Source organism: Mustelus asterias, chromosome 22, assembly GCF_964213995.1.
Source record: "Mustelus asterias chromosome 22, sMusAst1.hap1.1, whole genome shotgun sequence".
Taxonomy (NCBI): domain Eukaryota; kingdom Metazoa; phylum Chordata; class Chondrichthyes; order Carcharhiniformes; family Triakidae; genus Mustelus; species Mustelus asterias.
Window position 1 is genome coordinate 23,817,183 of NC_135822.1, and position 62,785 is coordinate 23,879,967.

Here is a 62,785-nt window from a genome sequence, read left to right on the forward strand (position 1 = left end):
TAACTTCATTGCAGTGTGAATGTAAGCCTACTTGTGACACTAATAAATAAACTTTAACTTTACTTTTAACCGTCCCAAGCAAAATGTCACAGGACCCCAGGATTATTCCCATCCCAAACATCGCCGTTCCCTTTAAATAAAGCCGCCCCTATACTCAGCACTCACACATGTCAAATTCATTCATTTTGGTCCCCACTTATTTCCCCAGAAAGTTACAAGATCTTGTTAATTAGCTGTTCATCACAGTGTAACACAGTAACAAACTACACAAACCGGAATCACTAATGCAAAAGCAAAATACTGCCAGAAATCTGACATAAAAGCTGGACACAGTAAGAAGTCTCACAACGCCAAGTTAAAGTCCAACAGGTTTATTTGGAATCATGAGCTTTCGGAGCGCTGCTTCATCACTCACCTAATGAAGGAGCAGTGCTCCAAAAACTCGTGATTCCAAATAAACCTGTTGGATTTTAACCTGGTGTTGTAAGACTTCTCACTGTGCTCCACCCCAGTCCAACGCCGGCATTTCCACATCATAAAAACTGGAAATAACTCAAGTGGTCATGCAGAATCTAGAGGAAGATGAACAGAGTTAACATTCTAAACTGATTACCTTTCATCAGAATAACTGATAGAAAGTCATCAAGCTGAAATGTTAAATCTCTTTCTTTTACTGCCTAGTGTTAACACCCCAACCACCATCTCAACCATTCACTCCCTCCACCACCGGTACCCAGTGACAGCCGTACCATCTACAAGATGCAGGGCAGCAACTCACCAAGGCTCCTTCAGCAGCACCCTCCAAACCCACAATCGCTACCACCTAGAAGGACGAGGGCAGCAGATACCTGGGAACACCACCACCCAGAGGTTCCACTCCAAGCCGCTCACTATCCTGACTTGAAAATATATCGTTCCTTCATTGTCCCTGGGTCAAAATCCTGGAACTCCCTCCCTAACAGCACTGTGGGTGTACCTATGTCGCATGGATCGCATTGGTTCAAGAAGGCAGCTCACCAACACCTTCTCAAGGGGCAATAAATGCTAGTGTAGCCTGCAAAGCCCACATCCCATAAATAAACAAATAAGAAGAAAGACCAGCTGAGTTATTCCAGCACTTTCAGTTTCTGTAACACAAAAAGAATAGTGGGTCATGTTAGCCAAAGCCCAAATTCCAAGGGGGTTGGGTTGAAGCCAGAGAGCGTTCTGGTCATCCTCCAGCCAGTTGGATGGACTGGGATGAGAAGAAGTCGCTTCACACTAAAGGCTTGTGAATCTCTAGCCCAGAGGGCTGTGGATTGTCCATCATTGAACACACTTCAGGCCGGGGTAGAATTTTGGTCTCTGGAAATCGAGGGAGTTGAGGGGAGTGGGTGGGAATGTGAAGTTGAAGCCCAAGGTCAGTCATGGTCATACTGAATGGCGGGGCAGGCTGGACAGCCCATAAGGTGTACCCCGGCTCCTATTCCATGTGTTCTTGTGCACAGTTGTGGGCAATCAGCAGCAGGCCTCAGAGGTGTCACAGAGGATTTATGAGGCTGATCCCTGGTGTCAGAAGGATGAACTGGGGATAATGACTTGATAAGCTCAAGCTGTTTGACCTTAGAAGGAGACATTGTAAAGAGGAGATACTTAATGAGGTAGAGAGAGAGAGAGCAAACACAACAGAATACTTGCACATACATCAGGCAGCAGAACATAAAGATCATAGAAAGCCTACAGTGCAGAAGGAGGCCATTTGGCCCATTGAGCCCGCACTGACCACAATCCCATCCAGGCCCTATTACCGTAACCCCACATACTTACCTTACTAATCCTCTGACACTAGGGTCAATATAGCATGGCAAATCCACCTAACCCGCACATCTTTGGACTGTGGGAGGAAACTGGAGCACCTGGGAAGAACATGCAAACTTCACAGAGCCAGTGACCTGAGGCCAGAATTGAACCCGGGTCCCTGGCGCCGTGGGACAGCAGTGCTAACCACTGTGCCACCGTGCCGCCAGATGTTACATTAGATACTGAGGCCAAGAAACTGGACCCACTTCAGAACCGTCGGGATGTTGTAATGCGGTGTTAGTATTCTGGAAGCAACAGATCACTACGGTTCAAATAATACTGTGGTTTCATAGCTGTCAGGCTGCATTCTGACATCCCAGTCAAATACTCACGTTTCATTTTCCTGCTTAAACAGGAAGCAATGAGCCCTGCCACTGGGATCAATGTTCACTCTTTTCTACCATTGACCCATTAGCATAGAATCATACAGTGAAGAAGAGGCCCTTCAGCCCATCGGGTCTGCACTGACACATGTGAAACACCTGACCTCCCACCTAATCCTATCCACCAGCACTCGGCCCATAGCCCTGAATGTTATGATGTGCCAAGTTCTCATCCAGGTACTTTTTAAAGGATGTGAGGCAATCCGCATCCACCTCCCTCCCAGGCAGCGCATTCCAGCCCCTCACCATCCTCACATTCCCCCCTAAACCTCCAGCCCCTCACCTTCAACTTATGTCCCCTCGTGACTGACCCTTCAACTAAGGGGAACAGCTGGCCCTTCCCCACTCTGTCCATGCCGCTCATAATCCTGTACACCTCGATCAGGTCGCCCCTCAGTCTTCTCTCCTCCAACAAAAACAACCCAAGCCTACCCAACTTCTCTTCATAAGTTAAATGCTCCATCCCAGGCAGCATCCTGATAAATCTCCTCCGCACCCCCTAGAGTGGAATATATACTATATACAGAATATATTGCCTGAGGTTGATTTCAATCCCAGGCCAATGATCTCTCCCCTGGAGAAGGACATGACAAGCAAGTTCATGAGAACATCTTCATCTTCTGTATATAGTATATATTCCACTCTAGGTCCCTCTTAAATCACACATCATCCTGACCTATCACCATCAGGGGGTCAAAATCCTAGTATTTCCTACCTTGTACCCTGGGGGAGGGAGCACATCAGCCTGAGGAGTGTAATAGTTCAAGAACCATTATTTTCTTAAGACAACTAAGACTCGGTGATGTATGTGGGTGATCCGATATTAACCAGCATCCCGTCAACATTTTTTTAAAGCAATCAACGGTGAGTCTGATCTTTTCCCCCATTTGATATCCACATGAGCATTCTCCCAGCAAGAGATCTGGAGCAGAAGCCCAATCCCCCCTCCGCCCTCTGTTAAGTTCCTACTGCCTAATCCAGGAGCACTGATGCCAACTCCAGCACCCTGCAGAGCCCCATCTAAAACCAACACAGGTCAAAGTTCAAACACGGGCTCTTCAAGTCTGCACCACTTCAGGTGATATCTTTAGTCAACTAGCCATCAGCGTACCTTCCAGTGTCCTGCTAATGTTATTCCAGCAACTGTTCAGACCCCAGCCCTCGTGGTCGATGGTCTATGGCTGCTAGTCCACCAATGGAATTAAATCTTCTCTATTTACTAAGGACCTATGTGGTTCTATCACATCAAACAACCTGCACGCCTGTGCAAAGACCTATGTGCCAATATTCTGAACTGCCCATACACAGTGAACTTTTGATGCCCATTTCTGGTTATTGGCACCTCGATATACCCATCCACACCTCCTACAGTGAATGTGCTACAGACTACACAGCAACTGGGAACATCTCCTCTTAACACTGAAACTTTCTGGACAGTGAATGAAGCTACCTTTGCCTGATCACAGATCAAAACTGGACATTGCGATTTAGGAAGGATGCAAAGGCAGCGGGCAGGATACAAAAAAGATTTACAAGAGTGATTCCAGGGAGGAGGGATTTTGTCACAAGGATAGATTGACAAAGGGGGGGTAGTTATAGAACCGATGTCAGGGGTAGGTTCTTTACCCAGAGGGTGGTGAGGGATTGGAATGCCCTGCCAGCATCAGTAGTAAATGCGCCTAGTTTGGGGGCGTTTAAGAGATCCGTAGATAGGTTCATGGACGAAAAGAAATTGGTTTAGGTTGGAGGGTCACAGTTTTTTTTTTAACTGGTCGGTGCAACATCGTGGGCCGAAGGGCCTGTTCTGCGCTGTAATGTTCTATGTTCTATGTTCTAAAGCTGGGGCTGTTCTCATTATAGACGGCCAGGAGAGATTTGCAGGATGGAGTACATCGGGAGAAACTGTTCCCACTGGCAGAAGAGTCGAGAACCAGAGGGCACAGATTGAAGATAATTGGTAAAAGGAGCAACAGGGACATGAGGAAAAATCATTTCACACAGTGATTGGTTAGGATCTGGAATGCACTGTCTGAGAGTGTGGTGGAGACAGATTCACACAGCGAGTGGTTAGGATCTGGATTGCACTGTCTGAGAGTGTGGTGGAGACAGATTCACACAGCGAGTGGTTAGGATCTGGAATGCACTGTCTGAGAGTGCGGTGGAGACAGATTCACACAGTGATTGGTTAGGATCTGGATTGCACTGTCTGAGAGTGTGGTGGAGACAGATTCACACAGCGAGTGGTTAGGATCAGGAATGCACTGTCTGAGAGTGTGGTGGAGACAGATTCACACAGATTAGGTAAACTGGGGTTGTTCTCCCTGGAAAGACGGAGGATGAGGGGCGACCTAATAGAGATGTGTAAAATTATGAAGGGCATAGATAGGGTGAACAGTGGGAAGCTTTTTCCCAGGTCGGAGGTGATGAACACAAGGGGTCACGGGTTCAAGGTGAGTGGAGCAAGGTTCAACACAAATGTCAGGGGGACGTATTTTACACAGAGGGTGGTGGGGGCCTGGAATGCACTGCCAAGCAAGGTGATTGAGGCAGACACACTGGAATCGTTTAAGACTTATCTAGATAACCACATGAACAGACTGGGAATAGAGGGATACAAAAGAATGGTCTAGTGGGGCACATGAGCAGCGCAGGCTTGGAGGGCCGAACGGCCTGTTCCTGTGCTGTATTGTTCTTTGTTCTTTGTTCAGTGAGTGTTTAGGATCTGGAATGCAGAATCTGAGAGTGTGGTGGAGACAGATTCACACAGCGAGTGGTTAGGATCTGGATTGCACTGTCTGAGAGTGTGGTGGAGACAGATTCACAGGGCTATGGGGAAAAGGCAGGGATGTGGAACTGACTAACTAGTTTTTACAGAGAGCCAGCACATACACAACAACTGACTGACCATCTCCAGTACTGTTACCTTCCGAAGATCCTTTATCTGAGCTATTTGATTCTGACAGATCAAATTAATTCCTTTACATGGCAATTGCTCATTTCAGAATGTGTTTGCTTTGATCATTTTGGCCTGTTTTGGAAGGTTATTTAAATTCAGAGCTCTATCTAATCAAGCTGGCTTGATGGAAGCAGCAGATTTGGCTCCAAGACACAAATCTGAACTTTCCAGTTTATGGCAACATTTTTCAGAAACGTGTTTTTGCCGAAAAGGGAAACTCTTTTCTCATAGTTTTCGAAAGAGACATGAGTTAGTGTGAGTGTGCATGTCTGGTTGAGTGAGTGAGTGTGTGTGTCTCTGTGTGAGTTAGTGTGTGAGTGTGTGAGCATGTGTGTGTGTGGTTGAGTGAGTGAGTGTGTGTGTCTCTGTGTGAGTTAGTGTGTGTGAGTGTGTGAGCATGTGTGTGTGTGGTTGAGTGAGTGAGTGTGTGTGTCTCTGTGTGAGTTAGTGTGTGTGAGTGTGTGAGCATGTGTGTGTGTGGTTGAGTGAGTGAGTGTGTGTGTCTCTGTGTGAGTTAGTGTGTGTGAGTGTGTGAGCATGTGTGTGTGTGGTTGAGTGAGTGAGTGTGTGTGTCTCTGTGTGAGTTAGTGTGTGTGAGTGTGTGAGCATGTGTGTGTGTGGTTGAGTGAGTGAGTGTGTGTGTCTCTGTGTGAGTTAGTGTGTGTGAGTGTGTGAGCATGTGTGTGTGTGGTTGAGTGAGTGAGTGTGTGTGTCTCTGTGTGAGTTAGTGTGTGTGAGTGTGTGAGCATGTGTGTGTGTGGTTGAGTGAGTGAGTGTGTGTGTCTCTGTGTGAGTTAGTGTGTGTGAGCATGTGTGTGTGTGGTTGAGTGAGTGAGTGTGTGTGTCTCTGTGTGAGTTAGTGTGTGTGAGTGTGTGAGCATGTGTGTGTGTGGTTGAATGAGTGTGTGTATCTCTGTGTGAGTTAGTGTGTGTGAGTGTGTGAGCATGTGTGTGTGTGGTTGAGTGAGTGAGTGTGTGTATCTCTGTGTGAGTTAGTGTGTGTGTGAGAGAGAGTGGTTGAGAGAGTGAGTGCATTTGGGAGTGACTGAGTGAGTGAGAGGATGAGTGTGTGTGAGTGTGTGTGTGTGTGGCAGTGAGTGAGAGTGAGTGAGTGAGTGAGGTGAGTGAGTGATCCTGCAGTATCAGTTACTCACCTTCATTCTCTCTTTTGTTCCTCTTAATCTTTAAATCACCCATCCTGCACAGACCCTGTCCTTCCTGCATCCTCACTGTGATGAAACGTAAATGTTGTTGCGACTCCTACATACTTTCCTGAGACTTCAAAATTGAGGAATCCCTCACCTTCTTTAGTTATTCGTTCCTCATACCGTTTACAGGCTTTTGAAACACCAACTTGGAGTTAACTAACCACCACCTCCTGATTTACCCCAACTCCTCCTTCTCAATCCTGATCATGCCCCCGACTATAGGTTTTAACCTTCACCTGGGTTTGCCAATGACAAGAGCCAGTTTCTATCTGTATGTTCAGGTTACAGTTCAGGAACAGATTGGGAAACACCACACAACCCACTGTAACAGCAAGTAACACCAATTCAATCACAGCCACTGAACACATCTCTGCAACTGGACAATGTCTGTCCCTCAGAGGCCCCATTATAACAAACCCTTAAGTGTTCCTTTTTTTATTCATTTGTGGGACATGGGCGTCGTTGGCTGGCCAGCATTTGCTGCCCATCCCTAGTTGCCCTTGTTCAGAGGGCAGTTGAGAGTCAACCACATTGCTGTGGACCTGGAGTCACATGTAGGCCAGACCAAGTAAGGACAGCAGATTTCCTTCCCTAAAGGACATTGGTGAACCAGATAGGTTTTTCCGATAATTGACAATTGGTTTTGTGGTCATCAGTAGATTCTTAATTCCAGATTTTTTTAAAAAATTGAATTCAAATCCCACATCTGCCATGGCAGGATTCGAACCCAGGTCCCCAGAACATTAGCTGAGTTTCTGGATTAATAGTCTAGCGATAATACCACTAGGCCACCGCCTCCCCAGTTGGAGCACCCAACAGAGGATCGGGTACCAATGAGTGTGGCTTGCAGTGAAGAGATAGAGACTGGACACTTGGTCAGGAAACAGGGCAGGAACTGATGTGGGGTATGGGATAAAGCCAAGAACAAGGATGAACGAGCCTGGCAAAGAATGGGAAATCCAATCCTGCAAGTGGCTGCAGGATCATAGTCGCGAGATAGGGATCACAAAATCGGAGGCTTTGCAAACCCTGACTCGAGGAATGGAGGGATTGTTAGCCATCACAGCCCATTTTAATTGTCACTTCCTTGCAATGACTGGAGACAGAGAGAATCTAAAGAAGGGGCTTAACTTCAAAGAGCATGATTACATTCCCAAAGGTCCCAAATTTTCAGCAGCTCATAGAATCCCCACAGTGCAGAAGGAGGCCATTCGAGTTTGCACCGACAACTATCCCACCTAGGCCTTATCCCCGTAACCCCCACATATTTACCCCATTAATCCCTCTAACCAACGCATCCTGGGGCACCAAGGGGAAATTTAACATGGCCAATGCCCTAACCTGCACATCTTTGGAGTGCGCGAGGAAACCGGAGCACCTGTGCAGACTCCACACAGAGACCCAAGCCGGAATCGAACCCAGGTCCTTGGCGCTGTGAGGCAGCTGTGCTAACCACTGTGCCACCGTGCAGATGTCGATCTCTGTCACATCACTTTGTTGTCTGCCTGTTGCTGAGGGAGTCCTAGACATCCAGACTCCCCCATACTCCAGATTGCAAGGGCCTCTCTGCTCATCGACCACCCTGAGCTGAGTGAGGGGACACTCCCCATCTGCAGGCAAGAGGTGCCATTGCTGGAGATTCACGGTACATTCAAAGATTAATCAAATGATACCCCCTCCCTTTGCAGGATCTTATCTGGACACCTGCTGTGAATTGATTTGGGTAATCTCCGGCAAACTTGAGGAAAATGCTCGTGAGGCGCCTTCGAGTTTTTGGAGATTGATTGGGATGACACAAAGATGAGAAAAAAATGTAACTGGATTGAGGAAATGTGAAAAATGTTGCTGCCCCGCACAGTGATTTGCAGGGTGCATCCTATAAGACCATAAGATATCGGAGCAGAATTGGGCCATTTGGCCCATCGAATCTGCTCTGCCATTCAATCATTGCTGATAAGTTTCTCATCCCATTCTCCCGCCTATTCCCCATAACCTTTGTTCCCCTTATCAATCAAGAACCTATCTATCTCTGTCTTAAATATATTCAATGACCTGGCCTTCACAGCCTTCTGCGGTAATGAATTCCACAGATTCTCCACCTTCTGGCTGAAGAAATTCCTCCTCATCTCGGTTCCCTTTACTCTGAGGCTGTGCCCTCAGGTCCTAGTCTCTCCTACTAATGGAAACATCTTCCCCACGTTCATTCTATCCAGGCCTTTCATTATTCTGTAAGTTTCAATAAGATCCTTATCCTTCTAAACTCCATCGAGTGCAGACTCAGAGTCCTCAAACGCTCCTCATATATCTAGCTCCTGTGATGTGTCAGAGCGATAATTAGGTTGGCCACCATAATTAAGACTCTGAGACTGATTAGTACTGAGAGTGGGCAGTACGGAGCGGCCACTTTGTGCCAAGGCCCAATGGAGGTGGGGAACGGTCAGAGTTTATGGTCAGATGTTTGCTTTGAAATTCATCAAAAATACAAATAAAAAAGAGTAATGCTCCCATCTCATAAATTAAAGGAAATTGACTTTGATTAGTTTAAATAAGCAACCTCTTAGTATCTGGTTTGGGATTGTTGATGGCATACCTACTTAAAAACCTTGGCTGTCTAAACCAGAGTCAGGACGATTATTGGCCAAGAAAATGATTATTGTCCTGGGCTTGCATTGATTGAGGTTAAAACTTTGTCAAACTGTATCCATTTCAGTTAGGGCTGTCGTAGTAGTAGCCTATCCAGACACCAGTGCATCAATCTACCCTACATTTGGTATGATTAGCTGTGCAACTAACTCCATGGCGCCCTGGTGCAGGTTGCAACCTCCAGAGTCCCCAAACCGAGGGCTATAGAACATAGAACATTACAGCGCAGAACAGGCCCTTCGGCCCACGATGTTGCACCGACCAGTTAAAAAAAAAACTGTGACCCTCCAACCTAAACCAATTTCTTTTCGTCCATGAACCTATCTACGGATCTCTTAAACGCCCCCAAACTAGGCGCATTTACTACTGATGCTATAGATGCATTTACTACTGATGCTATCTGATGCCTCAGATTGACAGATTCTGAAGCAAATATGTCTAACTCAATAGGATTGAGGGCTAATCGCAGCCGGGTTGATGTGAGTGGTTCCTGCCTCGTGCCTTGAGGCACTGTGCTGCCCCAACTCTCAAGATGACTTCCTTATAACCCACCCCCAGATTGTTGTCTGACCCCCACAAACCCTGGTTAAATAAATGCTTTGCAAAAGAGGCATTCAGACTTAACACGGAACATCAGCTGCAAGCACAGGATCTGAATGCAAACGCTGGAACAATATGAGACTGTAATCAGAACCATTTACCAGCCTGACTTGATTCATTTGCTGCAGTTCATATTATTCTGCATTCTGTTCCTTGTGCTCGAATTTAATTTCCTAGTCTGCATACATTACCACATATTACAGACTGAGATTTTAAAATCAGATTAAAGAAAGATTTCTCCTTGCAAATCTTGCATTGCATTTTTTTTTTGCATTGAGCAGTATTTTAAATACAAGCATTGTTTTCATCTAAAGCTTTCTGGCGCCTCCCCGTGCATTGGAGAGGCAGCCGGGACAAGCTCCAATCTTTAATGCTGTCAAGTTTGCCCCCAGCACAGCGTGTGGCCCTTGTTGCTGCCTCAGTGAACTGTATTTGGCCCGCAAACATTACGTCCCAACTTGCTAAAGGAGGTTCATCCAACTTTCAGATGCTCTCTGACTTGGGGAGGGGCTTCCACGTGTGGCCCAGTCAAGGGGGGGGAAGGGGGGGAAGTGGGGTTTAAGTGTGCACCCTGGCTAGACCCTGGTCAGTTATATTAACTCCCACACAAAAGCATCTCAAACTTCCGATTGCGCCAGTTGCTGCCCAGAGGCTAAAGTCCAGTCCGGAATGGATCGGTGAAACCAGCGAACTCCATCATGAGTCATTCACTGGGGACGTGACTCATACATGGAACCAGTTGCGAGTTGTACAGCAGCCAAGGTCTTGGGCAGTTTGGGATGCGGCTACACAACAGCAACTCAATCCTTGGTTTCAAGCCCAGTTTCAGCAAAAAAAACAAGAAGTTTTGTTCCCCCAGCCACTATCTCTCTCTCTCTCTCTCTCTATGTACAACAGCTTTTTACATCTTCCGGTTCCCTTATTTTGGTTCCAGCTATCCCTGACAACCACAACCCTAGAGCCAAGGTAGATTTGGAATTAGGTAGAGCCAAAATGGTCAGAAAAGGGTTTGAAAGGCTCCCCTCAAGCAGCCGAGTAGAAGAAAGAAAATCCCACAGAACTTCCTGATTAAATCTGGGTTCGATTCCCAGCTCGGGTCACTATCTGTGCGGTGTTTGTACGTTCTCCCCGTGTCTGCATGGGTTTCCTCCGGGTGCTCCGGTTTCCTCCCACAGTCCAAAGATGTGCGGGTTAGGTGCATTGGCCATGCTAAATTGCCCCTTAGTGTCACAGGATGCGTAGGTTAGAAGGATTAGCCATGGTAAATATGTGGGTTGTGGGGATAGGGCCTGGGTGGGACTGGATAGGGCCTCGGTGCAGACTCAGTGGGCCAAATGACCTCCTTCTACACTGTAGGGTTTCTATGATTCTATGAAAGCATGGATACTGAACCTAAAGGGAATAGCAGGAGGCGTCACAAACCTTAGTCAAAGATACAGGCTTGACAGGAGAATTCTTTTTAAAAATTGTATTTCTATAGTGCCTGTAACATCCCAAGGAAATGCACCGAATTTGAAGCCATTGGTGGAATGAAGTGGGAAGGGGGTGGATGGTGCTCAGAAGGTCTTTTTTATTTGTTTCTGGGTGTAGGTGTCGCTGGCTAGACCAACATTTATTGCCCATCCCTAATTGCGCTGGAGAAGGTGGTGGTGAGCTGCCTTCTTGAACCACCGCAGTCCCTGAGGTGTAGGTACACCCACAGTGCTGTTAGAGAGGGAGTTCCAGGATTTTGGCCCAGTGACAGTGAAGGAACTGCGATGTATTTCCAAGTCAGGGTGGTGAGTGGCTTAAAGAGAAATTTGCAGGTAGTGGCATTCCTTGCTGCTCTTGTCCTTCTAGGTGACAGAGGTCGTGTGTTTGAAAGGTGCTGGCTAAGGAGCCTTGGTGAGTTGCTGCACTGCATCTTGTAAATGGTGCACACTGCTGCCACTGTGCATGGCAGAGTAGCTGCCAAATCTGTCAGCCCAGTCAACACGGGTCCCGCATACATATCATAAACTTACATTTAAACAACACCTTGAAATCCCAAGGTGAATAATCAGAAGAGAGCAGTTCTAGGAGAATTAATTAAAAACTTTGCATGGTTTTGAGGGGAAGGTGCTTAAACATGGAGAAAGGTTCAGGGAAAGTGTTGCAAACAGGGAGAAAGACTGTTAAAGGTTACGCTACCAACAAACATCTCATTGCTACCATGTTGACATCATCTCCCATCAGCCTGCATCCACAGCAGAAGAATTGCAATTCATAATAACTGAAAGTCATAGATTTAAAATCACTGTCGACAGGTTTTGAGAGGGTGATGGAGAATCATTTTTATACAGGGTTTGTCTGATTCAGAAATGCTCTAAGAGGCGCTGGAAGTTCATAGAAACCCTACAGTACAGAAAGAGGCCATTCGGCCCATCGAGTCTGCACCGACCACAATCCCACCCAGGCCCTACCCCCCTTTTCCCTATATATTTTACCCACTAATCCCTCTAATCTACGCATCCCAGGACACTAAGGAGCAATTTTAGCATGGCCAATCAACCTAACCCGCACATCTTTGGACTGTAGGAGGAAACCGGAGCACCCGGAGGAAACCCACGCAGACACGAGGAGAATGTGCAAACTCCACACAGACAGTGACCCAAGCCGGGAATCGAACCCAGGTCCCTGGAGCTGTGAAGCAGCAGTGCTAACCACTGTGCTACCGTGCCGCCCCGTTGATTCCAGAGTTTTGTTCGTTCCAATGGAGTTGGACAAAGACTTGGATAGTATCATAGAATCCCTACAGTGCCATTCGGCCCATCAAGTCTGTACCGACTCTTTGACAGAGTATCTTACACAAACCCTCTACCCCGCTCTATCCCCATAACCCCATACATTGCCATGGCTAATCCATCTAACCTACATATCTTTGGACACTAAGGGGCAATTTAGCATGACCGACCCACCTAACCTGCACATGTTTGGACTGTGGGAGGAAACTGGAGCACCCGGAAGAAACCCTCACAGACACGGGGAGAATGTGCAAACTCCACACAGTCACCCAAGGCTGGAATTGAACCTGGATCCTTGGAGCTGTGAGACTGCAGTGCTAACCACCGTGCCACCGTGCCAATTTGAGAATGAGTTTACAATTTTACCCCACCAAAAGGCAGGGAGGTGGGACTTAAGCACAAATGGTTGGTTCTTCGCTGTCACTGGAGCTCCCTCCCTAACAGCACAGTGGGTGTACCTACAGCTCTAGGGGGCAGCTGGCCACCACCCTCTCCAGGGGCAATAAATGCTAGGCTTAGTCAGCGACACCCACATCCCATGAATGGATTTGAAGGGGAAAAAGGGGCTAGCATGGGTGTGACAGGACAAAAGGCCTCTCTGTATGCTGTAAGTTTCTCTGAATCTCCCGTCCAGATCAGCAAGCACTGTCTTTATTTTAGGAGATACAATGTGTTGACTCATCTGTCTGCCATTGGGAAGGCTGCACATAAATCATCTCTTCCCCAGCCCTGGGGCAACAGTCATGGACAAACAATGCCTGTGTGCCTCATCCCTTCTGAGAAATTAGACCTACAGTGAAGGGGGGGGGGATCTCCGTACAGAGGGGCGACACCAGAAGATTTCATTGCTAAATAAAAGCGAATGGGTGTGGCAGCTGCCGGAAAGTCTGTGACACAATCACATTTGTGATCAGGGTGTCCACACGGTGAGTTTTGCACTGAAACTGTTTGGAGAATAAGTCCCAAGATCAGCAATACAACCAAAGACCAGCAGAGGGCCACGGCTGAGGGTTTAAATTGTCCTCGAAAAACAGTCCTTCAAAAGCCTCAAGGCCTCTGCAAAAAAAAAGCTGTTTTAAATTGTAACATCCAGACTTTGATTTGAAACAATTGCTGCGTTTTGGGATTTAAAAAAAGATACATTAGGTGTTAATTTTAAAAAATGAATATTAAGTGGTGAAAATGGGGATTCTTCAGAAAAGTCCCTAACACAAAAAAAGTATGAAAAAGTACTCTAAACTTTATAGCAAAGTTACAGGAAAGAGGCAGAGCTGGCTTTAAAGCAGTTAAGAAAATGGGTGGAAAATGTGAATGCTGCTGGGGTATCTGTTTATTTGTTGGTTTAAGGACAGGGCTGGGGGAAATCGAAGTCAAAATGATGAGAGGCTGAGACCTATCGGTGGGTCAGGATTTACTGGGGCCGGATGGTCATTTTATAACATTCAAACCCGCTTTCAAAAGCAAAGCGGTGCCGTTTCTTCCTGTTTGGTTTCTGTATTTGCTTTTTGTTTCTTCAAAAAAAACTGAATGTAAAGTCCATGTTACAAAAAGAAAACTTTGGAGATTCCTGATAAATAAATGGATTTGTTTTAAAAGCCAGTGGGTAAATAAATAAACCGCCGCTCAACTTTTCAACACATCACGAACAAAAAACAGAAGCTTTTTGTTTGTTGCACAAGATTGTTCAAATAGCAAAAAGCTGCCTTACTCAAAACAGGCACCCGGATCACTCAACACAGACAGGTGTTCATAGGGTCTCCCCAAAACACCCCCCACCGGGGTGGGGGAGGTGAGTGAAAAGGTGTTCGTAGGGGGGAGGAAGAAATGTGAGCCAAACTCTGAAGGGAAACGGCAGCTTCACAGATACACACACACAGAATACAGACACACACAGATACACACACACACATACACACAGAGAGATATACACACACACGCACATACGCACACACAGACACAGAATTAGCAAGCTCACTGCGGCTGGGGAGGGAGGGATAGACAGCGTGGGTGAGTGGGGGGGGGGGGGAGAGACTGGGGGTGAACTTGCCTAGTGGCTACAGCCGCCCGGAGGGTGGGGGGTGCCAGAGCCATAGGGGTTAGATTGGATGGGGGTGGGGGGGGGAAAGATTATAAAATAATCAATATGTAAACAGAGCCTTTACGAGACTAAAGTGAAAGATTGGAAACTCTGTAAACGACCCCCCACCCTCCATGCAACCAGGACTCTCACATCAAGCTGGATGTTGCGGATGCTGGAATCTGAAACAAAAGCAGAAAATGCTGGAAAATCTCAGCGGGTCTGGCAGCATCTGTGGAGAGAGAATAGAGCCAACGTTTCGAGTCTGGATGACCCTTCGTCAGAGATTTAAGATTCTTTCTTTGCTTTGATGCGGTCTCCCTTTATGAGACGGGCATTTCAATGTATCCCTCAATTTGTTGATTTATTTTATTTGGTCAAATCCAAAGAAGCGCGTCACGTTTAAACCGTTTTGTTTAAAAAAAATAGAAATAAGACTGTCAGAAATCCCCAGAATGGGTCCAGGTTTAATTTTAAATCGAACCCACTCACCACTTGAAACTGGGTTAACTCCATCATCCCGGAGCAGTGTATCCGTCCGGAGTGCTTCGTTGGGGCGGGGGAGAGGGTGGGCGAGATCCATGCAGTGAAATGTACTTTTAACAAATGTGAACAGAGACGAGATGAATGTGGACTATTGAGCCCGCGTTGGGTTAGACACGCACACAGACACGCACCCACAGACACACACACAGAGACACACGGACACACACACAGAGAGGCTGAAACCCAGATCAAGGTCCATAGCTCCATTCTCCTTAAATCCCCAGCTCCTGTTTCACAAACAGAATCCCAGATCTCAAAAATAAACTGGGTTGTAATTAAAATTAAAAATGTGCTCTCTAACAAAAAGGAACATTTCGCAGAGAGAGAAGAAACCATTCGAATTAAATTAAGTCTAAATGCACCGATTGTTATGGGTGGGGGGGGGGGGGTGGTGGTGGAATGAACATCTTGAGGCAAGTTGCAAACTGACACTGGAGTTGTTCAGGAAACATCAGAAACGGACACAGTTCCCGAGAAAGTGAAACCGCACCAAAAATATAACTGAAATCAACTTTCTGTTAACACTGCAACAACTGTATCCAGGAACTGTAAACATATCTGAAACTCAAGTGGGTCAGAAAAGGCGGATTGTGTTTTGTTGCCATTTGGGGAGCCCACGTTGAAATGACTGTTGGGGAAACATTATTCCTAACAATTGAACGCTGTTTTATTTGAATATTTCGGGGATTCTTTTTGGGATTATTTTAATTTCGGGTGAGGGGACAGTTTGGTTTTGAGAGTGAGTGGGGAAAGGGATTGGGGAGGGGGGGGGGGGGGGCTGGTTACTGTTTGCCCTGATTTTCTCTCATTTTGGAGCTCAGACCCTCCCCTCGGTACCCTCTCGGTTGTCACCGGCCCCAAAGCCCTCCCAGAGCGGGGCGATTTCGGGCCATTGCGCCCACCCCACAGCCCGGGGGTCTCGGTAAAGCTCAGCCCGCCCCCCCCCCACCCCGATTAGACAGACCCTCCCCCCCACTTCCCGGTACTGACTCAATCCCTCCACCGTCAACCGGGTCCCACCACCCTACCGCACCGCTCCCAGCCACCCTCCATGCGGGAGACTCACCGGCCGCTCTCCTGTCCCCTCTCACCGCCTCCAGTGACTGGGACCCGGCGCAGAGTGAGGGGGTTGGGGGGGGGGGGCTGCCTCAGAGTCCCAACATCGAGGGGTGTAGGGGCCGCTTTCACAACCAGATTTCTGTTTAAATGAAGGACATTTTCTCCACGGCTACTTCACCTTATTATCAGCAAAACTTTGTCCAGTGTTTGGGGTCTCCCTTATTAAAGAGTGGGGGGAGGGAATCTGCTTTATATATGGAGAGATTTATCTTTACTGAAAGGGGGAGTAACTCTCAATGTTCAAAGGACAAACACTTGGAAGAAAAGTCAGTGAGGTGAGGGCTCAGAGTCGCCTGTTTAATGGAAACGCCAGTAATTCTCATTTACTCAATTCCTGGATGTCCTGAACTGGGAAAAGGCTCGCTCAGTTACCGGGACATCTTTGCGTTTAACCCTCTGCCCCCGAATCCCAAAGAGATTGTTCTGCTCTTGTCAAAGGAGCTTTGGGGGGGGGGGGGGGGGGGCTCTCCGAGGTTGCCAGAGGTTGCCTTGTTTTATTGAAGGGTGGAGGTACCAACCAGGGTGACACCCACCCCGCCCCCCTCAATCAACAGAACCCATTCTGCAAACCGAACGGGCACCGCTGATTCAGGGTGTTGGGGGAGGTCACAGAGGGGCAATAAGATGCCAATGGAGTAGAGTGGGGAGGGGAGGGGGGCAACATTTCAGATGTGGAGAGTTCCCCATCTCAGGCGTGCCGTCACCAACAGCAGATTGGGGAGATTCAGTGGGAAGGAAATATCGGAAAGTTACCGGGCTACACGTGTGGAGCTCCCGCAGTCTGGGTGACCAAGTACCGCTGCCAAACTCCTATTTCTCAACTGGTCTGGGAGAAATGGAACGGGTGTGGGGGTGAGGTGGGGGGATTGTCCTGTGAGGAGACTAATAACAGTGTAATGGACATAACAACCCCAAAATTCACAATTTTGGGCAATACGTAAATTTCTAAATTCAAAGTCAGTGATAGAGAATGGGACATTTTCTGCTCCTGGTGATATTAGGCACTTCCAGTTAAGGCCCAGAGTAAAGTTCCCTCAACACTGCCCCTATTCAGCATTCAAAGGTAGGCTACAGCATGGGATAAGTGTGGAGTGAAGGTACGCTGTCCCACAACCTCAGAAAGCAACATCCCCTCAAGCACCAGCCTAGTCTCTACACCACAACCCGTTAGCACTGAACTATCTCCAGTTTTTTTGTGCTGCGGGCCCCATAACCTCCAGGACTGAGTTGAGATCAGTCAGATGAAAGCAAATTACTGCGGATGCTGGGATCTGAAACCAAAAGAGAAAATGCTGGAAAATCTCAGCAGGTCTGGCAGCATCTGGGACAAAGGGTTCTCTGGACTCGAAACGTCAGCTCTTTCCTCTCCTAACAGATGCTGCCAGACTTACTGAGATTTTCCCAACATTTTCTCTTTTGGTTTGAGGTCAGAAGCGGCAGCGACAGCCGAGCGGAGTTTTTCATCTTGTGAGCAGACCTGGATTTGAAGCTAAAAGCCTGAAATTGAAATCCCCCCCCCCCCCCCCCCACAACACTCTGCACCCCCTCCCTCCAATGTCGTGTTAGCTGCTTTTACTGTTGGTTAAACAATGGGATGAGTCCCACTTGCCAGAACTAGTTAATACACTCCGCTTATCAAAATTAAACCAGTGGCAAAGATGAAATGTAACTTCATGGCTGTATATCCAACTCCTGACTGCAGGAATGTGCGATTCGCGGCAGAACCCTTATTTAAAGCCAAATCCTAAGATGCATAAATCTATTTTACTTACCAGAGTTAATGCCCTTAAGTTTAGTTGGATATTGCACGCAATTTAGACATACTTAATCCAAATAGGACTTTTATCAGATTTTCCCTCTTATTGAAGGTGCGGATTGTGCTGTTAGATCCTCTAGGGAGGGCCGAGTGGCCATTCGGCAGCAGTGTGTCTGGAAAGCGAACCTCAACATAGAGGTGGGGGGCCAACAGCAGAAAGCACCCCCCCCCCTCCCCAACCCCTCCAGGCTCTCCAGCAATGGTGAGGAGCGTGGATCCTATTCTGTACCCGGGACTCTGAGACCACTTGCAGCGTTTCCACTGAGGGGGCCGAGTTTGATCTGCAAGCCTGGGACTTGCCCCGTTTGTCCAGCCACAAATAAGAAGGGGGTGAGGGGGGTGCGGAATGGATTCTCAAACCTTGCCGCCTGCTCTGTCTTCCGAATCGGTTCCCTCATTCTCTGCTGGGAACCAAAACCCAAAAAAGTTCCACAACTGGGAGGGTGGATCTAATCTTACCAGGCGGAGAGGGGACATCTTCCCCGAATTATTTACACTGACTGGATACTGATGGAAGCCCCTAAACCGAGGTTCTAAATTTTAAAAAAATCCCTCACAGACATTTTTAGCTAAATTAAGTTTAAAGTTTTAAAGTTAGCCAAATTACTGCAGAATCGACCGCGGCTGAGTTTCAGATTCGGATACCTTCCCCCTATTGATGATTCTCCAAACCCATCGATGTTTCCAACAAGCAAGGGTTCCTTTCACCCTCCGTGCGGAGTGGGAGGAGAAGCCAGATCCGATTTGGGTTGTTGATTTGTTGATGTCGCCTTTCTCATTCGCTTTATCCCGGCTCCTTTGTGACTTTTTGACAAACGCAGCCCCCTCTAAGATGTAAGCGCCAAGTGCGTGGACATGTGAACAGAAAGGGATTAAGAATTCTTGGATCTGAAGTAGGTGGTTGGACAATTAATTCGCTGAAGGAGGAGGAGGGAGAGGAGGGAGGGGAGGGAGGAGGGAGGAGGGAGCCCTCCCCCCTCCCCCCCCCCCCATTCCAGAATGAATCCGGTTGGAAAATGTGCCTATTGTGGGAGTTGGGGTGCCCTGTTGGAATTGGAACATATACCAAGTTACGAATTAGGAGGAGAGGAGTAGGCCACTCGGCCCCTCCAGCTTGCTGCACCCTTCAATAAGATCGTGGCTGGTCTGATTGTAATTTCAACCCCACATTCCTGTCTACTTTCCCCCATAATCTTTCACCCCCTTGTTAATCAGGAATCTATCTAGCTCTGCCTGTACAATATTCAGAGTCTGCCTTCGCTGCCCTCAGACAGTTCCACAGGCTGAAAACGTTCTCATCTCGGATTTGATTTATTATTGTCACATGTCTCAGTATACAGTGAAAAATATTGTCTCTTGCGCTATACAGACAAAGCATACCGTTCATAGAGAATGAAAGTAGGGCGCAGAATGTCACAATAACTTCATTGCAGCATTAATGCAAGCCTACTTGTGACCCTAATAAATAAACTTTAAACTTAAATAAAGTTAAAACCTGCTTGCGACTAATAAATAAACTTTAACTTTATTTAAGTTTAAAGTTTATTAGTGTCACAAGTAGGCTTGCATTAACACTGCAATGAATTTATTGTGAAAATCCCCTAGTCGCCACACTCCGGCGCCTGTTCGGGTTACACTGAGGGAGAATTTAGCATGGCCAATGCACCTAACCAGTGGACTGTAGGAGGAAACTGGAGCACCCGGAGGAAACCCACGCAGACACGGGGAAAACGTGCAGACTTCACACAGTGACTCAAGCTGGGAATCGAACGGGGTCTCTGGCACAGCTAGGGTGTAGAGAAAGATTAAATGTCTGCAATGTCTTGGTGGACAGGACAGTAGCTGTTGGTATCTGACACCGTAGTCACAGTCAGGGGAGGCAGAACAAGCGGGCAGCGAGAGCAAGCTGGGAATGTGACCTTACCTGTGTTAATAGGAGAAAATACTGGATTGTCCTTTGCTAAGGAGCTGGAAGGCACTGAATGATTCCCTCCTGCAAACGCATCAAGGTCTATCCAGATTATTTTGGGTTCAATCCTGTTCTGATGTTGGGGGTGCGGTAGAGATCACTACCTTGTGTAATCCAGAGTGACTGTCAACATTCAGAAGAGGGAATCGCCAGCCTGAGCGCTCGGTGTGAAAGTGCGGCTCATTTTCTGTATCAGCCCAGTTTGAAGATGGTTTTGCTGGGAGGAGGTTTTGCAGTGTTGGCTGGTGCTCCAAGTTTACCTACTGACAGATAGACCAAACCTCAGAGAGTCTGTATACCAATCCCCTGGTGTGAGAACAGCACCCTCTTCCCCCTCCTCTCTCCCCTCCCGCACAATCCGAAAGGATTTGCCAAAGGAGGGGCGGATTGTTAAAAAGTGGGACAGCTGCAAGGAGCGGAAACGCGTCCTAGCGGAAATGCAAGGATCCCGGGAGCAGTCCTGATCTTCACCCATGGAATGTGCATCTGAGCCGGCCCGCTTTGATATCAGGTCCCGGCCTAATCCGCATCAGCGCCTTAATGCAGCCTAAATCTCTACATGTCACCCAGAGAGTTAATGGCTTTAACATTGCTCTCGGTTTTACAGCAACAATCACAGCTTAACAAGCATGCAACAACAAGAAAAAAACTTAATTCCACCACAACTCCAGCACTCTAACCGCTTTCAGCATAAAAACACACAGCAGGAATCCCTCCCTTTGTAAAATAAAGTTTAGTGTTTTAATAAGAAGTGCTGGGATAATGGATTCAGCTAGGATCTCCAGTATAGTCCTGTGTCAATCAGGGAGTTAGAGACAGAGTGGAGCTCCCTCTACCCTCCCCCATCAAACACTTTCTTCTGGGACATTACCTTGCCACACCTCGAGAGGTTTTGAAGACTTTTTTTTCCCGGCATCTATCCTGAGTCGAAACCGATCATTTGACAATAACTACTTACCTTCAGATAACACGGGGACGTGCCCCGGGGGTGTTTCACCAACAGATGTAAGCTAAACAAGCCGAGTGAGAGAGCGAGTTTAGGAGAGAGGTGGCTGAGGCAAAGCAATGGACCCCGAGGATGTTTTTGCAGGTGGGGGAGAGAGAGATGTCCAGGCGAAAAAGATATAGAGACAGAGTCAAAACCGACAATAAAGGTTGCTGAATGCTTTTTACAAACGGCTAGGCAAAGGAAAAGAAGGTGCAGAGACATCGGATACTAAAGTTTAAAAGTTAAAATTTATTTATTAGTCTCACAAGTAAGGCTTACATTAACACTGCAATGAAATTACTGTGAAATTCCACCTAGTCGCCACAGTCCGGCGCCCGTTCGGGTCAATCCACCTAACCAGCACGTCTTTCAGACTGTGGGAGGAAACCGGAGCACCCGGAGCAAACCCACCCAGACACGGGGAGAACGTGCAGACTCTGCACATTCAGTGACCCAAGCCGGGAATCGAACCCAGGTCCCTGGCGCTGTAGGCAGCAGTGCCACTGTACTACCATGCCTCCCTAAGGCAAGGCTGTTCAAGGTGGGCGAGGGGGTGGGTTTGGAATTGGAGGAGATTGCAGAGATAGGAGGAGCAAAGCTTTGGAAAGATTTATTGGTTAGGACAAGGGAGGAGGGGTTACCGAGTGCAGGGGCAGCAAGGGCAACTTGATGGACACCAGGGATTTCAGGTGGGATGGAATGTGTCTGGAAGAGGCTGTGATTGCACTAGAGAGGGTGCAGAGGAGATTCACCAGGATGTTGCCTGGGCTGGATCCTTACAACCATGAAGTGAGGCTGCCGAGGCTGGGATTGATTTCCTTAGAGCAGAGAAGGCTGAGGGGGGGCCTGATTGAGGTGTGATGAGGGACATTGATAGGCTAGATAAGAAACTTTTCCCCTTAGTAAAGGGGTGAATAATCAGGGGGCATATATTTAGTTTTAAAGTTTATTTATTAGTGTCACAAGTAGGCTTACATTAACACTGCAATGAAGTTACTGTGAAAATCCCCTAGTCACCACACTCCAGCTCCTGTTCGGGTACACTGAGGGAGAATTTAGCATGGCCAATGCACCCTAACCAGCACGTCTTTCGGACTGCAGGAGGAAACCGTAGCACCCGGAGGAAACTCGCGCCGACACGGGGAAAATGTGCAGACTCCACACAGACAGTGACTCAAGCCTGGAATCGAACCTGGATCCCTGGCGCTGTGAGGCAGCAGTGCTAACCACTGTGCCAGGGGTAGGAGATTTAGAGGGGATTTTAGGAAAAACGTTTTCATCCAGAGGGAATCTGGAACTCACTGCCTGAAAGGGTGATAGAGGTGGGAATCCTCACAACACTTAAGAAGCATTTAGATGAGCACTTGAAATGCCGTAGCGTACGAGGCAATGGACCACATGCTGGAAAATTGGATTAGAATAGAAAGGCACTTGACGGCTGGCGCAGACACAATGGGCCGAATGGCATCCTTCTGTGCTGTACAACTTAATGACTAAGAGTTGTGGAGACGGGAGACCGGGGATATTGGACTTGTAAAGTCTGGAGGCGACAGTGGAAAGAGGTGGGTGTTGAAGGTGGGGCAATGTGGACATGAACAGTTTTTCAATGAGGGATAAATGGAGCTCAAAGCTGGGCTGAGCCCGACGCTGAGATTGTCCGCCTGAACCACGGACAGGAACTTCTTATTCTTTGAACTTCTAACTTTGAGCCGGAGGAAATTATGATTTATCCAAGGTGCAGCCAAGACAGGAAGTGTCACACCATGGAGTTAGTTCTGGAGAGACATGAGGAAGGAATGAAGCTGAATAGGCAATGCCTGTGAACACCGACCCTGTGAATCTGCCCAGAGACAGAGTGTGGACAAGGAGACCAGAGGGAGGGGGAAACCCTTGGGGAATTCCGCCAATGACGACACAGCAGAAACATCAATGAGATTCAAAATACTTGTTACTTCTGCCGACATAACAACATCCTCCGCAATCCAAATAATGTCGAGTCCTGCAGTTTGTGGGAGTAACATTCTTGGAAAACTTCGCAAGGGGCGAATTGGCAAACGGCAAATCTATCTGATCACTAAGATGAAAGCAAAATACTGTGGATGCTGGAATCTGAAACAAAAACAGAAAATGCTGGAAAATCTCAGCCGGTCTGACAGCACCTGTGGAGAGAGAATAGAGCCAAACGTTTCGAGTCTGGACGACCCTTCGTCAGAGCCAGACCTGCTGAGATTTTCTAGCATTTTCTGATCTTGAAACATATTTTATCATTGAAAGCCAATTAGATAGGCTTCATTCATCCAAAAACAACGAAAGGTTTATGGAGAATAAAACCCAAGAAAAACAATGGTGTAAATAAATATAAAGATGTTCTATTGATTAACAAAATAATATACATTGGCCATATTAATGTAAAGCAGGACCCTTCATAGAATCATACAATAGTACAACACAGAATGAGGCTATTCAGCCCATCGAGTCTGTGCTGCCTCTTTAAAGATTAAGTTAGTCCCACGCCCTCTAATACTTTCTCCATATCTCTGCTTTCCCAGTAGCACCAGCGGTGCCCTTTTTACTAGTTTGTTTTTAATGTGCTGGTACATTTCAAACGCTTTATTTCTAATAATTAGGCCATTAACTGAGATCGCTTCCGATTCCAGTGCTCGCCCCACACCTGGTTAAGAAACTTCTCCATTTCTTCCAAATGTGGATCACCCCCCTCCCCCACCCCCTACAAAAGTTAACCTGGCAGTGCAACAACCAGAAACACTAACACCGGCCCCTATCTACGTTTATCTTCAGACAGAATAACGCGTCTGACTGTGGACCCATTAACACAGTGTTCTCTGGCCAACGTGGTAGGACAGGCGCTGCTTTGCAGCCTGATATTGTCACTTTTTGGCAACTGTCATCTTTCACTTTTCTCAGGATGTTTGGTTCAGATTTACTCGTTTTTTTTTCAATAACGGCGACTTAAACACTGCCCAGATACTGAACCATGGACAGAAATCATCACACTATGAGCACCCATGTGCAAACACTTCACAGTAAGCAACACGGTAGACCAAGCTTGAGCAGTGTGCACCTTATGTTGGTGCGTTTTCTATTTTATGAGATTTTCTCCGGCGTTTCTTCTAGTTTTTTTTCCCACTGAAAACAGTAAAGATATACCCATGACAAAGGCTTTGACAAAGGGTCATCTGGACTCGAAACTTCAGCTCTTTTCTCTCCTTACAGATGCTGTCAGACCTGCTGAGATTTTCCAGCATTTTCTCTTTTGGTTTCTGATTCCAGCAGTAATTTGCTTTTATTAAGATATATTCATAGCTGGCGAAATAAGCAAATGTATCAATAGCGAAGACGTAAATGGCGGGACTTCACTGCATATCAAATACTGTAACATTTCTGAGATAATTGTAGAAACTTGAAGACTCCTTCATGTAATATATTGTGGATATCGAGATATAGCAATTGAAAACAGCCAGCATAGACAAAAAGTGGATGTGAACATTGGACCAGGACAGATTTTGGGTAAACATTGGTGCCCTCCACAGTCGAATAGGCTTCCCAATAAAAACAAATGGCAAATTACTGATAGAACTCCAAACCCCGATTTCAAAAGAGGAGGAGTTAAGATAAGAAATAGGAACTGGAGGAAGGCACTCGACACCCGGTGCTGAGAGGGGCAGGGAAGGAGCAGGACCCCTGGTGAACCTACTCCTGGACCTGGCCAAACTTGCCATCCACAGGTCCAGGCACTGGGCGAGCCAGGGGATCACCTGACCTGACTATCTAACTCCTCTACCGCAGCTATATGCGCGGCTGGGGGCCCCTAGTGAGGAAGCACGTGGAGTCTACAGGCACCATTGAAACCTTCCAAGCCCAGTGGGCACTGTGGAGGCTGGGGTGCCTTATAGAATTATAGAATCCCTACAGTGCAGAAGAGGGGGCATTCAGCCATGGAGCCTCCACCGACAACAATCCCACCCAGGCCCAACTCCGTAACCCCACATATTTACCCTGCTAGTTCCCCTGACACTAAGGGGCAATTTAGCATGGCCAATCCACCTAACCTGCACATCTTTGGATTATGGAAGGAAACTGGAGCACGCAGAGGAAACCCACGCAGACACAGGGAGAACATACAAACTCCACACAGACAGTGACCCAAGGCCGGAATCGAACTCGGGTCCCTGATGCTGTGAGGCAGCAGGTTTGCTTGTAAACCCACGAAATTACATTTTGGTTTAAACTTTTAAGTTTCATTTGTGATTTGCTTTTTGTTTAATGCCATATCCCTTTAAGGGACTGCCTCTTTAATTTATCCCTCTCTTCATTTGATTTACTTTAATTGGTTAATCGTTTATTTTAAAATGGGAGTAAGCCATCAAAGCATCTTGAACCTGGTTCACCATAAGATCGCAGCTGGTCCGATCAGGGCTTTAATTCCACTTTCCTGTCTGCCCCATATAACCCTGGATTCCCTAGTCAATCAAACATCTAACTCAGCCTGGAATATACACATGGCACTGTGTCCACTGCTCATGAGGGGAGAAGATTCCAAACACTCACAACCCTCAGAAAAGAAATTCTTCCTCATATCAAAATCAGCCGATAGAGTGTTCCCGTTCGTAAAAGGATCAAGAACTGGGCGGCACAGTGGTTAGCGCTGCTGCCTCACAGCACCAGAGACCCGGGTTTGATTCCCGACTTGAGTCACTGTCTGTGCGGAATCTGCCAGTTCTCCTCCTATCTGCGTGGTTTCCTCCAGGTGCTCTGGTTTCCTCCCACAGTCCAAAAGACATGCTGGTTAGGTGCATTGGCTATGCTAAATTTTTCCTCAGTGTATCCGAACAGGCACCGGAGTGTGACAACTAGGGGATTTACACAGTAACTTCATTGCACTGTTAGTGTAAGCCTACTTGTGACACTAATAAATAAACTTATAACCAAGGAGGCACAAGTTTAAATGGATTTGCAAAAGCAGCAAATGCGATGTGAGAAGAAACTTTATCTCACAAGTGTTTTGGGTCTGGAATGCAGTGGCTGGAAATGTGGGGGAGGGTTCAATCGAAGCATTCAAGAGGGCATTAGATGATTATTTGACTGGAAACAATGTGCAGGGGTATGGGGAAAGACATGGGAATGGCACCAAGTCATAATGCTCATTTAGAGAGCTGATGTAGACATGATGGGCCGAACGGCCTCCTTCTGCACCATAACAATTCTGTGATTCTGCCTGTCTTAAATGGGAGATCCTTTATGTTTATCTGGGAAATCATCCTCAACACGGGTGCCCCACAAGGCTGTGTTCTCAGCCCCCTACTGTACTTATACACCTATGACTATGTGGCCAAATTCCCCTCCAATTCGATTTTCAAGTTTGCTGACGACACCACCATAGTGGGTCGGATCTCAAACAATGATGAGACAGAGTACAGGAATGAGATAGAGAATCTGGTGAACTGGTGCATCAACAATAATCTCTCCCTCAATGTCAACAAAACGAAGGAGATTGTCATTGACTTCAGGAAGCGTAAAGGAGAACATGCCCCTGTCTATATTAATGAGGATGAAGTAGAAAGGATCGAGAGCTTCAAGTTTTTAGGCGTCCAGATCACCAACCTCCTGTCCTGGTCCCCCCATGCCGACACTATAGTTAAGAAAGCCCACTAATGCCTCTACTTTCATAGAAGATTAAGGAAATTTGGCATGTTAGCTACGACTCTCACCAACATTTACAGATGCACCATAGAAAACATTCTTTCTGGTTGTATCACAGCTTGGTATGGCTCCTGCTCTGCCCAAAATTGCAAGGAACTACAAAAGGTCATGAATGTAGCCCAATCCATCACGCAAACCAGCCTCCCATCCATTGACTGTCTACACTTCCCGCTGCCTCGGCAAAGCAGCCAGCATAATTAAGGACCCCACACATCCTGGACATTCTCTCTTCCACCTTCTTGCGTCGGGGAAAAAGATACAAAAGTCTGAGGTCACGTACCAACCGACTCAAGAACAGCTTCTTCCCTGCTGCCATCAGACTTTTGAATGGACCTACCTTGCATTAAGTTGATCTTTCTCTACACCCTAGCTATGACTAACACTACATTCTGCACACTTGTTTCCTTCTCTATGAACGGTATGTTTTGTCTGTATAGCACACAAGAAACAATACTTTTCACTATGTTAACACGTGTCAATAATAAATCAAAATCAAATCGAAATAGGAGGGATAGATTCAGATACTTCAGGCTTGACAGTGTTATTGTACCTGGGGGGGGGGGGGGGGGGGGTGGTGGGGAGACGCGGAAGTTCACATCAACAGGTCCCTGGCGCTGTGAGGCAGCAGTGCTAACCACTGTGCAAAAGTCACTGTGCATGGATAATAGTATCCATTTATCTTTAAGAAGTTACTCAGCCATCGATAAACATACAGCATTAAAAATATTTGTCATCCGTGCAGAAGTCTCCAGCCAACATGTGCCTGATTTCTGAACATTGAAATGGACAGAGTTCCAAAACCTACATATGCTTAGATTACAATCCAATTTACTGAAGCAACTTAATCAATGGTTTTAAAAAATCAATTACTTCCAAACCATCGATTATCAAAAATAATTGAGTGGAGTGTGTGTCACGTTTGTGAAGGGCGACAGGTCAGAATCCAGGAATCAGTACGGAAAGTTTTCACTCATTCTTATATTCCAAGTGTCTAGGAAATCCTATTTCCAATCAATTTACTGCAGCATATTCCATCGCAGGTATGGTACACCAACTCCTTATTTCTGTAACCAGTATAAGGGAGAGGTAATGATTAATAATTACAATTATTTGGAAGTTATTAGTTTTCCCGATTTCCATTTTACATCAAAAGCTGTGTTAATGACCTGAAGGAAAATAGGCACACAGTGAAGGGGCAGTTCGTGCTGCCACTGGCAGTTCAGACACTTTCCAGTGAAAAGCAATCGATCAGCTTGGCAGCAGAATTCACACATGACTGGAGGGGAAATATATAGCAGTGAAATTTGGGAAAATAGCATTTGGGCACGTCTATAGATACTGCCTAAAAATATCCTTTGCAACATCATCTCACATTCTCATTGCCACTCTAAGATCACAGCAAGGCTATATCGGTTTATTAAAAAACAGGTCTGCATTTGTTCACAGCTTCCGAATTGTATGTATCTCAGCGTTAAGGTGAATGAAATGTGATGAGCACAGATCACAACCCCAAACACTGCTGCTACTCTGCTATAGACACTGACAATTGTTGGAACCACAACATTTAAGACACTTTAAGACCGAGTTGCATCATATGTAATCCTTCAAATAGGCACGATTGGCAAGTTTAATGAACACATATTTCTCAATTTTGCTTTAAATATGAAAGGATTTTTAATAGCATTTGCTCACAATCAGGTAGACTACTGAAATGTACAGTGTATTATTCTACTGCTGAAGTGCAGCTGTGAACAATTTGGTCTCCCTCGAACATCGTATGGTCTAACTGTTTTGCCTATTTAGGGTCTTTGAGGCCAATTGATCTTGTGGCAATATTTATCCCTGTTCATTTTGGGATGACAAAAAGGGTGTTCATTTCGGGATATGGTTATACTAGTGATGCCACTTCTATTGCTCATCCCTAGTTGCCTGTCAACACTGGGATTTGAACTACTTGCCTCTACCATGCCAGCCATAAAGATTGCGCTGCCCTATCACAATTAGTTTTAAAGACTATTTATTAATGTCACAAGTAAGCTTACATTAACACTGCAATGAAGTTAGTAAAAATTCCCTAGTCGCCATGCGTCGGTGTCTGTTCAAGTACACTGAGGGAGAATTTAGCATGGCCAATGCACTAACCAGCACATCCTTCAGACTGTGGGAGGAAACCGGAGCATCCAAGGAAACCCACACAGACACGGGGAGAATGTACAAACTTCAGAGTGACCCAAGCAGGGAATTGAACCCAGGTTTCTGGAGCTATGAGGTAGCAGTGCTAACCACTGTGCCGCCCCGCAGGTTTATGGAGAGATGACCATATATTTCTTTTATTTTATAGTGGTTGGAGAAAATTATATACTTAACATTTGGAGGTCACAATTTGAAGTTCACAACTCAAGATGTTTTACAAAGCTCTCTTTTGTTTAAATGTTTCAGGGATGGGTGGACCTGTCCAGTCGCTTAACAAATAAAACAAAGTACAGAATCAAAAGATAATAAATTCAGTCATAATTCTAAGCAACCATTTATTTTGTTGCTAGATTTTCTCCCTTCCTTACTCTTCCTGGGTACAATTCCATTGATGACAACAGTCAGCTGTTTATTCACTTTAGTGGCCATTACTGGGCTGTGATCCTAGATATGGAGCATCAGCAAGCCCTTCCACTATGCAGAACATCACAGGCGAGCTTAACTCTCCCTCTCAGTAACACAGACTTCCTCAGCGAGTTGAAGCAGGAAAGCAGCTCGCCAACTCAGCACCAAGGAGTGGAATCTGGAACCTTCAAGTAGTGGTTACCACCATCGGCGATCTATTTAGCTCATTAAGGGGATATTGATCATGGACTCGGTTGGTAAATTTAACCAGTGGAGGGTTTTCTGGGGATGCGGTATTTCCAGATTGCAAACGTGGACCTGTCTGAGGGTCAAAGAAATCAACAGCATTGCTCCAGGAAGCACAAGACATCCACAGACACACCTCCGAAAAATAGTTCTGAAAGTCAGGAAGATCCAAAATAGCACAATTCCTTAGCCTGAAAACACTCTTTAAAATTGACAGTAATTAGATGTGTGATAGGTACAGCATACAACATTCTTTGGGACAAGAGAATGCACCTCAAAAATACTTGACCCCTTTCTCCTTCACTCCCTTCTTCCTTTAATTGCCGAACTTTAGCAGCTATACACAAGTAACAGCTACAAGATCTGTCACAGGCTGATGCAATCTTTGGACAGTTTAATTTAAGCCTAGACGTCAACCAGTAGTGTTAAGCAACATATCAAGCCTATTAATATACAGGTAATTTATAGATTGTGGAGTCCACATGCATGTGGACAGGACAGTCAGCAAGAATTATTTGAAAATGTACAATTAATATTTGACTTATTACAGAGGTGACTACATAATTTCCCTGTAGTAAATCTGCAGTAAACCTTTGCAATTTTGCTCTCCAGTGCAAAGCATTAATTGAGCTGATTTACTACTAGCCTGGACTGCATTTAGCATCAATACATTATCACACTATAATTTATTGTTAGCCACATAGTGATTCTAGATTCCAGAGATTGCACAGAGGGAACATTCCAAACCAGGAGCACAGCTTATAGACGGACTATAAACACAGGAGTGATTTAAAATGCCCTCTGGGGGGGGGAAGGCTGTTGTGGGGAGCAGAGGCCGTGTGCTGTACTGCTCTTGCTTCACAAGAGACCAGGAGCTAGCCTTTCTTTTAATGACTCCAGCTGTGGGTGTGTGCTCCTTTACTCAGCTCCTGTGTAACAAATAAAAGGAAAGGCTTCCTTGTTCCTACAACCAAAACAACGCCACAAGAATCTGTCAATAAATGTCCATCAAGTTTAGCCAGATGTTTGATAATTCAATAACTTATTTTCAGATCTCTACTTCAGTCGGTCATGCCATCATCTACACAACTTCCCTGATAAGCCCATCTGTTAGTCTTTAGACTGAAACCCCTCTCTTTCCATGCACAAATGGATCAAGCTGCGCTTAATAAATAGGAGTCGTTAGCTCTTTTTTATTAATGACGATTTTAATATACACGCTTGAGGAGTGAAATTAAATACAGCACAGCAATAAGAATCTCTATTACATGCACACAGGCAGAACTGATCCAAGGGAAACTGGTACCGTACAGCAAGTACATCTTAGGATGACTGGTCCTGTGGAAAAAAAACAATAATTCCCAAAATTAGAGTTCAATTCAGCAGAATTATAGAACAGTGATGATATTTTATTACAGTTAAAGAGGCACAGAAAATTACATTAACTATGTTGCTCCCCACAAAGAAAAAACATTGTGCTTAACAAGTAACAGAAAAAGATGGACATTAAGCACATAAATGGGAGAGAGAGAGAGGAAGGGAATTAGAGGCAGAGAAGGGCCTTCAGAAGCAGAGTGAAATAGAAGAGCTTTTGGAAGGAAGTGGCAAGGAAAAAGGATTTGGTGAGAGAATTCCATACGGAACGTATCTACAGCTTTAAAATGATCAATTTTGTTCTCATCTCTGCACTGGCGATGGCCGAAGAACAAATCAACTTCATGTCCTCAGTTGGAGAAATTCTGTACGTGTGAAGCAGCAACAAAGAGAAAGGGGGCTGGGCGTGGGGGTGGATGCACTCTCTCCTGGCTGTACAAGTCACTCCCAGTTTGATCTTGACCATGCAAGCCTAATTTCAGTTAAAATGCAATCGTGTCACATATACCATACAAGCTCAAGTTTAGCGGAGATAAAACACATGCAGCACAGCTTCCATTCCCATTGGTCTACACAGAAATTACAATCTCAATTATATTTCTGTTGTAATGGGATGAAGCTTTAGCAGGTGAATTTCAGTATTTCGGTTTCATTCCAAGTTCAGTGATTTACAACCAAGCGAAACAAAAGGACGTGCTACATTTAGAGCTTATCTTGAGTTTTTATTACTTGTGACCTATCCAGAAAGCTCCTCGCTGAAGTCAGTTTCATGGGTCCTGACTACCCTTTCGAATCTATAAGGGGTCACCCTTCATAATGCTGACAGAATATTTGCCTACAGAGGGACTGATAGAGAGTCCAATCTCCTCACCTGAGACTATAGTTTGTAGCAGGGGAATCGTATCCGACCGCCAACATCAACATCCAGCCACCTCACGAAGAGATAATTTACACAAACTCCAATACACACTATTCTGGATAAAAACACGAGAGATGCAAATCACAGAATCCCACAGAGGAGGCTGCCATTCGGCCCATTGAGTCAGCACCGACTCAGCATCTGGCCCAGGCCAATAACTCCATGTATTTACCCCACTATTTCCCCTACACACTGGGACACTAAGGGGCAATTTAGCACGGCTAATCCACCTAGCCTGCACATCTTTGGGCCATTGCAGTTTAAGTTTCAGGCCATATTTCTTGATATTGTATAATCTGATTTGAGAATAAAATATTCAACTGCTATGTAACTCAGCATTGAAATAGAGCTCATTTAAAAAATGAATCAATTTCATATAACCAATTAGCAAAAGAATTGACCAGCCTCTACCAGAAAGCTTGCAAAACGACCATCACTTGAAATTGGCTGAAGCTTCCTCAGGAAGACGCTGGTATTTTGCTAAAGTGTTTTGTTAAGATTCAACCACACAAGCAATATTTTACATGAATGGTGATAGGGAAATTGTGTGCGACCTCATTGCCCTTTGGTCTGGGTTGGGAAAAGCAAATTTTGATTCTCTACCCATCACCCCTTGCTGCACCATGCATGTGCACAAATATCAGGCAAGGACGAGTAGATTCGCTTCCATGTTCCCGATAGTTAATTACATCTTTTCTGTTGGACAATGAGATCTCAAGAACCTGGTTCTATGTTTAGATGTCCTACAGCTATTATTTGCAAGGTCAGTAAGTAGATAATATTTTGCAAATATGTAGTTCAACGGAAAATGGAGGAAACATATGCTCAAGAAAAAAGTTCATGAATATTTTGAGTTCACTTGGCAGGCATCCTTGTGCAGAGACAGAGGAACTAGTCAATGTCCATGACACAATGTCCTATAAGGAAGGAAATCTGCCGTCCTTACCTGATCTGGCCTACATGTGACTCCAGAGCCACAGCAATGAGGTCGACTCTCAAATGCCCTCTGAACAAGGGGACCTAGGGATGGGCAATAAATGCTGGCCAGCCAGTGACGCCCATGTCCCACAGATGAATAAAAGGAAACAGGAACTGCAATAATAGTCACTGAAAAGTTGGAGACAAATCACAACCATAGTGCAAGATTCCCCAATCCATTGACCTCACTTTTGTCTATAACATCCAGTGGGGAGTTGATTTAGGTAATCTGCCTTCCCTTCAATCTGAAGCGATGGCCCACCACGCTGATCAACCCCTACCCAGTAGGATTTATGACAAGAGTTTGGCAGAAATGCAATAGACTACTAGGTCTAGTCCCCTTTGACCATAATTCTAGTTTGCTTGCATATGTCAGCGAGGGTCAACAGAAGTTGAAGGAAAACTCTGTCGAGAGATTATCCGATTCTCCCAGCATCCCCGAATTGTAATATTGATCAAAATATCAAAGATAAAATACAGTACTGGTACTTACTTTGACAAACTTTCCATACATAAGATATGGAGACTGGAAATCATTCTGGCAGTTAGCATAGGCCATTCCTAAACCCATTCCTGCACCAAAGCTAATAGGCCAACTGCGCCCTGCACAGAGGAAAAACAGAACATTAGGCTCGATGCAAATACCTGGAGCGTGGAAATAATTGAAATACATTTTGCAATTTATTTACTCAAACGCCATGACAGACTCATTTGCTTTTGTTTCATAGAATAGTGTAGGAGGTTGCTATTCAGCCCAAGTCTACGTTGCCTCTTTCAGAGAGCAGTTTAGTCCCACATCCGTTAATACTCTCCATATCTTTGCAAGCTTTTCTCCTTCAAGTATTAATTCAATTCCCCCTTGAATGCAGCTACAGAATTTGTATCCAGTATTCTATCAGACAGTGCATTCCAAATTCACTCTTTTCCTTTCTCTTCTGAAGCCACGTGTTCATTTCATAGCCACAGTCCAAAATGAAGCACCTCATTCAAGTGACTATTCTTCACAGGTCCGTTTAGGCAGCGAGTGTCAGTACACTATTCAATCATGGCAGGAGGAGGATGGGGCAATGTAGCCCAGCCTAGTCCTTACATCACCCAGTGGTGGGCGGTACGGTGGCACAATGATTAATTAGCACTGCTGCCTCGTAGCATCAGGGACCAGCGTTCGATTTCCGTCTTGGGTCGCTGTCTGTGCGGAGTCTGCACCTTCTCCCAATGTCTCGGTGGGTTTCCTCCGGGTTTTCTCCCACAGTGCGAAAGACGTGCTGGTTAGGTGCATTGCTAAATTTTCCCTCAGGCGCTAGAGCATGGCGACTAGAGGATTTTCACAGTATCACTGCAACATTAATGTAAGCCTGCTTGAGACACTAATAAATAAACTTTAAAACTTTATTGGCTTGCCAGAAATGCTCAGGAGGTACAACTCTGGGGGAGTTTGCTCTTCAGTTGTGCTGACAGACCTACCTCGCCCCTAAAAGTCGCTAACTCAGTATAGACCAAGGGCTATGCGGCTCAGTTACAAAATGGTTGATGCATTTAACAGAGCTATGAGAGGAGCAAGAGTGATAATCATTTTCACGAGCATCATCAAACCAAAGCTTTGCTTTTTCCTGGGCTATAATGGCAACAACACCCACAATACTGCTCAGAGTCATCCTATTAGAAATCATTTTGCCATCCTCCAGTTTATACCCTCCCAGATTTTGCTTCTCACAGTTATGACAGACACTCGATCGTTTACTGTTCCATACACACTCGACAACCACGAATAGCAATACTTACGCTTAAAAGCGACGACGGAAAATACAATTCCTAAGCCAAATCCAACACCTGAAAAGTACAAAACATTTTTTATCAAAACGTGAAAATTTAAACCATCAAAAGCCATAAACTAAAGTACACCAGTCCTATAAATTGCTTGGATTAATGGCATTGCAGCATTTAATATTTCTGCACACTGAGCTGGAGGAGTTATCTATCTCAGTTTTGTAGCTTGTTAATAACCTAATGTCAAGCCAATCAATGCTGGAATGGTCTGGAGACCTCTCCTCTCACAGGCCTCAAGGATCATCAGGGTGGGGGAGGAGGAGGTGTTAAGTAAGTTTTGGCTTTTCATCTTGAAAAAGAATCTTCCTTTGGGGCAACTAACACAATTATAACTTGGAGTCAAGTCATGGTGTTCAACAAATTGCAGGAACTACTGCAGGGGAGAAAACTTCCGCCTGCACAACTGTGAATTTCAGCTTGTCTGGCACTATTAGTCTTAACAGATTGATTGTATAAAGACAGGTACCTCCTAACTCAAGCTAATAAATGAACACACTTCAACTCAGCGCTAATTAGCTCCATGTCAAAGGCTTTAGGACCAGACCTACCCGCTCCAAAACAAAGTTTACAGTTTTTGCATTTTTACATTGAGGGCTCCCTGATGGCTCGATGGGATTATCAGGGATATAGCTGAGACTTACAAACTAAGAGATCTCAGATTCAATCATTGGTTTATCTGGGGGCAATCCCAGTGAGAAAGATGGCTGAGCTTTGCAATCCTGAGAGTGTGATAGCTACAAGAGTGCACATGTGGACACTGACTGACAATCCAGGGCCTAGCTGTGAAGTCACACAAATAACGTGCGCTTTGGTGATGTACTGTACCCCAGCAAGTAGTTAGTGTCTTTGGGGAGGGGCGGTGGGGTGGAGAACGACAACACATTCTGGAGAAATAAATCCATCAAGTTAGAGGATGGGGTACAAAATGTAGAAATTAATTTTCGAAACAAATCAGTTATTAGCTAAAAGGAATTGAAAATGTACATACAACAATCTCACATCAAACCATCACCTTAGATTACTGCAAGCAGACAATTTGGGCACTAAATTGGCAATCAAATTTTAGATCTTAAAATCACATTTTTTATGCAGCATGCAAGGAATTAACTAGAATAACCATGTCCTCAATACTTACGTGCGCAGTGCTAAATAGCAGAAGTATTGGTCACAATCTTTATTTGATTTGTCACATGTATTAGTGTACAATGAAAAGTATTGTTTCTTGCACGCTATACAGACAAAGCATACCATTCATAGAGAAGGAAAGGAGAGGGTGCAGAATGTAGTGTTAAAAGTCATTGCTCGGGTGTAGAAAAAGATCAACTTAATGCGAGGCAGGTCGATTCAAAAGTTTGATGGCAACAGGGAAGAAGCTGTTCTTTAGTTGGTTGGTACATGTCCTCAGGCTTTTGGTATCCTTTTCCTGACAGAAGAATGTGGAAGAGAGTATGTCTTGGTTGGGAGAGGTCTTGATTATGCCAGCTGCTTTTCTGAGGTAATGGAGAGTGTAGACAAAATCAATCGATGGGAGGCTGGTTTGTGTAATGGACTGGGCTTCGTTCACGACCCTTTGCAGATTTTTGCAGTCTTGGACAGAGCAGGAATCATATCAAGCTATGATACAAACAGAAAGAATGCTTTCTATAGTGCATCTGTAAAAACTGGAGAGAGCTGTAGCGGACATGCAAAATTTCCTTAGCCTCCTGAGAAAGTAGCGGCGTTGGTGAGCTTTCTTAACAATAGCGTTGGCATGGAGACCAGGACATGTTGGTGGTCTGGACTCTCGGAAACTTGAAGCTCTCGACCATTTCCACTTTGTCTCCGTTGATGTGGCATGTCCTCCATTACACTTCCTGAAGTCGATGACTATCCCATTTGTTTTGTTGACATCGAGGGAGGGATTATTGTCGTCACTCCTATTGGATATAGGAATACTTTGGGTACACTGCAGGACTTTGAATGTTATACCGTTATTCAAGAATGGGAGCCAGTCAGCATACCATCGGTGGTGGGGAAGCTACTGGCAGTCACAACTCATGGATAAAATAGCCTTATATTTGGAAAGGCTTGAATCAATCAAGAGGAGCCAGGGTGGATTTGTTAAAGGCAAAACGGTACGGGGTGGCACGGTAGCACTGCTGCTTCACAGCTCCAGGGACCTGGGTTCGATTCCCGGCTTGGGTCACTGTCTGTGTGGAGTTTGCACATTCTCCTTGTGTCTGCGTGGGTTTCCTCCGGGTGCTCCGATTTCCTCCCACAATCCAAAGATGTGCGGATTAGGTTGATTGGCGATGCTAAAAATTGCCCCTTAGAGTCCTGAGATGGGTAGGTTAGAGGGATTAGCGGGTAAATATGTAGGGATATGGGGTTTGGGCCTGGGTGGGATTGTGGTCGGTGCAGACCCGATGGGCCAAATGGCCTCTTTCTGTACTGTAGGGTTTCTAAGATTCTAAGAAAACATGTCTGTCTAATTTTGTTGAATTCTTTAGTCAGGCAACAGAAAAAGTTGATCACGGTAGTTTAGATGTTGTATATTTTGACATTCAGAAGGTACTGGATAAAGTGCCATACAGAAGGCTTATTAAGAAGATAGCAGCCTGTGGAATTAAAGAGAAAGTGGCAGAGTGGACAAAATTAAATGTTTGACATAAAACAAAGGGTGGTGGTGGGCGAAAGTCTTTCAGACTGAAAGATGACTTTCAGTGGTGTTCCCCAAGGATCAGTTTTGGATCCCTTGTGTTTGGCATTTTTATATCAATGACCCAGACTCTAGTGCAGGGAGCAGCACTGTAAAATTAGCAGATGATGCAAAACTGGGCAAAGTAATACATAGTGATAAGGATAGCTCTAGGTTTCAGGATACAGACCAGAAGCTGAAATGGGTATAAACTAGACAGATTGAGCTCAATGCAGAGATGAGTGAGGTGTTGCACTTTGGGAGGACTAATGTGGAAATACAATAGACTATTTTATTATAGTTTATAATACTTATTTTGAAAAATGTAGATGAGCAGAGAGTCCTTAGTGTCAATAGATACAAATATTTAAAAGTGGAAGAACAAGTTGTGACTTAAAAAGTATATAGGTTATAGATAGAGGAATGGAATTTAAAAGGACAGAGATCATACTGCAACTTTATAAATCACTGGTTTGGCTGCAGTTATTGTGGACAATTCTGCACACCACACTTCAAGAAAGATGTAAAGCACTTAGAAAGGGTGCAGAGGTGTTTTACAAGAATGTTACCAGGCACGAGGGACTTCAGAGGTTAGAAGAGTTGGGACAGCTCTCATTGGGACAGGGAAGGTTAAGAGGTGATAGAAGAGATTTTCAAGACGAGAGGTTTTGATAGTGTGGACAGAGAAAATTATTCCCTCTGGTGACAGGGTCAATAACTAGAGGTCATAGATTCAAATTCATTGATCTGGAGGGGAGACCTGGAGAGTTTTCCCCCTCTGCGCTGTGGGGATTGGAAATGCTGTACCCAAAATGGTGGTGGGACCAGATTCCATTCATCATTTTAAAAATCTGGCAGCTACTGGAGGTTGAGGGATTCACAGGATTATAAATGAAAAGTGCGGATTTGGGACTAAGTATGTCTGGTCTTTCAAAAGGGCCAGCAAGGGAACAATGGGCTGAATGGCCTCCTATAAGTTTCTGTGATACCATGAATTTTTAAACTCGCTGATAAACTTGATTAACAGCTTTAAACTTAATCTTCAGTCATGCCACAGTTACAAAGAAACCAATTTAATCTACCACTGAAGGTTTTGGCCATTATACCAGCGAGAATTTGAGAACTTGTTTTGTTCTGAGCATTTTTGAACCTCAAAGCCCACTACAATTAACAATTTCCTAAAATACCATGCACAGAAATTATACCTAACTAGTACAAGTTAACCATCAACAAGAATGTACAAAATAGGGAACCATTTCGACCTTTAACCTTCATCTCTGCTGCACACCACCTGTCTCCCAGACAGAGATGCATTAAGGTCTTTTTCTGTTGCCCTTAACCCTAGGGCTGGGGCCCACAAGAAGGGACTTTACAAAGAGGTCAAGTCTGCATTTTGCAACACATCTTTTGTCTTTTTAAGAAAATACATATATAGTCTCCTCTCTGTTGGAAACTGATTTTCACTAACAACTTAAAACTGCTATGGGAAGTTTGTGACCTTTTACAAAAATAAGCTTTGTACAAGGAATTATTTAATCAGGAGAAAAGTAACGCAGGCATGCAGTCAGTTGATGCTGCAGTCAGCTAATTTATGTAGTGGTCACGTTTGGATTGCAAAGCCATTTATGTGCAGGAGTGTTAATCATATAGAACCGCACTTCAAATATTCGAAAAGAAAAGGTGACATACTTCTATTCTAGCTGCTGTATGTTGCAAGGATGAAACTTTGTTTAATCTTTAACGTATGTAAATACATCAAAATATTTATGCAGTCCTGGATAAAATGGAACAGGGTAGACTGAAAGATTCAAGGATATCAAAAAACTCTGCCACTGAGGGGTCTTAGAACAAAAGCTTTGTAATCAGAATTCAAATCAAACTTGTGTTGCAGTGCCGTCCAGATGATCTACAGCCAAGCTAATAAGCTTTAAAACTGCTTTATTCTGATGTGCACAAGACAAGTTTAATTTATTAGTGTCACAAGTAGGCTTACATTAACACTGCAATTAAGTTACTGTGAAAATCCCCTAGTCACCACACTCTGGTGCCTGTTCTAGCACACGGAGGGAAAATTTAGCATGGCCAATGCTTCTAACCAGCACGTCTTTTGGACTGTGGGAGGAAACCGGAGCACCTGGAGGAAACCCACACAGACACGGGGAGAATGTGCAGACTCCGCACAGACCAGGGAACCCAAGCCGGGAATTAAACCCAGGTCCCTGGCACTGAGGCAGCACTGTGCCCCCCAGAGTGGCTGATACTGGGCTAGATATGGGGTAGTGGGTGTCACATGACTCCTATGGAGTCCAATGTACAACTCTGCACTTCATGCAGCAGATAAAAGGCTGGTAGACAAGAAATAAACTCAAAACTAATCAAAAAGGACAAAGACAAGACATTTCAGAGGCATCACTGAAAAAGAAATTTTGCTAAACAAAAATATTAGGAGTGTAGTTTTGTGTGGTGCTTGGAATCCCAACTTTCTGTCTCAGAAGTGATCATTGAGCCAAGCTCCAGCCCTGGACACATTTAAACTCCAGTGATTTTAGCAGCAGGAATACATGCATGCAATCAGCTAAAGACACTTAATACAGCGACCAAGCTATGGCCCATTTAACTTCAATGGTGGAACCTTCAAAGAGTACAGATACAACAGGATTGAAAATCTTGTAGAAAATGGGGCTGCAAAACAACCCAATTAAAAATAGACGTGCATTTATATCAAAGCACTTTACAGCCAATGAAGTACTTTTCAAGTATAGACACTGCTGTGGGAAACATAGTCGCCAATTGGTGCATAGCAAGCTCCCATAAACAGCAATGGAATAATGACCAACTAATCTGTCTTTAGTTGTGCTGGGTGAGGGATCAACATTGACTAGAAACCAGGGAGAATTCCCCTACCCTTCATTCAAAAATGCATTTCATCTGTACATTCCACCAGTCCCCCGATAGTTTTCTCCCACCCTTGCTGTTCAGTAAATTTCTGAATTGTGCGTCATTTGCAAACATTGCAATTCTGCCCTGTATACAGTCATTAATATCCATCAAAAAGAACAGTGGTCCCAACACAGACCCCAGCGCGCACATCCCTCCAGTTTGAAAAAAAAAGACACCACTCACTGACATTCTCTACTTGATGTGGAGATGCCAGCGTTGGACTGGGGTGAACACAGTAAGAAGTCTCACAACACCAGGTTAAAGTCCAACAGGTTTATTTGGTAGCAAATACCATTTGCTACCAAATAAACCTGTTGGACTTTAACCTGGTGTTGAGACTTCTTACTGTATTCTCTACTTGGTCATGCAGCCAATTTCCTATGCACGCAGCCACTGCCCTTTCAATCTCAGAGGCACCAATTTTGCTAACAAGTCTACTGTTATTTACAGTAATCAAGCCCCTTTTGAAAGTCCATATACACAACATCAACTGCACTACCTCTCACCAATTCTTCCACGACTTCATCAGAATCTGCAACAGCCCTCTACCCCATTAAATACTTCAGAATGAGCTCAATACTATGACCATATTACTAACGTCCCATGCATAGTGGCAAACTGGAATTAATAATTAGACAACTAATCACAAATCACAAACACCAGACATTTAAAGGGGCATAGGATTTGTTTAACAGAGAAAGTTTCAAGTAAACAAGATCAATGAATCAAAGGGAAGCATTCCAAGAAGGCAGGAAATTGCATGAGGCTATTGATCAAGTGGGGAATATAGGCAATCCCCTCTTAATCATAACAGTCTTTGCAACCCACAAACTGTGCCTGTACTCCATATAATTCAAGCATGTCAATGATTGCTATTGATCAAACAGCAGTCTAACAAATAAGCTTATACTTCTGAGAAACGAAGATTAGACAAGGATTGCTGTCACCACCGAAAGTAGTATATATTTAGGTAGTTGCACGATTGCTTTAAGAGCCAGTTGCATGATTTGATGGTGATGTCTTCTGGGGTGTTGCACAGCCTCCTGTTTTTAGTTTCAGTTTGTACAGGCAAGAGGTACCAGGATAAGTGTTGCTGTGAGTTCGAATCTGTGTGTGCAAATCACATCTTTTCTTGCTTAAAACCCACAACCCCCAACATAGTTAGGACATTACAGCAACAGAAACTAAGATAGTCATGCAAATGTCCTAAAAGGTACCTGAATAATACTGACAGAAAGGAGAAACATATGTCACTTTATTTACGTCTTCGGAAGCAGTCTTATTGAGATCACTGTCAGGTCAACTGCAGCACTTGGAAAGCAAAGGTATAATTGATCATTACAAAACTATTTTCTGAGCCACTTCTGGAGTAATCAGTACCAATCTCTACCTGGAAAATCAATTGTAGGGTACGGTTCATTGCAAGTTCCTGTGCTAGTCTCCAATTCAGACTACCCACTGACAACCTAATCTCGGTGGTGGTTAATTAAATAGGTTGCATTCTAAAATGTTTCTGCTGATAATAAATGGCAGCTCGGACTTGCAAGCAGTGAAAGAGGAATGAGCATCAAGGGCTACAAAAAAAAATAAATAAAAGTTGGCTGAAGATTCAGCCATTTTACCATCTGTAATATCTCATCAGTGCAGTAAGACACTGAGAAGGTGGACGGAAAAAAAGTACATTTCCCAACCCCGCCATCCAAAACACCAACATTTTTAATTTCTGAGTGCTCCCACTTAAGAATTATTTTAGATGCCAGATTGCTTCAGACGACTGATTGCAGAATTATCTTTAGGGAACTGTGGGAATGCAGTTGCAAAACATATTTCAATTTTCACCATTAATATTAAAAACCTAACATACAAGGAAGGTCACAGAATGATCTCTGTAATAGCTCTAATATTTACAGGTCTACCAGGTTCCAAACCTTACATACTCAATCCTCAACCTTTATGAAAATTTATTTTACAGGATGTGGGCGTTGCTGGCTAGGCCAGCATATGCTGCCCCTTTCCGAATTGCCCTCGAGAAGGTGGAGATAAGCTGCCTTCTTGAAACGCTGCAGTCTGTGGTGTGGGTACACCCTCAGTGCTGCTAGGGTGGGAGTTCCAGGATTGTGACCCAGAGACAATAAAGGAAGCTGTGATATATTTCCAAATCAGGATGGTGAGTGGATAGGTGGTGTCCCTATTTGTCTGCTGCCTTCAATTTCTGTTATACCGTAACACATTGCCTTAAATACATGAGCAAAATATTATAAATATAACTGCCCTACAGATGGCCTGACTGATTTTGTTCCCAAGTCAAACTTCCTCACAGTTACACAATAAGGTTAAATTGGCCAAAACAAACATTGTTTCGTTTCGAAAGCTGACAGCATTTTGTCATTAATTTTGCATTATGAAAGGAATACCTACATGAAAAACAATACAAATAATTTAATACTTTGTGCTCAAACAATTTCACTCAATATGCAGCTTGGGAAATAAGATCTAAACTTTCAAGTGTCCTAATCAATGCATTTCGACGTGGCGCAGAGTGCTGGAATGGTCTGAAAGAACTCGAGAACATACAAAATTTTAAAAGCAAAATGTGAAGCAAACCTCAAATATCAGCAGCAATGAGGAAGGAGACTTCAATCATTTTATGGTCACGTATCTAGTTAGGGGAGGGCAGTGGCGTAGTGGCATTGGGCTACTAATCCAGAGACCCAGGGTAATGCTCTGGGGACCAGGGTTTGAATCACCCCTCCCCACCTTGGCAGTTTGACAAATGGTGAAATTTGAATTCAGTGAAAAAAAAATCTGGAATCTGAAACTATTGTCGATTGTTGTAAAAGCCCATCTGGTTCACTAATGCCTTTTAGGAGGGGAATCATACTTGGTCTGGCCTACGTGCGACTCCAGGGCAGCAACAGCTCTCTGAAACGACATAGCAAGCCAAGGGATGGGCAATAAATGCTGGCCCAGCCTGCGTTGTTCACATCCTGTGAAAAAGTGGTTGCTCAGCATTCTGGCAGATAAACGGGTTATGAAAACTGATCAGAATCTCAGTATAAATAAAACGTCAAGAACACCAGCAGTCCCAACTTATTACTGCCCCATCTGACACCGAGGAAGGTTAAGCAAAGTTAAAGTCTATTTCACTAAAGGCACTTCCCTTAAAAGTTAGGGGAAAGACTATTTTCAAATACTATGACTAAACTTAAGGGGCACTTCAAGACAAATTACTTCACTAGGAACTGAAACTCCCTTCCTTATTAGTTCACATTCTGTACTCAATTTAAGATTTCCAGATCAAAAACACAGTCAAATGACTGAACAATGCAGCTCTACTGGAGCATTACCAAATAAAAACTGACAGTCTGGGACAGGCCGAGATAGGACCAGGTAACGCGAGATAGGTAATGAGGAAATTCCACAAATAAACGTGAGAACTATAAGCAACTGAGAGCTTGCCAAGAGAGAGGGTGGTAGAGAAGAGATGGAGAGGATGCAGGATTGGGGGGTGGGGGCAGCTTGAACAGGACAGGAAGAGAACCAGCACAGAGCAAGGCAGAGGGGAGGTTAAGAGGAGAAGGCAGTAGTCCAGTGAAGGCAGGCAGGGAGGGAAGGACAATTGAGCGCAAGTTTGGGAGGAGAGTTTGAGCGGAGGTGGGGAGAAATTATTTTGCAGCAAGGAGAGAGAGAAAGAAACAACCTTGCAGGAGATAAAAGGGAACGACAAAACCGGAGAGGATGGCATCCAAGAGTGGGGTGGGTAACAAATCGGAGGGTAGAAAGACAGAGGCAGAAGGCAGCAATAGGAATAAGGATCAGAAACAGCAAGAGAATTAGGAAAAGAATGAGCATGAGTGAAGTGAAAGAATTAATATTTCTACAATAGATTCTTTCGTTCACTTTTTAACGTCGTTAACCCCCAAGTTTGCTGTAAACACATTAACTAGCATGTTAAATAGAGCATCAAGAAATTTTAACCACTAAGTCAGAGTTGATGAGAGTATTAAACCCCAATAAATCTCCATTCCCGAACTAAGACATGGTTTTAAAATAAGCATATAACAGATGGATTTGGGTCTCAATATCATTGGTCCAGGTGGGTAAACTTCCCAAGGTAAACTCTGTCAAGTATTGTTAAAAATTGCAGCTTCAGAAAAATGCACCAGAGACTGCCACAGCTACCAAGTCAACAAGGAAACTGGGCTAGTAATAAAGTGCTCAGCAACATGTTTGAGATAAGCACTCCTTTACACTCCTCTCAAATCATTTTTGTTAACCTTGGTAGAGTTTGATACAGTAAAGTTTATTTATTAGTCACAAGTAGGCTTATATTAACACTGCAATGAAGTTACTGTGAGAATCCCCTAGTTGACACACTCTGGCACCTGTTTGTATACACTGAGGGAGAATTTAGCATGGCTAATGCACCTAACCAGCACGTCTTTTGGACTGCGGGAGAAAGCCAGAGCACCCGGACGAAACCCACACAGACACGGGGAGAATGTGCAGACTTCACACAGTCACCCAAGCTGGGAATCAAACGCAGGTCCCTGGTGCTGTGAGGCAACAGTGTTAACCACTGTGCCGTCCATCACACAATTACCTGATTCACATAATTAATACTACTTCTTTCTTTCTGAAGATTGGCCTTCCTGCCAAATATTACTTTTCAACATTACCTACAATACCCAATCTAGCTGTTTCCTTATAAATGGAGATTTTGACAGGCATTTCCTTTACTGAGCTCTCCCTGAAATCAATGTTGATTTTGTTAATATTGACTAATGGCATGGCTGGCATTGATCACTCTGCCTTTGTACTCACGGTAGCACAGTGGTTAGCACTGCTGCTTCACAGCTCCAGGGTCCCGGGTTCGATTCCCGGCTCGGGTCACTGTCTGTGTGGAGTTTGCACATTCTCCTCGTGTTTGCGTGGGTTTCCTCCGGGTGCTCCGGTTTCCTCCCACAGTCCAAAGATGTGCGGGTTAGGTTGATTGGCCAGGTTAAAAAAAAAAATTGCCCCTTAGAGTCCTGAGATGCGTAGGTTAGAGGGATTAGCGGGTAAATATGTGGGGGTGGGACCTGGGTGGGATTGTGGTCGGTGCAGACTCGATGGGCCGAATGGCCTCCTTCTGCACTGTAGGGTTTCTATGATTTCTATGATCTTCAGGCTTGGGGTACAACCCGAATGTGCTGACCATTATGCTACCTCAATAGTAGTGTTCAGCCCAAATAATTCAACCCCTCTTGCAGAATACTTCTGAAGCCCAAATCTAATGACCTGGCTTTCACGGAAACTTCTGACCCATTTCACTGCACAAAGTTGCCAGATGGCTCTTGGGATTTAAATTGTTTTTATAATTTGATACTGATTGATGGAAACAAGTATCACATTAAATTAAATAGTACAAGAGCAATTAGCCTGGCCACTAGCCTTAAATGTAAAAGTGGTTTCAGAATGGAACAGAAGTCTTATTGTGCTCCAAAACATTAATATGCCATTCAGTACTCCCACAATATCTGTATTATTTATGAAGTGCACTAATGGTAGTTTATGCTGTGGATCAGATTCTATTGGGACTAGATGGAGAATGCCAAAACTCATTTAAAGTGTGACCTTTATAACCCTTCAGTAAGAGGTGGCCTTCGTTATTCATTTCCAGACTAAATTTGAGCTTTCTGCTTCAGACTAGCAGTGTTTTATCAAGGTATTTTGATATCAATTTGAGTGCTCCAATTTAGGATCTTAACAGTACAGAGCACAACCTCAGTGAGAGGATTTGAGTACAGGAGCAGGAATGACTCGCTGCAACTAAACAGGGCTTTTGGTCTCCTTACCTGAGAGGATGTTCTTGCTGTAGACGGAGCGCAGCAAAGGTTTACCAGACTGATTCCTGGGTTTGCAGGACTGATGCACGAGTTGGTTAGGATTATATTCACTGGAGTTTAGAAAAATGGCAGGGAGGAGGCAGTGGAGGAAGGTTGTTCCCGATGGCAGGGGAGTACAGAAACAGTGGTTGCAGTCAAAGGATACAGGGTAAACCATTTAGTTCTGAGGAGAAATTTCTTCACCCAGAGTGTGGCAAGCCTGTGGAATTCACTATCACCGAAAGCAGGTGAGGCCAAAACATTGTACATTTTCTAAGATAAGAAATAGCTCTTGGGGCTAAAGGGAATCAAAGAATACGAGGGAAAGTGGGAACAAGTTACTCAGTTGATGATCAGCTATGATCATAATGAATGGGCTCTAAGGGCTGAATGGACTCATGCTTCTATTTTCTATGCTTAAAGGCAAAATGATTTTTTAATATGAAGATTCAATTGGTGCAAAATAGACAAGATCTTTTGATCTCTTTAAAAATGAAAAAACAATTTATCTGAAAGGAAAGGTTAATGGTTTAATAAAGGTAATCATGCTAAAAGCAGACCCAGCACTCCTTTCATATTCAGCCATATAGATAAAGTACATTGTCATGCTGCATCTGCCTTTGTGCAGTAATTTGAAATGGTAATTTAGCTAATGAGGCTTTAGTAACTACAAACAGACGGCCTTGTTTTCATATTTATTTGGTGCTTTATTGATTTGTAAGTGCCATTGGTATAAAATTATGAAAACTGCAGTGATCTATGTAGTCTGAGATTACACAAACATTACTGGCTATCTTCAGACAAAATGCCCTTTCTTCCCCTTAGTCCCCACCAAATTCTCTCTGCCTGGTGTCCCATTCTTTATGCCCAGGCTGGCAATGCGCCCGAAAATGGATTGAAGCCAGGAATCACCCCGGCATGGCTGAGTTCTAATCTCCCATCTCCCTTCCAGAGAGATACCACAGTCCACGCACTCAACATTACTTAGATTAGGACAAAACTACATCTATTCCCACTGCAAGACATGCAGGTAACTAAAAGCTAAATAGAACAAGTTATATTAATAGAAGAAAACACAACTTAAAAGCAAATTAATGTCTAGTTTTGGTATTATTCAGAACACAAGCAGAACAAGGAATCAGCTTAATATCTCATCTAAAAGGACAGTTCCAATAATAAAACATTTTTCAGCACAACACAAGGGTGGCAACTATGATTGAGAGCTGAAATCCAATTTATGATGCACAAACCCACGTTCTTTTGACCCCGAGGGGGCAATTCTTTACTTATAATGTAGACATTTGGCATAGATTCCCAGCCATCTTGGAGCATCAGCAATTGTGGCAAGTCAACACATGGAGCAGCCCTGGCAGCAGCTGAAAGTAGGGCATCTTACACAAAGCTGAACTCCAGAGGCAAGGCGAGAGTGACTGTCCTTGACATCAGGACAGCATTTGATCGAGTGTGGCATCAGGAGAGCTAGCAAAACTGGAGTCAATGGGAATCGGCGGGAAACCATCCACTGGTAAGAATCATAGCTGGCACAAAGGAAGATGGCTGTGGTGGTTGGAAGTCAATCACCTCAGCTCCACGATATCACTGCTGGAGTTCCTCAGGGTAGTGACCTAGGCCCAACCGTCTTCAGCTGCTTCATCAATGATCTTCCTCCCATCGTAAGATCAGAAGCGGGGATGTTCACTGATGACTGCACAACATTCAGCATCATTCGTGACTCCTCAGATACTGAAGCAGTCCATGTCCAAATGCAGCAAAACTTGGACAACATCCAGGCTTGGGCTGACAAGTGGCAAGTAATATTTGCACCACACAAGTGCCAGACAATGGCCATCTCCAACAAGAGAGGATCTAACCATCGCCCCTTGACATTCAATGCCATTACCATCACTGAATCCCCTCACTATCAACATCCTGGGGGTTGCCATTGACCAAGGCTGGTCTTGCCATATCCTGTAGCCAATAAAGAACAAAAGAACAAAGAAAATTACAGCACAGGAACCAGCCTTTCAGCCCTCCAAGCCTGCATCAACCAGGCTGCCCAACTTAACCAAAATCCCCTACCCTTCCAGGGACCATATCCCTCTATTCCCATCCTATTCATGTACTTGTCAAGACGCCCCTTACAAGTCACTACCATATCCGTTTCCACTACCTCCCCCGGCCACGAGTTCCAGGCACCCACTACTCTAAAAAATCAGCCCCGTGCTGGGACCTTTAAACCTTGCCCCTCGCACCTTAAACCTATGCCCCTTAGTAATTGACTCTTCCACCCTGGGAAAAAGCTTCTGACTATCCACTCTGTCCATGCCTCTCAATCTTGTAGTCTTCTATCAGGTCTCCCCTCAACCTCCATCGCTCCAGTGAGAACAAATCAAGTTTCTCCAATCTCTCCTCATAGCTAATGCTCTCCATACCAGGCAACATCCTGGTAAATCTTTTCTGTAACCTCTCCAAAGCCTCCACATCCTTCTGGTGGTGTGGCGACCAGAATTGAACACGATATCCCAAGTGCGGCCTAACTAAGGTTCTATGAAGCTGCAACATGACTTGCCAATTTTTAAACTCAATACCCTGGCCGATGAAGGCAAGCATGCCATATGCCTTCTTGACTACCTTCTCCACCTGCATTGCCACTTTCAGTGACCTGTGCACCTGTACACCCTTTGCCTATCAATACTCAAGGGTTCTGCCATTTACTGTATATTTCCCATCTGTATCAGACCTTCCAAAATGCATTACCTCACATTTGTGCGGATTAAACTCCATCTGCCATCTCTCCTCCCAAGTCTCCAACTGATCTATATCCTGCTGTATCCTCTGATGGTCCTCATCGCTATCTACAAATCCACCAACCTTTGTGTCGTCCGCAAACTTACTAATCAATCCAGTTACATTTTCCTCCAAATCATTTATATATATTACAAACAGCAAAGGTCCCAGCACTGATCCCTGAGGAACGCCACTTGTCACAGCCCTCCATTCAGAAACGCATCCTTCCACTGCTACCCTCTGTCTTCTTTGACCGAGCCAGTTTTGTATCCACCTTGCCAGCTTACCTCTGATCCCATGCAACTTCACCTTCTGCACCAATCTGCCATGAGGGACCTCGTCAAGTCCAAGTCGACAACATCCACTGCCCTCCCCTCAATCATCTTCGTCACGTCCTCAAAAAACCCGATCAAGTTCGTGAGACACGACCTCCCCTTCACAAAACCATGTTGCCTCTTGCTGATATGTCCACTTATTTCCAAGTGGAAATAAATCCTGTCTTGAAGAATCCTCTCCAATAATTTCCCTACCATTGACATAAGGCTCACCAGCCTGTAATTACCTGGATTATTCTTGCTACCCTTCTTAAATAAAGGAACAACATTGGCTATTCTCCAATCCTCTGGGACCTCCCCTGTAGCCAGTGGGGATACAAAGATTTCTCTCAAGGCCCGAGCAATTTCCTCCCTTGCCTCAGTATTCTGGGGTATATCCCATTAAGCCCTGGGGACTTGTCTACCTTAATGTTTCTCAAGAACACCAATACCACCTCCTTTTTGATCTCCTGACCTCTTGACTAACCTCCTGACTCCCCAAAGTCTGCCCACCATCTAAAAGGCGCAAGGAGTGTTATGGAATACTCTCCAATTGCCTGGATGGGTGCAGCTCCAACACTCAAGCCCTCCATCATCCAGGACAAAGCAGCCCACTCATTTGCTACCCCTTCCATATTCAATTCCTCCCCCAACGATGAACAGTGGCAGCCATGTGTACCATCTACGAGAGGCACTGCAGGAACGCACCAAATTACCTTAGGTAGCACCTTCCAAACATACAACCAGTACCATCTAGAAGGACATGGGCAGCAGATACCCGAGAACACCACCATCTGGAAGACCCTGTCCAAGCCACTCACCCACCATCTTGACTAAGAAATATATTGCCGTTTCTTCACTGTCGCTGGGAAAAAAAATCCTGGAATTCCCTCCCTAACAGCATTATGGGTACATCTACATTGCAGGGACTGCAGTGTTCCAAGAAGGCAGCTCACCACCACCTTCTCAAGGGAAACTAAGGAGGGGCAATAAATGTTGGTCAGTGATATCCAGATCCTTCAAATGGATAAAAAAGTAAAAGAGCAAAATATATTTAAATAGTGTGTGACGGTAAGAAATTGGCAGATGGAGTATAATGTGGGAAATTGTGAACTTGTCCACTTCGGCAGGAAGAACAGAATAGCATCATATTATTTGAACAGAGAGAGATTGAGAACACTGCGGTACAAAGGGATCTGTGACCTGGTACATAATTTTCAAAAAGTTAGTGTGCATGTACAAGTGATTAAGAAATTAGCATGTACGCGCAAGTGATTCGGAAGGCAAATGGGATGTTATTGTTTATTGCAAGGGGAATGGAATATAAAAAGTGAAATTTTGTTGCAGTTGTACTGGGCATTGGTGAGACCACATCTGGTGTACAGTTCAAGTTTCCTTAGTTAAGAAGGAAGAATATAATTGAATTAGCAGTTCAGAGAAGGTTTACTCAACTGATTCCTGGGATGAAGGGTTTGTCCCAGATGAAAGGTTGAACAGGTTGGGTCAGAATCCATTGGAGTTTAGAAGAATGAGAGGTGGTCTTAATGAAACATTCAAGATACTGAGGGAACTTGACAGAGTAGATGCAGAAAGGATGTTTCTCCTGATGGGAGAGGCTAGAACCAGCTGCACAATTTAAAAATAAGGGGTCTCCCATTTAAGACAGATGGAGAATTTTTTTCTGAGGTCATTAGTCTGTGGAATTCTATTTCCCAGAGAGCAATGGAGGCAGGATCATTGGTTAAGGCCTCACTTCAAGGGCAGCAAATTTGTTTTTTACCTTTACACCACAGGTTGAGTGACACATAGGGCTTGAAGAAACACTCGCCATTTCACTTACTGCGACAAGGAGAATTGTACTTTGAATCCAGACATGAGACACTATCAAATTATTTAGTCTCAAGGATTTAAGAAAAACAAAATTAGGACATTTTTCTACATATGGTTTCAAAATACAAAACTCAGTAAACTGGTGTTATGATGCTGAGCTGTGAAAGATGAAGGAATTTCATTAAAACGGTTGGCAACATTGAAATCTGTTAAGAGAATCCTCACCAACACAACTGTCTTTCTGTGGCTTTTTCACTCTCTTTGCTAAAGGTGGTGACTCTAGCTGGGATACAGTGCCATAGCCACAAAATGCCCTCTACTGCTTCATCCACATGGCGTTCTTGCTGAATGTGAATAAACAACGAAGGACAGAATTTGACCCCATCTTGTTACCGACGCAAGTACACAATCTACCACGGTCACTGTAAAGCCATCAGGAATAAAGATTTGTGTGTCATGCGAACTAAAAAGTACCTGGCAATAAACTATGTATCTCATTCTTCCAGAATTAGCTGTGCAAGGAGACGGTATTTTTGAGTTAGGGCAAAGTACACGTGTGAGCAATTTGAAATGATAAATCACATCAAAAGAAAATGTACTGTTTTTCCTGAAGTGCACTATTACTGATACACTAGATAAGCCTGGTGAAAACTAGGTAATTGTACATAATCATACCAGAAGATCCCAAGCTTGACTTCCAGTTTGTGCAGTTAACAGATTTCAGCCAGGGCAGGGGATGGGCTACAATCAGCTTCGAGGGGAAGAAGAATCACTTTGAACTCTTGTTTCAGATTACCTAAAAATGACCCATGCTGGGTGTTGGGCAGGGGGGGGGGGGGGGGAAGGAGAGGATCAAGTTCAATCATGGAGGGTAAAGACTGTTCACGCTTGGCTTACACATGAAGAATTACTATCTGGGGATGGCACTGGTGGGCGGCTACCTCCTCGTGAACTGCACCCCAACATGAGTCAACACCTTCGGGAAGAATGGGGTAAATTCATTTAAAACCTTTCTACAACTATGTGCTGCAGCGTTTCCTCCCAATAACCACGTGACCAAGAAATCTGTTTCCAAGGCTCTGAATATTTTTGTACCAGCTGTAAACCACATGGACAAACATAATTAATTAAATATAAGTTGCATTTCTAAATGTCATCCAATAAAGTTTGAAACTAAAACAACAAGCTGACACAGCATTAATGCCAACATAATAGCTCCCTTTACAATTAGCAGTTGTTACTGATGTACTGTAGAATATTTTGGTTACAGATTCACTCTCAGTAAAACACAACACACACCCGGTTGCAAAAACAGAAAATGCTGAAAGTCTCAGCAGGTCTGACAGTATCTGTGGAGAGAATAGAGCCAATACTTTGAGTCTGGGTGACCCTTCGTCAAAGCATTTTCTGTTTTTGTTTCAGATTCCAGCATCCATAGTAATTTGCGATTACACACCCTGTTATTTGGCTCATGTAATTTTAAAATGAGAAAGTTGTTGTTACCTCCCTTCGTAGTTTAAAACTACTATTTTCCATAAATATTTAATAATTTTTGTTTCAAGTCAAAGCACTGCATCAAAGCAGATTCACAGATTTTCTTTTTTGCATTCAAATAAGAACAGTATCAGCTGCCACTGACTGTGACACTGTATTGATGCCAGTTTCTCTCCTCCATTCTTGAAGGTGGTTTCCGGTTAGGGTCATTCCACACAGATCTTCCACTACGTTTCATTATCAAGGTGGTTATTGTCCATGTTTCAGCTAAACTAAGTACCAGTAAGCTTTTGAACACCAGAGGTATATTACGCTGAACCGAATCTAGTCCCTATCTGATGTCCACATATACACACTATCCAACACACAAAGATGGATATGAGGGACCTCTAGCTGATACTTACCCGCTGAGCTAACTAGCTGATCTCAGTCAGGGACTGCAACTCCATGTCCCTAAGCTACAAAGGCCTGGGGGCTGCTACTTAGAAATTGCAACATGAAAAACAGCCACAATTTTTCCAAGCATTCCATCATTCCAAGAGGCATCCTAGTTAATCTGTACTTTTTTAAAAATTCATTCGGTAATGTTGGCAGCATTTGTTACCATCACTAATTGTTCTTGAATTGAATGGCTTGCTAGGCTACTTCAGAAAGCAGTTAAGAGTCAACCACATTGTTGTAGACCTGGAGTCACATGTAGGCCAGACCAGGTATGGATGGTACATTTCCTTCCCTGAAGGATATCAGTGATGATGTGGAGATGCCGGCGTTGGACTGGGGTAAACACAGTAAGAAGTTTAACAACACCAGGTTAAAGTCCAACAGGTTTATTTGGTAGCAAAAGCCACACAAGCTTTCGGAGCTCCAAGCCCCTTCTTCACCTGAAGAAGGGGCTTGGAGCTCCGAAAGCTTGTGTGGCTTTTGCTACCAAATAAACCTGTTGGACTTTAACCTGGTGCTAAACTTCTTACTGGATATCAGTGAACCAGATGGGTTACATTTCACCATCTGTCGGGTGGGATTCAAACACAGGCTCCCAGAGCATTACCCTGGTTTATTCGTCCAGTGGCAATGCCATATCACCACCACCCCCAACTTCTCATTTGCCCCAACATCCTTAGTGTAAAAGGGAGAACTGCACAAGTAACTGTGCTGTTACTAAGACTTAATATGTTACACATTGACAACTCTAGACAGACCACAAGACGCATGACAAATCTAGATCAACAATAAGACGTAGGGGCAGATGTAGGCCATTCAGCCCATCAAGTCTGCTGTGATAACCTTTAGCTCCACTTTCCCATCTTATCCCCATAAACCTTGATGATAGATTTTTAATTAGTAACCTATCTCAACCTTATATATACTTAACGACCCAGCCTCTACTTCCCTCTGCAGTAATGAATTCCACAGATTCACTATCCTCAGAGAAGAAACTCCTCCTCATCTCTGCCTTAAATGAGCAATCCCTTACTCTGAGGTGTCCCCTCTGGTCCTAGACTCTCCCACGAGAGGAAACAATCTCTCAGCATCTACCTTGTCAAGCCCCGAGAGTTCCATTATGTCTCAATAAAGTTGCCTCGCATTCTTCTAAATTCCAATGGATATAGGCCCAACCTACTCAGCCTCTCCTCAAAAGAAAATCCTTCCATATCCCGGATCAACAATTTGCCTTTCCTATTAGTGCTGAACTTGCACACTAGCCTTTTACGATTTATGACGAAAACCTCCAAAATCCCCCTGTGCTGTAGTTTTCTACAGTCTTTCTCCAATTAAATATTACATTCCTTTCTTCTTGCCGAAGTGTGTAACTTTGCAGTTTCCTACATTATATTCCATCTGCTCCATCTGTAGATTCTGCGTCATCCTCACCATTTGCCTTCCCATCTATTTTTCCACAAACTTGGCAACAGTGCATTCACTTCGCTTGTCCAAATCATTAATATGTATTGTAAATACTTGTGGTCCCAGCATTGATCTCTGTGGCACTCCACTAGTTACAGGTTGCCACCCTGAAAATGACCCTCTTATTCCAACTCTGTCTTCTATTAGTTAGCCAATTCACTAACAATACTCATGCACTACCCATCAAAAACCTCACATACTAACTTTTCTAATGGGCTTCGGCCATTTGAGGGCTTCTAATCATTGTTTTAACCAAATCAGGTTACTGACATTGAATTACATCCACCACTTTTTTCACCCATTCACCGTCTTCTCAGCATCCACTTTCAGCTTGCTGCACTTCTCAAAATGGTTTGTGCGGCTGGAACTTTGGACAACACATTCTCTAGCCCAGGGCTGCTTAAAGCGTGGTGTGAAGAGATTTGGGGGTCATGAGCTGCGAGGCAGAAAGGCTGCCACGGAGCTCAAACTGAATGCTAACAGCTACAAAACTTCTCTAAATCCACATTTTTATTTTATCGGTGGGAATAGAAACATAGAAATAAACAGGCGGCCATTCAGCCCTTCGAGCCTGCTGAACCCAAAGAGCTATATTTAATTTCTTTATGAAATCAGAACGTTTTGGCCTCAACTACATTCTGTGGTAGTGAATCCAACACATTCACCATCTCTGGGTGAATAAATTTCTCCTCACCTTAGTCCTAAAAGGTTTACCCCTCATCCTCAAACTATGATCCCTTAGTTCTGGACTCCCCACCATTGGGAACATTCTTTCTGAATCTACTCTGTCTAACCCTGTTAGAATTTTATACGTTTATCAGATCCACTCTTTTAAACTGCAGTGAATATAACCCTAAGCAACTTAGTCTCTCCTCATATGACAGACCTGCCATCCCAGGAATCAGCCTGGTAAGCCTTCGCGTACAGCGACTGCTACTGCAAAGCAAGCCTGGATAAAAGTATGCTTGTTTAGAAGAAACCCTGACTTTTTATCAACTCAAAAACAGAAAATGCTTGAAAATCTCAGCAGGTCTGACAGCATCTGTGGAGAATACAGCCAATGTTCCGAGTCTGGACGTCATCCAGACTCTAATTGTTGGCTCTATTCTCTCTCCACAGATGCTGTCAGACCTGCTGAGATTTTCCAGCATTTGCTTCAGATTCCAGCAGCTGCCGTATTTTGCTTTTAGCTGATTTTTCATCAATTGCCCCAAAGATCAACTCCTGTCCCTCACTGTCAACGACTGAAGCTCCCCCTCTCAGCAAGTAAAGCTCCATCCTCTCACCTCAATCATTCTCCCACTCATACCACCCAAACTTTTACACTGGGTCACAAAATCTGAGGCATCAAAATTACACCAGGAAAAAGTTAAGAGAAGCACTGCTCTCACCCTATATTCAAAGCACTTATGAACAGCAAACTCAACTGCCCAGAATCTTAGTGGGCATAGCTATTTATTTCCACCCATTGAGAAAGTGACTTCAATTCCAGTTTTGTTTTCTATCTTCTAATTACTTTAATCCAATTTACTTCCAATTAACTCCGTAGCCAATCTTCTCCAAGTTTCAGTTGTCTATTTACACCACCTCAAATGCATTTCCCTCATTCGCCACATCCATTGCTTTCTTGAAGAATTCCACCAGATTTGTCATGCAAAACCTTCCCTTTTAAACACCACATTGGGAAATTTGGTTCAGCACTACACAGGGTACTGTATCTACTCATTAGGTCACCAGTATACCATCACAATCTTTCCAATGTCAATTGTCTCTGCTGATAGCATCTCTCATCTGTAAGCCAGAAGATAATGGGTTCCAAATGCTGCAATGTTGGAGATGTGACCTTTCATAACAGACATTAAAATCAGTCTGTGACCACGTCATGGTTAAAAAAGACAGTGCCTTTCACAACCTCAGAGCATCTCAAAGTACTTTACAGCCGATAAAGCACTTTTTGAAGTGGAGTTACTCTTGTATGTAAGAAATGCAACAACCAATTTGAACCCAGCAAGGTCTTACAAACAGCTATGTGGTAATGACTAGAAAACCAGTTTTAGTGACATTGAATGAAGGATAAATATTGACCAGGGTAACAGGGATAACTCCATGGTGAGACAGTGCCATGGGCTCTTTTACATCCACCTGAAAGTAGTCGAGTCCTTGTTTTAACATCTCAGCTGAAGGACAGCAGCTGTGACAGTGCAGCACACCCTCAGTACTGCACTGGAGAATCAGCTTAAGACTTAGATTTTTAGGACCTGAACCCACAACTTTCTGGATCAGGTAAGTGTGCCATTAACTGAGCCAAGAATGTAAAAAGATCCAGTGGCACCTTTTTGAATAGCAGGAAGAATGCTCAACCGACACCAAAGCAACTGTTTTGTTCATCTGTTCATCATTTGTGGGATCAACTGCTACATTTGCCAACAATTTAGTAGTGACTACACTTCAAAAGTATTAAATCGGTTACAAAGTGCGTTTAGGTGTCATCAAGTCCTGAAAGGTGCCTATGCAAATACAATCTTTTTTAGTCCTTCTTACCAAACTTTGCAAAGAACAGAGCCAGCAAGAACAATATTAAAGTAGTCCAAGATAACCACCCAACAATGAGTTTGCACTGGTCTTGATATCTGTGCATAGGAACATAGGAGAAAGAGTAGGCTATTCAACCTGCTTTGCCATTCAATTAGATCATGACTAATCATCTACTTCAACACCACTTTCCTACATCACCCTCATATCCCTTGACTTCATTAGTAACCAGAAATCTATCGATTTTGGTCATGAAGATGGTCAACAATACAGCTTCCTTTGAGACAGAGTATTCCAAAAATTCACCACCCTCAAGTGAAGAAATTCATCCTCATCTCAAGTCTTAAATGGCCTGCTCCTCACCCAGAGATAGCATCTTTTGGCTCTAGATTCAAAGTGAGACATTACAAATGTATAGCTCATTACTCTATCACAAAGTTTTCTACTCGAGCAAACAATTATCATGAATTAAATTAGCTAATTAACAACCCCTTAAAGGGATACTGTAACTAAAACAAAAACTTCAACAGAAACTTAGCAAATTATCATTACCAGGGTTGATAAAAGGATATCGGCTCCTTTGAGCTGGAATTGAACCAGCTGTGTGCAAGTAATTATCCAATGTGTGCCTCCCATCTGTATACACTTAACCCTCCTTTATACAATTAACATGGTTCAATCAGAGACTTGGCTAAGAAGGGGCATGGATCATTGGCAAGCACAGAGAGTTTGTGCTGAGGTGCTTAAGATGATGGCTTTGGTCTCCCAGTGCAGTGGAAGTAGTAGTGACTCATCCAAGACAAGCAGCCTGACAACCATGGTCATCAAGAAAAAGGAGACATAATGGGTGACAGAAGGGATGACCCTCAGGAGGGGAAAATAAACGCAGACAGAAGTAATAAGAGCTTGAATCTGGGGCAGCCGCAAAAACATATTTGCAAACAAAGGAGGAATCCGACTCAGAGGCACAACATTGAATAAGAGACATTTCCTGGACATAACTCTCCCAGCTTACACCAAATGCCTTTCGGAAGATGAATTGGGTATTGTTATAACTGGCACACCTTAATGTGATAGTCAATATTAAATTCTACTGACAGGAAGGGATTGGAGATGTGCAATATCTAGTCACTAAAGCACTAAACTCAGTAAAGATTAAAAGACCACTGCCGCTACCAAGTAAACTATCAGAATTGGGAGAGACTAGAGATTTGCACCTTTATCCATCAAATCCATAGAGGAAAACAAAGTCAATTTCTATTAATTTTGGGCCTTATGAGGAATGCTTCTAAGATTAGTGATGTTTTGCACCTGTGGACTGATGGGTATTTAGATAACTTAAATTCAATTGTCACATTAAGGTGTGCCAGTTGCAACAATAATCAGATTCATCCATCAAAAGGCATTTGGCGTAAACTGGGAGGGTTATGTACAGGATATGCTACTTATTCAATGCTATGCCTCTGTAATGGATTCCTTTGTTTACCAATGTATTTTTGCAGCTGCCCCAGACTCAAACTCTCATTACTCCTGTCTGCACTTTTCTCCCCTCTGGATAGCCATTGTTAGACTACTCATCTTGGATGAGCCACCGCTACTTCCAGTTGAACATTGGGAAGAACAAAGCCAGCAGACACATTCAATTTGCTTCAATTCATGCACACTAACACAGTACATTCCTTTACTGTATACCAGTTTCACACTCCAGTGGTGTTTCAAAACAAATGAGCCCAAACTACTTCTGTCTTCCAGATAAGACATGAGATCTCCCATCTGTCCTCTCAAGTGGACATAAGAATGCCATGGCACAATGTGAGATATCATAACCAGCATTTATCCAACTATCAAGAGATAAAATATGCTGAGCACAAATTAGCTGCCGTTTGCAAAGAGACTCACACTGATTATGCTTTTCTTTTAGATGAACTTAAAAGATCCCTATTTTGAAGAGCAGGAGTCATCGCTGTTCTCATGGCCAATATTTATTCCTTGACCACATCACAAAAATATATCTACGTTAAGCTCAGTAATCAAAAAAATGATGCTGAGTTACACCTTAATGTTCAAAAGAAATTTCAGAGCTAGAAAGTACTTTGGGCATCTTGAAGGCACAAAAGATATCATATAACTTTTATTTATACAGCATCTGTGTAAAACATTAAGGTGTAGCTCAGCATCATTTTTTGATTACTAAGCTTAATGTAGACACATTTGTGATGTGGTCAAGGAATAAATGTTGGCCACGAGAACAACAATGACTCCCCTGCTCTTCAAAATAGGGATTGTTAAGTTCACCTAAGAAATGGTCCCAGTTTTAACTGTTCATCCAAAAGACTACATATCCAACAGGGTAGCACTCCCTCAGGGTTGTACTGCTCTCAGCCTTGATTTTTGTGCTCAAGTCCTGGTGAAACAAACACTTGGTCAAAGAAATAGAACTAACAAACACTTGGTCAAAGAAATAGAACTACTGAATGAGGTTTTAAGCAAGGTCTTTGGGCGGGGGGGGGGGGGGGGGGAGAGAGAAGAGAGAGAGGAAAGAGAGAGAAGAGGAAAAGATTATTGAGAAGGGAATGCCAGGGTTTAAGGCCCAAACTGTTGAAGGGCACAGCCACTAAGAGTAGGCAAAACAAGTGATGACAAGAGGCCAGGAGTTGGAGGAACACAATTCTCAAAGTTGTAGAGATAAAGAGGGACGAGGTTGTGAAGCAATTTGAGCAGATACACAATTACTTGGCTATCAAGGCATCTCAGTCACGCCTGATCTTATCTTCATAAGCAGATAAAATATAGATGTTGGGAATCAAAGTCAAAAATACCAGAGAAACACATCACATACTGTTTCAGGTGTTGGTCTGAAACATTAACTTTTAACGTCTGTTTTTTCCCCCACAGATAATAAAAGTTATTCTAATATTTTCTGATCCTGTTCTCACCATACAGTCACACACAAGCACACCTTGTAGAAACTGTCAGCTTAATCGGGAACACAAGCTGTGCTGACTTTCAAGGTCAAAGTGCCAACCAACACCTACTGTCTCAGCTAAAAAACAAGGAGAATGGCAGTTTAGGGGGCGGCTGGTGCTGGTGGGGTCACGGCCAAGCCAGAGCCCAAAGGAGAGAGAGAATAATTACTGAGGGGGACAGACGCAGGGACCGCCAGCAAAGGCGCTCCAAACCCTTGTTTTGAAATGTTTGATGATGCAGGGGAGAGGAAGGCAGTTGTCAGTTTGCTACCGTTACTCACAGCGGGTTAGACCCACTCAGTGAGCGGGCATATTGTCCTAGGCCTGCCGGCTAGGCCCCGGGCTCCATCGCGACCCACTTCACTGCGTCATATGCCGGCCCACCAAAAACCAGCTGCGGGCTAAGCACGATGCCCAGCCACCGGCTGCACACGGACCAACTTTACCTAATTTCAGCAACGCATCCGCCATGCAGCGCTCCGCCTTCTTACTCACTTCGGCCTCCGCCATCTTACACTGCCCGGGGCCCAGCTCTCGCGAGAACTGCCCGAGCGCGATCACGGGAGCGGGGGGAGGGGCCAGGGCTTTGGTCACGTGGTCAGCTGGGGAGATGGGCGGGGCTAGGGCTTTGGTCACGTGGTCAGCTGGGGATAGGCGGGGCCAGGGCTCTGGTCACGTGGTCAGCTGGGGAGATGGGCGGGGCCAGAGCTTTGGTCACGTGGTCAGCTGGGGATAGGCGGGGCCAGGGCTCTGGTCACATGGTCAGCTGGGGGGGATAGGCGGGGCCAGGGCTTTGGTCACGTGGTCAGCTGGGGGATAGGCGGGGCCAGGGCTTTGGTCACGTGGTCAGCTGGGGGATAGGCGGGGCCAGGGCTTTGGTCACGTGGTCAGCTGGGGGATAGGCGGGGCCAGGGCTTTGGTCACGTGGTCAGCTGGGGAGATGGGCGGGGCTAGGGCTTTGGTCACGTGGTCAGCTGGGGATAGGCGGGGCCAGGGCTCTGGTCACGTGGTCAGCTGGGGAGATGGGCGGGGCCAGAGCTTTGGTCACGTGGTCAGCTGGGGATAGGCGGGGCCAGGGCTCTGGTCACATGGTCAGCTGGGGGGGATAGGCGGGGCCAGGGCTTTGGTCACGTGGTCAGCTGGGGGATAGGCGGGGCCAGGGCTTTGGTCACGTGGTCCGCTGGGGGATAGGCGGGGCCAGGGCTTTGGTCACGTGGTCAGCTGGGGGATAGGCGGGGCCAGGGCTTTGGTCACGTGGTCAGCTGGGGGATAGGCGGGGCCAGGGCTTTGGTCATGTGGTCAGCTGGAGTGATAGGCGGGGCCAGGGCTCTGGTCACGTGGTCAGCTGGGGGGATAGGCGGGGCTAGGGCTTTGGTCACGTGGCTAACTGGGGGGCGAGGCGGGGCAGCAAGGATGAAGGCAAAAGGCTCATCCCAACCTCACCCATTGACAACCCACCCAAACCCAACAACAATCCTACAAATGGATATGGACTTGCAAATTCCATCAATAGCCCAGCCAAAAAAAATCCACATCGCTCCAAAACACCCATCAATATCACCAACAATCAATAAGGATAGACAACAACACCTCCTCCACGATTATACTCAACACCGGTGCCCCACAAGGCTGCGTCCTCAAGCCCCTTACTATACTCCTTATACACTTATGACTGTGTGGCCAAATTCCACTCCAACTCCATTTGCAAGTTTGCTGATGACACCACTGTAGTGGGTCGGATCTCAAACAACGCAAGGCAGAATACAGGAAAGAGATGGAGAATTCTGTTGAAATGGCGCAACAGCAATAATCTCTCACTCAGTGTGTCAGTAAAATGATGGGGATAGCCATCGACTTCAGGAAACGTAGTGGAGGACGTGCTGCTGTCTACGTCAACAGTCATGAAGTGTAGATGTTCGAGAGCTTCAAGCTTTTAAGTGTTCAGATCACCAACAATCTGTCCTGGTCCCTCCATGCCGATACGAAGGGAAGCTTTTCCCCAGGTCGGTGGTGACGTTCACGAGGGGTCATAGGTTCAAGGTGAAGGGGGGGAGGTTTAACACAGATATCAGACGGACATATTTTACACAGAGGGTGGTGGGGGCCTGGAATGCGCTGCCAGGCAAGGTGGTGGAGGCGGACACACTGGGAACATTTAAGACTTATCTAGACAGCCATATGAACGGAGTGGGAATGGAGGGATACAAAAGAATGGTCTAGTTTGGACCAGGGAGCGGCGTGGGCTTGGAGGGCCGAAGGGCCTCTTCCTGTGCTGTATTGTTCTTTGTTCTTAAATCCCACCAATGCCTCTACTTTCTCTGAAGGCTAAGGAAACTCTGCATGTCCACTATGACTCTCACCAATGTTTATAGATGTACCATAGAAAGTATCCTTTCCAGATGTATCACAGCTTGGTATGGCTCCTGCACTGACCAAGACCACAATAAACTACAAAGCGTTGTGAATGTAAATTAGTCCATCACTGTGTACAGTTTTGGCCCTCCTTACTTGAGAAAGGATGTACTGGCACTGGAGGGGGTGTAGAGGAGATTCAAAATAAGGGGAGCAGACTTAGGACTGAGTAGAGAAGGAACTTCTGCACCCAAAGGGTTATGAATCTGTGGAATTCCCTGCCCAGTGAAGCAGTTGAGGCTACCTCATTAAATATTTTTAAGGCAAGAATAGATAATTCCTTTATTGTTCAAAAATTTAAGGGTTATGGTGAGCGGGCGGGTAAGTGGAGCTGAGTCCATGAAAAGATCAGCCATGATCTTATTGAATGGCGGAGAAGGCTTGAGGGGCCAGAAGGCCTATTCCTGCTCCTCGTTCTTATGTTCTTATCACGCAAACCAGCTCCCATCCACTGATTCTACCTACGTTTCACGCTGCCTCGGGAAAGCAGCC

The 62,785-nt window shown here is 44.7% G+C and overlaps 2 protein-coding genes across 5 annotated transcripts in view; both read right to left on the reverse strand.

Annotated features, from left to right (window-relative positions):
- The window catches only part of nbl1 (NBL1, DAN family BMP antagonist), a 36,764-nt gene extending 16,446 nt beyond the window's left edge, over window positions 1–20,318 (reverse strand). Inside the window, exon 1 of one of the 4 annotated variants that reach the window (XM_078238930.1) lies at window positions 19,874–20,318. The gene's annotated coding sequence lies outside the window, so the exon portion shown is untranslated. Of the gene's footprint in view, window positions 1–16,080; window positions 16,128–18,594; window positions 18,840–19,873 lie in introns of those variants that run through there. The other 3 variants (XM_078238929.1, XM_078238934.1, XM_078238932.1) reach the window with 3 other exon arrangements.
- Window positions 20,319–30,658: 10,340 nt separating this feature from the next.
- Window positions 30,659–60,459, reverse strand: micos10 (mitochondrial contact site and cristae organizing system subunit 10). Its single transcript, XM_078238950.1, has 4 exons — window positions 60,328–60,459; window positions 34,525–34,572; window positions 33,236–33,345; window positions 30,659–30,809 (listed from the first exon to the last, which is right to left on the reverse strand). The coding sequence occupies exons 1-4, from the start codon at window positions 60,389–60,391 to the stop codon at window positions 30,795–30,797; spliced, it is 237 nt and encodes a 78-aa protein (XP_078095076.1). The 5' UTR covers window positions 60,392–60,459; the 3' UTR covers window positions 30,659–30,794.
- Window positions 60,460–62,785: the final 2,326 nt, after the last annotated feature.

Excerpts from the sequence above, each read along its gene's own strand:
- micos10 (XM_078238950.1), bottom strand. The coding sequence starts at position 60,391 with ATGGCGGAGGCCGAAGTGAGTAAGAAGGCGGAGCGCTGCATGGCGGAT. Across the intron at positions 34,573-60,327 it reads GGATGCGTTGCTGAAATTAG|GTGTTGGATTTGGCTTAGGA; the intron begins GTAAAGTTGGTC and ends TGTACTTTTCAG. Across the intron at positions 33,346-34,524 it reads TTCCGTCGTCGCTTTTAAGC|GGCGCAGTTGGCCTATTAGC; the intron begins GTAAGTATTGCT and ends TCCTCTGTGCAG.